Genomic DNA, 68,595 nt, shown 5'->3' with positions numbered 1-68,595 from the left:
CTCCGCACCCCGGCCCGCTCTCACCCTTCTCGTTGCGGACGGGCACGGCCCCCGCCGTGGACTGGATCGGCGGCTGCTTCATCAGGGCGCTGGGGACCGACATGGCGGCAACTTCTGGCCCGAACACGGAACCCACCGACACCGACACCGAAAAGAGCCTCCTGCAGCCGTCCGCCCCGGAACCGGAACCACCCTCCAACCGGGTCACCGCCAAGACCCGGAACCGGAAACTACCTTAGATCTCCCACTCCCACTGACCGGAACTGCGTCAGAACGGGTCCGGGAGGAGGGATAGAGTTTCCGGAAGCAGATGACAGACTGTCCGGCCCCGCGCCGCGGGGAGTTGTGGGAAGGTGGCGTTGGACACGGAGCTAGTCGGGCTTCCCCTGCTCCCCGCTCTCCGGGGGGGTCCCGCGGAGCTCGGCGGCGCCCCCGCCCCGCGCCTCAGCCGGGAGCCCGGTCAGCCCGCGCTGGGAGCTGGCCCCGCCGGTCTCTGAGGGCCTGGCCCGGGGCAGCGCCGAGGATCGCGGGGAGCCGGGGCGGGAAGCCGCGGTGTTTGCTCCCAGAGGGGGCCTGGCCTTCTCGGCTTGGGAGGCGTCCCGGGCAGGGGGGCCGAAGGGGGCAGGGGGATGAGATCTGAGAGCCAGGCCGAGGCTGAGTGGGACGGGCTGGGTTTAGGGGCACTAGAGGGGCTGGTGCCTGGGGATCTCAGCAGCTGCCTCTGGGCTGTGGGAGTGAGGGAGGCTAGTGATCAGGAGGGATAACGAGAACCTGAACAAGGGAGGAAGGGTCAGTGGAGGACAGCAGTGGGATTCAGGCATGGAGGCGGGGCGGTGATGATGGGGAATAAGGGAGAGCAAAGAGTTTGGTGGGAGGAAAGAGCAGGAGCCTAGTTTTGATCTCCAGCAGCACGAGTCACATCCCTGCAGTTAGCGCCAATCCCTTGGTCCCTGCTTGGGCAGTGGAAGAACGTAATTTACCTGCGCTGGCCTGCACCAGCCACAGGAAGTGGGAGGCAGGAGCGTGGTTTGCTCTTCATCCCTGTTTGGGATGTTGTGAGCTCCACTGGGCAGGGACCATTTATGTACCTGAGTGCTGAAGGCGACTCACCAAACCTGCCCTCGTGCCAGGAGGCGGCTTAGCCCCGCCCTCAAAGCCGGGGCGGAAATGATCGCCCCTCAGATGCCCATTGTCTAATATCAGAGCTGACTCAGCAGCGCCAGGCTAGGGTGGCCATGAGCTTTGGGGCTATTCCATAAAACTCATCAGCCTGGATGTTAAATTGCTGAGCACTCAGAGCCTTGAAGTCTCCAATATCTCCATAGTGAGGAGCTCCCATGGGGTGCCCCAGTGCAGTGGGGTGAGCTATATACTGTATTGCAGCCTGCTGGGCTTGGTGACCTCCTGCCTTTCGGGTGGTGCTAACAGCATGGCCATGGCCATCCCCCTTGCCCATTCATGCTGCACGTGGTATCCTGCGGCCACCCAGCCAGGTGTCAATAATATGTACCAAGCTGCTTCCAGAGACACAGCCATAATGAGGTGGCCTTGTGTCAATCAGTAGGCCCCTCGGCCCTGACACTCCCATTCTGGCTACTGATTAAAGGTGAACCCAACGGAATGGCCCATTGCTCCAGCCATTTCCCTGCGCAGGAAACAATAAGCCTGATGCCCCCTTCCCAGGCCTCTGCACTTCTGATGTGCAGCCACGTTATCCATCCTTCAGGGCCCCTAGCCTGCCCTTCAGAGGGGCATAGCAGCCATAGCTCAGTGTCTGAATAAGGTTGTCCAGGGCAGGTGCCCCAAAGGTTTAATAAAAGGGCAGCCTGTTTCCGGGGCTGGGGGAGTGGGCACAGGAAGCCTTTCTCAGGTGCCTGGGACTGACAGAGCCTGTCGTGGCTGGTGCTTCCCCGAGGCAGCAGAAGTGATTGTGGTTTGTGTGTGCCATCACAGTTTTGCTCCTGGGGAGTGGTCATGATACACTGTCATAGCAGCTACCCAGGATTTCACAGAGATCTGCAGTGTTAACCATTGAGATGCGGTGGCACGTCACAGGAGCACTTGTTTGTTAACCACTGGGTGTGCGGCCACACCTTATCACAGGAGCACCTGCTTGGCTTGGCCAGCGCTTTGGAGAAAACTGCTGCTATGATTCATATTGGACAGCCGTCAAGAGGAGGTGGGGCAATTCCAGGAGCCCTTGTAAGGCTGCATCAGAGTTACCTTGGTCCTATCTGGTCCCACCCCGCCCTGGGTTGACCTAGAAATTAATTTCACGCTGCGTCACAAGCACTGACCCCATTTCTGCAATTCTCTGCTACCTTCTTGGAAGAAAGGAAGAGGTTTCTGCTTCCAGGAAACCCAACCACTGGGGTGGCAGAGCCTGAGCTACATGCTGGTGAGCCTTCCTGCGGAAGCCACAGCTGAAGGGCCTCAAGAGCTGGAAAGGTGGTGAGCTATGTGCTGCTCCTGCCTGTTGCTAGCTGCCCTCTTTCCCCAGTGGAAAGACCCACTTATGGGTCCAGTCTGCACCTGGCAGGACATTCATATGGCTCTGAAAGTCAAACTCTCATCCAGTGGCTGGAAACAAGCCAGATTCAGATTAGAAATTAGGCCCAAATGTTTAACAGTGAGAATGACTAACCATTGGACCAAACTGCCAAGGGCAGTGGCGGAGGAGTGTCCATCTCCACAAGTTATGGAATCAGTGCAGGGGTAGTTGGGTGACCGTCACTGGCCTCTGCTAGACAGGAGGTCAGACTTGAGGAGCACAATGGCCCCTTCTGGCTTTGTACTCTGTGACCCTCAGGTGCTGCCCTAACGTCTAGACCAGGGGTGGGCAAACTTTTTGGCCTGAGGGTCACATCAGGATTGTGAAACGGTATGTAGGGCCGTGTAGGGAAGACTGTGCCTTCCCAAACAGGCTGGGCCCTGCCCCCTATCTGCCCCTCCCACTTCCCACCCTCAGAATCCCTGACCCATCCAATCCCCCCAATCCTTGTCCCCTGACTGCCCCCTCCCAGGACACCCTCAGTGCCCCCCGGGACCCCAATCTCTTTCCAACCCCTCCAGCTCCTTGTCCCCTGACTGCCCCCTCCTGGGACCCCTTGCCCCCCCAGGACTCCACCCCCTATCCAACTGCCCCTGCTCCTCTGCCCAATCCAACCGCTCCCTGTCCCCTGGCTGCCCCCTGGGAACTCGTGCCCCTCATCCAACATCCCTGCCCCCTTGCTATGCCACTCAGAGCGGCTGGACAGGCTTATTGGAAAGCCTGGGAGGGGGTGGGTGTAAGCTGCGCTGCCCGCGCAGTGGTGTGGCTGCGAGGGAGGGGGGTTAGCCTCCCAGGCCGGGAGCTCAGAGGCTAGGCAGCACGGGCCGGATGTGGCCCACAGGCTGTAGTTTGCCCATCTCTGGTCTAGACCCAATATGTCTGGGGTAGGTGGAGCAGCTGCAGATAGTGCCAACACCAGAGACCCTGACTCGGACAGGGTTATGCAGACCTCAGTCTGCCTGCTTGGCACATGTCCTGGGAGCAGGGAACATGGCCATGGCCCAGGCTCCAGGGCTTTATTTATCTGGTGAGACTTGTTTCACAGGCAGCTGCTAGCCGGACATGGGTTTGTCCTGTCATTGCTGCCCTGTCCTAGACTGTGGGGAGGGGAGATCTCCGGTAGCTTCTTCTTGGCCACCAAAGAGCTCCCCTGCCCCCTGACCTGCATTGAGGGCAGCATAGACTCCTAGCACCCCCAGGGATACGCTGATTCAAGGGAAGCCCTAACACTACTGACGCAGCGCAGCTGTGGGCCGGGGCAGTTTGTGCTGCCTGCCCTGGCAGAGTATCACAGTGCATCCCCCAAAAACAATGTCATGTCACCACAGCTCAGATGGAGCTTCAGCACATAACTCAGCTGGTGAACAACTTAGATATAATAGGAAAAAGCTTGACAATGCCATGCAAAGCACGTGAAGTCCCACTTGCTAGAGTTCCAGTCAGAATTTCAGCAAGCCAGGAAATGCTCTTTCTCATTGGCTGTCATTCCAGATGACCTTGGAAGTTAACAATTACGTGACGTAAGAGGTAGGCATCAGCACTGGACCAGCCTCCTTTGATCCAGGTGCGTTGGGAAATTGCAAGTCCCCACTGTCTGCAGAAGCCAAATCACAGGATCTCCGTCCCCGGAGCAGCAAGTGCTGCAGATGAATCTGTCCTAAGATCAATACAGTCGGCTGTTGGCCACAAATGGGCCTAGGTTTCCTGGGCTGGTTTCTGTCAGGGTGACAATAGGAGCAACTGTGACAATCCCTCGATTGTGGGGGCTGTTCTTAGCCAAGGTTTTGGATTCCATGTCTCCTGGCCCTTCCCAAGTAGCCTGAGCCTGTGGAGAAATGCACCCTCTCTGCTCTGTGTGAGCTAGCAGCCTGCCTTCTCTCTGGGCTTGTGCCATACATCCCTCCACTCCTGCTCCAAGAGCAGCTAGGAAGGATTAAGCCCAAGCTGTGTTAATGGGCTGTGGCAAGGTGGGGGATGCAGTTACAAATCTAAGCTTCCAGCCAGTCAGGAGAGAGGCCTGGCTCCAGAGCACAGTGCCTTGTGCAGGTTGAGATACCACTAATATTTCCATTGCTCTAGAGCCATCCCTGCTGAGCCAGGTGAGTGGCACAGGCCACCTCGGAGGACTGGCAGCTTCAGGCAGGATGACAACTCACAGCACATACGGCCCCCAGAAAAGGCATGTGAGAGGCCAGGACAATCTTGTCCCATCCCCTCCTGTCTCTGGGCTTCTCTACAGTCTCATGTGTAAGCCTCTGACCTTTTGGCCGTGGGCTCAATTCCTGTCCCACATGTGATATCTTCATGTGGGTGGGGCTCCTGTGGTGATGGGCACATTACCAGAGGAGAGGCCAGATTCCCGACAGGGAGATTTAATTTGTATCAGAAAGTAATAGTTCACCTTTCCCAGCTGGGCCCTGTGTGGTGATGACCCAGGCACCGGCTTTGTTACAAGGAATCTTGGAAACCAGGAGCCGTTCTCTTTTTGTGAGGGGGGTCCTGTAATTAGCCCTCCACTCCCGCAAACCTTACTTCAGTTAACAATTGGCTCAACAAACAAAACTCCCAAAACTTACCCCTGTGAGTTTAATTTCCAGTCACAATGCTGATTCACTGTTATTCTCAGCAGCATCAAATTACCAAAGTGAGTGTTTCCTGTGCCATTGCTAGTTTGTTTTAATTACTCCTCTGACACCTAAGTGGTTTTCTCTTCTTTGTAAGGAGATGCATGATCAGAATCTATTCTGTTACATGGAAGTCCCCATCCTGGGGTTTGGGGTAAAGAGGAGGCTTTCATGTCCTCATAGATTCCAAGGCCAGAAGGGACTATTATAGTCTGACCTCCTGTATATCGCAGGCCAGAGTAATCCTTAGATCAAAGCTTTTAGAAAAACATCCAGTCTTGATTTAAAAATTGTCAGTGATGGAGAGTCCACCACAACCCTTGGTAAGTTGTTCTAATGGTTAGTTACCCTCACTGCTAAGAGTGTATGCCTTATTTCCAGTTGGAATCTGTCTAGCTTCAATTTCCAGCCTCTGGATCATGTTAGACTGTTCTCTGCTAGACTAAAAAGCTCATTATCAAATATTTCTTGGTACTTATAGATGTAGTCAAGTCACCCCTTAACCTTCTCTTTGTTAAATTAAAGAGATTGAGCTCCTGGGGTCTATCATTGTAAGGCAGGTTTTCTAATCCTCTAGTCATTCTTGTGGCTCTTCTCTGAACACTCGCCAATAATTTCTTGAATTGTGAACACCAGAACTGCACAGTATTCCAGCAGCTGTCACACCTGTGCCATTTCGAGACCTATCAGTTAGCTAGCTTTAAATCCATTTAACGTGTGCCAGGTTAATTTTTGTATTCTATTTTTTTAAATCAAAATGTTGTGATACTAAATCAAATGCCTTACAGAAGTATGTTACATCAACACTATCACTTTATCAACCGAATTTATAATCTCATCAAAAAAGATATCCAGTTAGTTTGACAGGATCTATTATCCATAAATTCATGTTGATTAGTATTATTTATATTACCCTCCTTTAATTCCTTATTAATCGAGTCTGTATCAGCCACTCCATTATCTTGCCCAGGATCAATGTCAGACTGGTATTCCATTTATGCTTTTAAATATTGGCACATTAGCTTTCTTCCAGTCTTCTGCAACTTTCCTGGTGTTCCAAGACTTCTTGAAAGAAAACATTAATGGTCCAGAAAGCTCATCAGCCAGCTCTTTTAAAACTCTTGGAAGCAAGTTATCCAGACCTTCTGATTTTAAAAATGTTTAATTTTTAATGTTTAACGTTTAATGTAATGTAATGTAAAATAATAATGTAAAAATAATGTAAAAATGTTTAACAGGTGCTGTTTAACATGATCCTGAGATTCTAGTGGAATGGAACGTGTGTTATCATATATGACTACATCATCTGTTTCTTCCCAAATGCAGAACAAATATTTATTGAATGCTTCTGCCTTTTCTGCATTATTATTGATAATTCTACCACTTCCATCTAATAGTGGACCAATACCATTATTAGGATTCTTTTTGTTCCTAATATACTTTAAAAATTCCTTCTTACTGTCCTTAACAATGCTGGCCATAGATTTCTCATTGTGTCTTTTTGCTTCCTTTATCAATTGTCTCAAATTCCTAGCTTCTGGTTTTTACTACTATCAATTTGCTACTATCAACTTCCCCTTTCTTCCATTTGTTATATATTTAAATTTTTTATTACTGCCTTCACTTTCCCTCAAAAGGAGGTCCATTTTTAATCAGCACAGCCTTCTTCCTCAGTTGTGCATTTTGGGCATCTAGTTAAATGTTCTTAAACAATTCCCAATTACTCATTTTTTTCTGATTAAATTCCTCCTTCCAGATGATTTGGCTCATAATTTTTTCAGCTTTGTGAAATTGGCCCTTTTAAAGCAACAAGTATATGCATCACTGGTCTGGATTTTATTCTGTTGCACATTATAAATGTGATCAAGTCATGATCACTTGTACCTAAATTACCATTCACGTTTAGTTTTATGATCAGTTCCTCTTTATTTGTCAGGACAAAGTCTTATATAGAATCCTTCTTGCTGGGTGAAACATTTTTTTGCATTAGGAAATTGTCATCTCTCATATTCAGGAATTCCAAGGATGTTTTAGTACTGGCAGCATGAAACCTCCAGCATATTTCACTCAAAATTGAAGTACCCCATGATCACTCAGCTTCCCCCACTACACATTATAGATAGGTGCGTAAGGAGCCGGTCATCCTATTCCCTAGTTTGATTGCGTGGTCTGTAGCAGACACCAACTAATACCCCATCTTGTGCTTTATCTGTTAGGACATTGATCCGTAAGCATTCAAGATCATTTTCTTTCAAGTTATCAGTGACACAGAAACAGGTTTGCCTTCTGCCCGTGCTCTCTATACATAGAGTCAGTACACAGTCATATTAAAAACGCAAATGTACTTGGGCTGTAAATAAACCTTCCTTTTCACCCAGCTGTTTGGTGCATTTCTCTCTGCTGTGAGGATGAAACTCTACCACTCAGTTTCACTTCTGTGCAGAGTCACTTTCTAGTCAAGAATGGTGGCACCTTAAAGACTAATGGATTTATTTGGGTGTAAGCTTAGGTGGGTAAAAAAACCAAAACACTTCTTCAGATGCTTGGAGTGAAGATTACAGGTGCAGGCATAAATATACTGACACATGAAGAGAAGGGAGTTACCTTACAAGTGGAGAACCAGTGCCATCCACCCTGATTGAATTGGCCCTGTCAGCACTGGTTCTCCACTTGTAAGGTAACTCCTTTCTCTTCATGTGTCAGTATATTTATGCCTGCACCTGTAATCTTCACTCCATGCATCTGAAGAAGTGTTTTTGTGGATACAGACTAGGGCTACCTCTCTGATACTTTCTAGTCAATTTCTCATTCAGGCCCTCATTCCAGCACCAGCAAGCTCAAGGCTGCAGCACTTGGGTTGCAAACTGCAGGGAAGGTTCATGTTTGAAACACACTGTTCCCACCAGTACTTGCTAATGTTCTGGGAACATGTCTACTGGTGGCTGGTTTGGAAGAAACTTCTTTATCCCCAGACATGGCTGTTGGGCCCAAATTGTTCTGATAGTGCCCCTGACCCAAGGAGCAAATAATACCGATGGCCAGCATTAGGGACCTTGGTGTTTATGCCCCATTATTTCTTTGGTTATTGTTCTCCAGTCCCTTCCCCTTCATGTTCTTCATCAAACTGGGACCTTGTTTGTCACAAAGATGCGTGTCATTTCACCACCTTGCATAATAACAGGTTTCAGAGCAGCAGCCGTGTTAGTCTATATTCGCAAAAAAAGAAGAGGAGGACTTGTGGCACCTTAGAGACTAACAAATTTATTTGACCATAAGCTTTCGTGAGCTATAGTTCACTTCATTGGATTAATGTGAGCTGTAGCTCATGAAAGCTTATGCTCAAATAAATTTGTCTCTAAGGTGCCACAAGTCCTCCTTTTCTATTTCACCATCTGTTCCTCAAAGGGTGGCAGTTTACTACAGCTGTGGAGGTGGGTCAGGTAATATTATTGACCAACTCCTGCTGGTAAGGGACAAGCTTTCAAGCTACACAGTGCTCTTCCTCGTGTCTGGGAAAGGTACTCGCTTCACAGCTAAATACAAGGAGGAACAGACTGTTCAGCGTAAGTAAATACATATTCTCAGGGATCATTCAAGGTGAAGCTAATTTCTAGTTCAGGGCAGAGGTGTCTACTGCAGGCCCTGGATTCAACAGCCTCAGGGACCTGCAGGGGAGGTTATTACACTTCCCAGCCAAATCCTTCCAGGGGAACCCTCACAGCAAGTTGGGCTCCAGCTTCCTAGGAGGAGCAATGCACCCCCGGGGGTTGGAGTGGGAGGAGGGGCGGGGGGGGGGAAGAAGGGGATCGGGTTTGAACCACATGTGGGGGGGGGGAAGACGGGGAGTGGGGGTGGGGGGAGATCCCCATGTCGGGGGGGAGGAGACGGGGACTGGGTGTGGGGGGAGATCCCCATGTCGGGGGGGTAGACCCGCATTCTGGGGGGAGACCGGGGGTCCCAGTCCGCGCACCAGAACTGCAGGGTCCCCCCGGCCCAGCGCGGGGCCGAGGGCGCCGCCTCCCGAGGAGGGGCCGGGCGCCGGGCCGGGGGAGCCCCGCTGCAGCCGTGACGGCATCCGGCGGCGCCCGTGGGCCGGGCCGGGCCGAGCCGGGCCGGGCTGACAGCTGCGGCGAGTCACCAGGCGGCGGCCGGGCCTGGCCCCCCCGCTCCTGCTGGGCCGGGCTCGGCTCCGGGGCGGGGGCTCCGGGCTTCCCCGCGAGGTGACGCTGCTCCGCCGCCGCCCATAAAGGGCCGCGGCCGCCAGCCGAGCGGAGCCGAGCGCCGCGCAGGGTAAGACCGGGCCGGGCCGGGCCGGGCCGGGCCGGGGAGCCGCGCCGCGCTCGGGAGAGCGGAGGCCTGGCTCGGGGCTTGACAGCTGCGGCTGCGGCTGGCCGGGCGAGGGGCTCCGGTGCAGATTCCCGGGCTCCGCCCGCTCCGAGGGGAGCCGGCCCAGAGCTGGGGCTGCGGGGCCCGTTTCCCAGCCTGCCTCTGCCCCTCGCCAGCCGCTTGTTCGCGGCGACGCGGGCTGTCTGGGAGCGGCTCCCGAGAGGGGCGGGTGGTCGCGGGCTGGAGGGGTCGGGGGAGCCCTGCCTGGCGGGGCCGTGGGCGACGGGCAGCTGGGGGCCTGTTCGGAAGGTGGGAGTCTCGCTAGAGCAGAAGACGGGCCGAGCCCTGGGGGGAGGCGGGGGTCTGCTCCGCGGCCCGGTTTCGGGTGGCGATGGCACCGCCGCTCTGGGCAGCTGTGACCCGTTTCTGTCCCCGGTGAATTCATGGGGCGGCCCCATGGTGTAGTGGGACTTTACTGCTTTGGAGACCCCAACCTGCAGCCTTGCCCACGTGACGGGGCAGAGCCCCCTCCTCTGGCTCTCAGGGCAGCTTGTGTTCCCTGGGCCTGGAAGGGACCCAGGAGTGCGCTCAGGCTCTTCCCAGAGCCATCCCCCCGTCAGCGTCTTGGCTTCTGAACGGCACCTCTGGCCCCCTGGACACGCTGGGCTTGGACTGAAGCTGTGCTTGAGAGTGGAGCTGAGGGGAGCTTTGCTTGGGGACCACAAAGCATCTTCAAGCCTAGTGCCCCAAACTTGCCAGAGCTGAGGGAGGGCCCCAGTTGGACCGCTGGGCAGTTGGGATGGGATGGGTGGTCTTAGGGGCTGAAAGCACCTGGCAAGTTGCACGGCCAGTCACTCTGAAACGACTGTGTTAGAAGGGGCAGTTCTTCCCGCTTAGGCCAGGCGGCTCCTGACTGCTCCTGTGGGGATGGGCAGGTCTGTGGTCCAGACCCCCCCCATTCTTCAGAAACATGGATCTTTGTGGGGGCTGGGGAGGAAACCAATGGCTGTAAGGTGCTCCTGGCAGGAGAGAGCAGCCTCGCCGGCCCCCACGTGGGTAAAGCGTCTGCTGCCATTAGTGGGCATTGGCTTTGGTGGGGCACTGGAGCAGTCCTAGCTGGAGGTGGGGAGTGCTATACCCGCAGAAGGTGGGCGACTGGGGATGGAGAGGGACTGGCTGCCCCTGCCAATGCTCTCATGGATCAAGAGGAAGTGGTTTGTTTTGGGCCATGTAGTCTTGCTGGCCACGTCTCTGCACTGGACTGCATAATTATCTAGACTTGGTGAATTCCACAGGCTATCATTAAGTGCCAGAGTTTAGCAGGCAGGATTCAAGCTAGGCAGAGACACTGCAATGGCTAACACACCCCGTTATATGTGGATGCCCTATCTAGTGTCAGGTCAGTGGCGTAGCCTCAGCTGTGGTGCTGCCAGTGCAGAACAGCTAGGTGGGAGCCACGCTGGAATCACTGTCTGAACTGCTTCTGTGGCTCCATAATAATAACCTTTTGTGAAACCCTCCCCCGCAGCCTTTCCTCTGGGTTTGTGCAAAGTTGGTCTCTGGAAGCCCAGGTGTTGCTGCCCTATGCCCCAGGACATGCCCCTTGTGGTTTATAGGGTTGCAAGTTGCGAGGGGCAGGCACCGAGGGCTATGCAGTGACTCTCAACAGGTCTCTGGGCCCTAGCATAAGGAATCTAATCCCTCCAGCTCCATGGAAACAGGCACCCACTGAGTGCTAGGGGCTCGGGAGAGCCTGTCTTTGTGGGAGATGGGGCTAGGGCGAGCCCTGCTCTGTCCAACCCTATGGCAAGGGCAGCTGGGGCCAGACCCTGGCGTTCCATGGCACACTACAGCTCTACCCATCAGCCCTGCCCCCACTTAGAAAGGCAGTCACAAGAAGAGCCTTCCCCTCTCTGAGAGGTAGGAGCAAGGGTATGGGTCCCCCTCCTTTCCCAGCGGGAACAGGGGCTCCCTCCTTCCTCATACCCTGGGAGAAGCAGGGCCACGCAGCCAGGGTGTTTCTGAGTCCGTGAGTGGGCTGGGCTCACTGCGCTCTGCTCTCAGCTGGGGATGTGGCGTTAACCCTTCATTGAGGAACATGGGGACACCCCTCTCTGAGCCATCATGACTTCGACTTTGCTGTTTGCTTCTCTTCCCAGGCCCAGGGCTTAGGCTCTTTGTGGGAATCGCTCCTTTTGTTTAGAACATCACCTGGCTCCAGGAACTGGGCGGGTAAGGATCTGTAGTGCCTGGGTCTTAGTGCAGCCCCACTTCATGCCACTTGGTGCAGCCCTTTGTCCCTTGCTAGGTGGCCGAGGCATGGGTCCCTCTCGATCTCCCCTGCAATAATCTTCCGCTGAATTGTAACTAGGTGTCATGGCTTTCATAGCTCACGTTGGGGTTCTTTGCATTTTCCTATTCCCCTCTATTTCAAGGACTTCCTGCAACCCCTCACCTCATGCCAGGGCTGTGTCCCCCATTCTCCCCCCTCCCCCAGGCCTCCTTCGCACACCATTATTACTTCTCATTAGGGTGCCAACATATAAACTGGTTTGGGATGCTGGGCAGTGCTGAGCTGGGGAGAGGGGTAATTTCTGCCATCAGTAGGTTCTTTGATCAGTAGTGATTGCAGGCCTCTGCTAGCCAGGTGCTAGGTGCTCCATGTGATCCCCATTTTCCCCTTCCAGGTTTTCACCTGGATCCATGGGGTTTTGCCCCGACACCTAGCTCTGACTCTCGGGAGTTGAGCAGCTGTGTACTTGTTGCGTGGCAGTCAGACTGAGTATCCCCCTCCCAAGCTGGGGGAAAGTGGCTTCAAGCTGAACTTGACCAGGCATTGCCATGCCTGTGCTGTGGAGTTTGGCCCGTGTCACCTGGGCCTGGTGGCCCAGCTGGGTCGCTGGAGTGGTCACCTGGTGCTGGGGTGTGCTGGGTGTGGTGCTCCTGCATCAAGTGGCTCTCCGGGGCCCCCTGGCTCCAGGTTTCTCAGCACCCTTGTGAGTGAAGGAGCTGATTAAAGGCCAGTGTGGGTGGGAGGGAGGTGCTGGGGCTGCTTGTCTCTCTTGCTGGGTATGGAGACGTTGAGTGTGTTTCTCTCCCCCACCCGCCCCTCCCCCTGCCATGGTTTAGCTGCTTGCCCCTTGCCCAGGTGGGGTCTGCCTCGAGCTGGGCACTTGGGGTGAGTTTTCTGTTTGCTTCTGCCTGGGCAGAGGGAGCCATTTGCTGTCCTCTCCCCGCCTTCGGCAAACATTGCCTGCCCTGCCGGCTGCGTCTGCCTGTTTGTAAGCCTAGAGCATAAACACACATTGGCCAATAGCAGGGTAAACAGCGTGAGATGAGACTGGCCCCCTGGAACTCTGCAGCTGGGAGCTGGGCTGGTGGGCAGGGCCCCACTGTGAGGGATTCGCGTCCTGCCCCCCGTGGGGCGCTGTGCTCCCTCCGGTCAAGGACTGTGCTCTATGCTTGTGCGCTGGGGCCCGGGCAGGCTCTCCTGGCAGTGCTGTGTTGCCGGGGGGCTCGGTGGGGCTGATCGCTGTGGAGAGGCTCAGCCATGACTTGTGCTGCTCTTCCTCCAGGGGACCTCTGATCCGCTGTGGTGCTGTCCAGCCCCTGCCTCCGGCTCGCTGCTCTCAGCTTGCTGCTCGGATGTCGTCCCCATGATCCCCAGGCCGGCTGGAGGGCCAGCCGGGCCAAGTGAGTGCTGAGCGGGGAGCGCCCGCTGGGCACTGGTGTTCCTGGGCCCCGGCGAGAGGCTCCAACCTTCTGATGGATCTGGGGCCCCGTTTGCTGCTCTTGCTGTGGACTCCAGTGGTGGCGGTGGCGTTGCTGGCCCAGGAGGGACTAGGCCAGCACGTCTACACCAACACCTGGGCCGTGCTTGTCCCAACGGGGCCGCAGGAGGCTGACAGGCTGGCTAGGAAGCATGGATTCCTCAATCTTGGGCCGGTGAGTGAGCCTCTCCCTGCTTGGCGCCACCCCCCCCGGAATGGTCCTGTATGCCTGGTGCGCAGCCTGCCCCTTGCAGGCTCTCTGGCTCCTGGCATCAGAGCCTGCCCTGGGGCCACGTGGGGCAGCTCTCCCTGGGGGGCAGGGGCAGTCTGTTTGCACAAGGCCAGGCAGGTCCCTGGGGCCCTGTCAGCGCAGTTCTGACAGGGCCTCTGTTGGCACTCCTGGCTTTGTGTGAGCTGGGGGCAGGGCCTCCCTCTGCTACCCCCTTTCCCCCCCTCCCCCCGACAGGGCTGCCCCTCAGCCCAGCCTGGAGCTGACTTGCCCACGGACTGGGGAGACAGGTGATGCACTCAGGTCTCACCCCTAGCAGGCTGAGTGGGTGAGGCAGGGCTGTGGGGTGGCTGCATCGTGGGGGGAGCAGTGTTTGGGTGAGTCTCTAGGACCCATGCCAGTTGCTCCCCTTCAAGAGAGCTGGGCGCAAAGGTCCAGCATTCCCGTGTGGGACAGCGGGTGCTGCAACCTGCTACAGGAGATCTGGTCAGGCGGGTTGTTGACAATGACTCCTGTGTCCTTCCCCAGGAATGCCTTCTGCAAATGCATGTGTCATAGAATCATAGAATATCAGGGTTGGAAGGGACCCCAGAAGGTCATCTAGTCCAACCCCCTGCTCAAAGCAGGACCAAGTCCCAGTTAAATCATCCCAGCCAGGGCTTTGTCAGCCCGGCCCTGTTTCCCTTCCATCAGTGTGTGGGCATGGGGGCTGAGCACCGGGCCTGGCCCGCATCTGCCCCTCAGCGGGCTGCGTGGGACTCGTGTCTGTTCCCCATTGGCTCTGCTGTCCTCTCTCTTATCTCTGTGCTGGGAGCCTGGCAGCCCCTGCTATCTCCGCAGCACTGGCTTAGCGCCCGCTCCCCGTGATGGGGGCACGGCTGCCGTTCACACCGACGATAGCGAAGGCACCTCTCCAGAGATGTGCCTGGAAGTGAGGTCCTGGCCTTGGCAGGGCCGATGCTTCGTGGAGCTCGTTTGCCTGCTGGAGCGTGCGACGGGCGGGGCGGGGCCTTTCTTGTCTTGGTGGCAGCTCTTTCTTCCAGGCCAGTCCCTGAGCCCCTGGCTCATGAGCAGCGGTGGGAGTGCTGCCCCCAGGGCACTGGCATCATCGCTTTCCCTTGCTCAAGTGTTGTGGGAAAATGTGAAGTGTTCTCAGGAGTGCTGGGTATAGCCCACAGTGGTGTGACGAGCAGAGCATGAAGCGCTACCAGGCATGTGCCTCTGGGTGACCCGGGTGGGGCCTAGCAGTGGGCAGCCGGGACCCCCCACCTCAGGCTGGGTGGAAACTGAGGCTGCCTGGGTCCCCTGAGCCAGCCTGCGCTGTACTTCCCTACTCCTCGCCTGCTTGGTCCCTGACTGAAGGGGGCAAGGCTGTGGAATGTCTCCCTGCTCCTCCTGGGAGCCCTGGTGAAGCACTGCCTGCTGGGGGGCCACTGGGCTAGGACTGCTGGCTGCCCTGGCAGCGGGGTGCTGCTAGTTTGCCAGGCTTCCTCTGGCTGAGGCGTGCGTGCTCAGGAGCACCTGTGTCCTGGGGAGGAGCAGGGGCTTGGGATGTCTGTGATCTGGGGGGCTGGCTCCCTTGGTCAGGCTCTGCCCCTGCACCCTGCCCTGGCAGCACTGGCTGCTGTTGGGCTCTGCCCTAGTGACATGGGGTCAGGCTTTGCTGGAGCCTCAGGCCATGGGGAGTTCCCCTGCCCCCCCATTTACCGTTTGGGGGGAAGGGGAACCCAACTCACCTGCATTCTTGACCATTCTCCTACAGTCCCCCCAGGAGTAAGGGAGGGGTGTCCGGATTGGTGTCAGGTTGGGGGCTGGGCTGCCCAGGTCCAGTTGGGGCTCTTGGCTCTGTCCTTGCACACTGCCCTGCCCCCGCAGCACGTGGCGTGAAGCCTCTCTCTGGTGAGAGTCACCACTACTGCCACTGTGCCCGTTCCAGGGCTTCACAGGGCAAGGAGAGCAACTGGCCAAGCCCCAGCCTCTGCCCTGAGGGTGGGTTGGGGGCAGGGGCTGCAGAGCTGGGGGTGGGGAGTGCATGTGGGTGTCTGACTAGTGGGCAAGGGGGCCTTCCTCAGCTGGCAGGGTGCAGGGCTGTCACTCTGCCAGGAAGGAAGTGGGCGGGGGGGGGTTGAAATCCCTCAGGAAGTTTCACAATTGGTGGCGGCAGGGCTGGGACCTTGCTCTGAGCCATCCGGCTACAGCCGGCTGGGGGGCAGGGAAAGCAGCTGCCTCTGGAATAGCCCGGGTGCCTCTTTCTGCCGGCTCATAAAGGGACCCTCACACAGGGCTCAAGAGCCGTGTGCGCTTGCTGTGGCTGGGGGCAGGGGCTAGCACTTCTCAGAGCAGCCGGTGCCTGGCGTTTGCTCTGACAGTGTGGGCTGTGGTGGGGGGGTGGCATGGAGTGGCCTGGCATTTTCTTTGATGGTGTGGGCTGTGGGGCGGTGGCACGGAGGGGCCTGACCCATGTATAGATCTTGGAATTGGAGTGAAAGCTGCAAACCTCATGCTGGGGCCAGTGCCCCTTGATGCCAGGGTTCCCCCTCTACACCTGGAGCTGCTCTTCCTGCCGGTGCCTCCTCGCTGGCAGTAGGGCTGGTTTGGCTGCCGGAGGGAGGGCTGTGCTTGCTGGAGAGTGTTGGGGCCCAAGGGCACAGACTGCCACCGTGCAGGCGAGTGGGGAAGAGCTGGACTGGAGCTTGCATTGCTGCAGAGCCGGTTGGCTTCTGGAGGGCCAGGGCCTGGGGGAGAAGCTGTCCGGTCTGTGGCCCCGCAGTGCTGGCATGCTGCTGGGTGTGGGCTGTCACTAGACGGTCCTCCTACAGGGCAGTGCTGGCCGCAGGGGCGGAGAGGCAGTGCCCCAGCTTGCTCTGTGGGGTGCCCTGCTACTCAGACTGTGTCTCCTGGCGTGCCTGCGTGTATCCATCCACTGGGGCAGGTCCCAGAGTGCACGGGGGCTGCACAGACCCCTCTGCCCAATGCAGCGGATTTTGCTGAGCCCCAAGCTATGAGCTCAGGGTCCCTTGGCCAGGGCATTCGGTTGAACCCCTGCTTGGGTAGCGTGCCACCTCCTGCCCTTCCGCTCCTCCAGCCGTGCAGCAGCAGCTGGTGAGGCTGGTGCCGAGATCCTGGAGGGAGGAGCAGAGCTGCGTGGGTTTGTGGAGGGGGCTCTCCCCAGCCTGCTGCATGATTGCACTTGGCAACGCAGCTGAAGGATGGTTTTTCTGGCTCATCCAGTTCACTTAATTCTCTGATGAGGCATCACAGACCAGTGTGACACAGGGCCGGGCTGGCACCGGGCTGGCCTGGATCTCCCAGCAGCACCTATCTGCAAAGCCCTGGCTGGCAGGAGGCCAGCAGGACTGGGGGTGAGGCTCAGAGGGAGCAGGACACAGGGCTGTCTCTTAATTTTTTATGTCCATGTGCGGAATGAAGTTTGTTATGTGCACCCATATGGAGATGAGGTGTGACACATAACAAAATTCATGTGGTGGGGGTGGGGCCAAGGGGTTTGGAGTGTGGGAGGGGGGCTCAGGGTTGGGGCTGGGGGTGCAGACTCTGGGGTGTGGCCAGGAATGAGGGATTTGGGTTGTGGGAGGGGGCTCAGGGCTGGGGCAGAGGGTTGGGATGTGGGCGGGTGGGCTTTGAGGATGAGGGGTTTGGGGTGCAGCCTGGGGCTGCAGTGGGAAGAAAGGACTCCCCCCCCCCCCCCCCCAGCCCTCTCTCGCCAGCAGCTGGGGGCTGAGGGAGAGGCGCCTCTCCCCCACTGCAGTAGCTCTGGCGAGGCAGGGCTGGGCGGAGAGAGGGGCGCCCCTCCCCACCGCGGCTGGTCCATGCTTTGGCCAGCAGGGAGGAGCACCTCTCCCTGCTGCAGCCCTGAGCCCTTGCCCAGCTTAGAGGGAACATAGGCTGCCTGTGGGAGGCACCCATCTGAGCACATCACCTGCTGCCAGCTCCGTGCTTCGGTGACCAGCCCAGGGATGCCTGGGTTCCTGGCAGTAACTGCCCTGAGATGGCTGGATGGTGAGCAGGGGTCCCCACCCATAGGTGGGTGTGGGGAGGTAGCCACTTTCCCACATAGCTTCTCTGTGAGGCTCTTCCTGCTGCTGTCTCTGGGGCTGGATGCAGCAGCAATGGGGGAGGAGCCTGTGAGAGCCGGCAGGGGTGGGGAGTGCCTGGCAGTGCCCCCCAAGCCTGGGGCCTGCTCGGAGGGTTCTGAGGTGGCGAGTTGGCTTGGGCGTAGGGCTGCTGCTCGAATGGGGCAAGGAGGGGTGCCATGGTGCCTGGGGATGGCGTGGGGCTCAGGCTGGGCCAGGACAGGGCACTGGTGGAGGGCCCAGTTCTCCCAGTCTCTCTGCTGGCACAGCTGCTAGCGTGGGGGTGCCGTTGTGCAGGCAGAGAACTCTGCAGTGCCCCTTGGCCCCACTGTGTGTCTGCCACCTGTGCCCACCCTGCCCCCTGTCCGCCGGTTCCTACAGCCAGGCAGTGGAGGGCAGTGTCCTCTTGTCTCCCATCTCGGCTCAGCAAATGGGTGTCCGTTCCAGCCTGTTGCCATGGCAGCATGTCTCCTGGGGCCCGTGGGTGCTGGGCCCTGTTGTCCGGCTAGTTCCTGAGGTGATGGCAGGCAGCAGCCCACTCCTGGATCCCTGCTTCCCCATGCCAACCCTCTGCCCCCAGCTCTTCCTGGGCTCCAATTGCACTGGCCTGGCATGCCCACTGAGGAGCTCCCCAAGGGCTGCTCTCCCATCCTATGGCCGGCAGGGGGGCCTCTGCTGGGGGAGGGCAGCAGGCAGGGTCAGCGGCCCTGGGCCAGCAGTGCCTGGGCTGGAGCCCTGCCCTGGGTATGGCCCGTTCCCACAGCCTCGGGGGCACTCAGTGCTGGGCCTGGGGGCTTGTTCTGGAGCAGGGCTCCTGCAGGACAGGTGGCTGGCTGGGGCTTAGGCTGGGCTGCCTGCTAGCATTGCAGCTCAGTCCGGGCAGACCCTAATGCTGTCGGTGACCAGGCAGAGCTGGGAGCTGCTCTGGGGAACAATGGGCCCCTGTTTCTGGCCCAGGCAGGCGAGGTGGGACGTGGCGCTCGCTCGGCTAAGGGCAGCTTATGAAACCAAGTAGCTTTTCTCTCCCCCGGCTCCCGGATCATGTGGCGCTGGTCGCATCCCTTGCCTTCCGCCTGACCAGGACCACGGCCCCACTGACGGGATGCGTGGGGCCCTGTCTCTGGCCTTCGGCACCGTAGCCCTTCCCCCAGCATGCTGCTGCGTGGGCACAGAAGGAACTTGCCCAGGTCACACAGGCAGAGCAGCCCCCCGAACCCAGAGCTGCTGGACCCCATGGCCACCCTCCCTCTCTGGACTGCGTGCGCAGGGCAGCGCTTGGCTCTCTGGCTGGGGCCCTAGCTCAGGCGGAAGTGGGGGGCCGTGGAGCCCATGGTGGCAGCGGGGGACTGGAGCTGCAGAGGTGCCTGTCTCCACCCGATGGGCTTGTGCGGGAGCCACTGGCGTGTGCTGTGGCTGCTCTGGGCAGGAAGCCAGGCTGTGCAGCACCTGTGCTGAGAGGGCAGCCGTGCGGGGGAGCAGAGCCCAGCTGCTGCCTCTGCTTGGGCCCCAACACCTGCTCTGGGAGGATTTGCAGGCGCCCGGTTGGCCGTGTCTCCTGTGCTGGGCAGGGTCCTTGCTGGAGTCTCTTCTCTAGAAAGCCAAGGGGCCCACAGTCACCTCTGCCCCTGCCCAGCTCCCCTATGGCTCAGCGCCTGCCTCAACTCGTGTCAGCCTGGGCAGTGGGGAGGGGTGCCATGGTGCCCGGGGATGGCAGTGGGGAGCAGCACACAGCCTGGGCCAGGACATGAGACCTGCCTCCTTGGGATGGGCAGCAGGTGCTCCCCGAGAGCAGCCCCTGTGAGGCAGGGGCCGTGCGTGCTCGCCGCAGAGAGGATGCGGTTTTGGGCAGAGGAGCAAGCCCTTGCTCCCACCCCAGCCAGCACAGCCTGTGGGCAGCGCTCAGGGGCTCGCCTCACTGGGGTGCTCTGGGGGGCGTCTGACGTGGACGGGGGGTCTGTTCCCTTGCTGGTGGGGTGGGAGTAGGGAGACCACAGCTCAGCAGCTGTTTGGGAGCAGCCAGGAGGCCCCAGCTCCGAGGTGAGAAGAGCAGTCCAGGCATGGCCGTGTGCCGAGACTGGGGGTTCGGGTAGAGGCTACGGGAGGCAGCATCCTGGCAGGTTGGGCTGCAGCTCTGCATGGGGCAAGTGGTCATTGGCACAGCAGGGGTATGGGTGCAGGCTCCTGGGCTCTCTGTAGTGGGTGGGAGTGGGAACGGGGGTCTGTCTCTTACCTGGGCCCATGTCCCCCGAAGCACTGGCTTAGGGGGACGTGGGGGCAGCTTACTATGTGGAGTGCTGGGTAAAGCCGGAACTGCCTGGCCCTGGGTATGGCCTGGGAGCAGAGAGGCCCTGCCCTAGGACTATTGTCCAGCACACGCCCACAGAGCACCCCGGGGTGGGGAGCAGCTGTGGCTGAGGCCAGGTTGGAGGGCAGGGAGGCTGACTCGTGGCCAGCTTCCAGGGTGTGGGGAGGTGTATGGGGCTGGAGAGGGAAGGGTTTACAAATAACCCATGGGGAGGCTCTTTGGGGATCCAAGGCCATGCTGGAGCCAGGCCCATTCCGTGTGGCGGGAGCGTGGGTGGGCCCAGCAGGCAGGCCCAGCAACGCCATTTGCAAGGCTCAGCTTTTCCCACGGGGAGCAGGAGAAAGCCCTGTCCAATACCTGCACGTGGAGCACTGGCCAGGTTCGCTGGGGAGGCTGGGCTGCTCTGGCTGGGCTGGGACTTTGTCTTCATGTTCACAACTGGAGCCCCGACCCTAGCCGGGCACAGAGCAGGGCACGGTGGCACCCGCAAGGCAAGGGCTGCTAGCATGGGGGGGTGTTGTGCACCCCTCCCCTCAGCAGGCTGCAGGGCCACAACCTTGGGGGGATCCATGTTTTGTAAGGCCAGGATACATCCCCGGAGGGAGGGAAGGCTTGGCTCAGGGCTCTGATTGGCTGCTCCAGTCCTCTCCGTCTGCAACCCCCACTGCACCCTCTCCCTTTGCCCACCCCCAGCTGCCGCACTTAGTTACTGTGAAAGAAACCAGAACGCAGCCAAGGTCTAGCGTGCAGACCACGAGGTGCTAGCCCATGGCTTGCCCAAGCACCTCCAGTGACCCTCCCAGCCCTGCTGCTGTCCCCTGCTCTGTGGGCACGGGCTGTCTGTCCAGCACCGTAGGACATGTAATAAGAGGGCCAGGGATGGGGCAGGTCTAGTCCAGGCTCCCAATCCCTGCTCTGCCCAGACTTGCTGGGTGGCATGGCAGGTCGGGCCCTGGGGAGCCGGGGCGGGGCTGGAGGGCTCTGTGCTGGTCTCACCCACACTATCTGTTGCAGATTGTCGGTGACTATTACCACTTCAGGCACCGTGCAGTGGTGAAACGTTCCCTCTCGCCCCACCGGTCTCGGCACAGCCATTTGGCCAGGGAGCCCCAGGTAGGTGGTGTCTGCCGTGTTGTCCTTGCTGCGCCGCTGGCGGGGCTGCTCCCTGCGCCCCCGCTGGGAAGCTCCTGGTTGAAGGGCTGAGTCACCTGGCAATGGCAGTTTGGTCCCAATCGCCAGCCTGCGTGGTGCCCAGCGCTGGGGTGGGCAGGTGCAGGGCAGGGCTGGGGTCATCAGCAGAGTTGAGAAGGGGACCAGGACTGTGATCACAGTAGGCTCTGGGTCAGAGCTAGGGGGTCCAGGGCTGGAATAGCAGGAGGCTGGGGGTCAGGGCTGGGGGGCACTGGCACAGCTGGGGGTCCAGGGCTGGAATAGCAGGGAGCTGCGGGTCCAGGGCTGGGGGGCACCGGCACAGCTGGGGGCCAGGGCTGGAATAGCAGGGGGCTGGGGGTCAGGGCTGGGGGGGCACTGGCACCGCTGGGGGTCCAGGGCTGGAATAGCAGGGGGCTGGGGGGTCAGGGCTGGAATAGCAGGGGGCCCAGGCCAGTCACGGTGTCCGAACCCTTTTCTGAACGGGCTCCTGGGCTGGCATGTGCCAAGGCTGGTGCCGAATGCAGGGGCCCTGAAGGGCGGGGAGGGGGCATGGCTTCATCTGGCACTCCAGCCTCAAAACTACAGAGGGCTGGAGACTGGTTCCTCTGCCCTCCCACCCCAGCATCTCTGTGGGCCACAAACTTTGGTGGTGGCTTCAGAGGTGCCCACGTAGTGGGGGAAGGTGCTGGCTGGATTCAGAGCTCTGTGCCGCTGCTGTGCTCCCTGGGGAACGGGCAGGGCCTTGGTTTTCTGGGCGGGCAGGAGGGGAGGCGATGCCTGGCGATGGAGGTCCTGCTGTGAGCACTGCCGTGGGATGCTGGCCGTTCCTGTGCAGGATGCTGCCCCTCAGGCCTTTGCCCCGAGAGCTTCTTAGCCAGGGGCTGTGGCAGGTTTGGCCCAGCAGCCCGGGCCCTGTGCTGGCAGCTCTGTGGAACACTGCCTGTGGTGTGTGTTGGAGAGAATGCCAGCCGAGAGCCTGTGCTCGTCCCTAGCAGGATGGTGCGGGCCCCCGGCCAGGCCTGGGAGCAGGGCTGACATGGAGCCAACCCATTGCAGCCACTCCTTCCACTGAGTGAGAGAACACCCGCACTGGGATTTCCTCCTCCTGCCTTCCTGGCCCCGCTGAGCCCCGGACAGAGCTGCAGCCTTGCCCCTTTAGTGTGCCTGCCTCCTCCCGGAGTGCCCCCTCCCCCTCGGTATTGCACAAGCCCCATCATGCCCTTGCCAGGCAACCTCCTCTGTCCTGCTCACTCCTGGGGCAAGAGGGGGCTTGTATAGCCTGAGGCTGGGTGGCCAGGGCAGTGGCAGCTGTGTGCCAGGCTAGCTGGGGTCAGTCTCGGGTGCCTGTAGCCGCTGGGAGGAGCGGATGCCCAAGCCTGAGCTGGCTCCTCTGTCTGCTCAGCGGGGAGCGCTCTTCACTCTCCTCTGTCGGTCTCTAGGTGCATTGGCTGGAGCAGCAGGTGGCAAAGCGCAGAACAAAGAGAGATACCTTCACGGAGCCCACAGACCCCAAGTTCCCTCAGCAGTGGTACCTGGTGGGTGATGGCTGGGGCGCTGTGTGCAGGGGAGCGGCTCAGATGTGCTGCACTGGAGGATGGGGAAGGGGGGTGCAGTACAGGAGGAGTTGGAGGGGCTGCAGTAGCTGGGTTCTAGTCAGCTGCTTTGCTTTGTGCCGGGCATCGCCCTGCTCGTGTCTGTTTCTCTAGCTGGAACATGGGAATGGCCAGACGAGAACAGACACTGTGGGCCATCCAGCTCAGTGTCCTGTCGCTGCCTTTGGCTGGGAGCAGCTGCTTCGGAGGAAGGAACCCTGCAGCAGGCTGTTCGGGGGCCAGGCACCGTTTCCTCCTCCCCATCCTTTAGGCCAGTCAACGCCCAGAAGCGGGAGCGGTTACATCCCTTCCAAAGCTCCTGTTTTCATTCAGGCCTCGCTATTATGGCCCTGTTGTTGTAGGAATAGTGGGGGGCTACAGGTTGTGATGGGGGGCAGCGCCTGCTGGGAAACATCTGCAGCAGGCTGTCTGGGAACATGTCTGCACTGTCCGCTTCCCCTGCGGGGCGTGTGGGAGGACTGACCACCCCTGAGAGGGGACTTTGATCCTGGGGCTGTGTAGCTAAATCTGGGGTCGAGTTGCATCGGGGCCCGGGAGGGTCACTGATGCCCTGCTGCGGAGGGGGGCTTCCCAGCCTTGCAGCCCCCACCTAATTCCTTCATTCCCGCTAATGGCACATGGCTGGGATTAGCAGAGCCAGGGCCAGCTCCTGCTCAGATAGCCCCTCCCCCAGCAGCATGTCAGCCCCTCACCAGATGCCAGATTTCCCCCCCCCCCCCCCCAGCACAGCTCCCTAGGCTCTCCTATGCCCCAGCTCTTAAACAGCCCCTTGGAGGAGCCCTTCAGTGTCCCAGACCCTAAGGGGTCCTACCTGTCCTTCAGGGCAAGGCACGTGGCCCCCCCCACCTCCGAGCCCAAGCCTCTGGGCTGCAGCCCTGCAGCGTCTCCCCAGGAGCTCTGCCCTGCCAGTCCAGCTGGGCCGAGCTGCAGTCTCTGGGGGAGTGATGCCCAGCAGCACGTGCCTGCAGCGCCGGCAGGCAGCCTTGTCCCATCAGAGCAGGTGTATTAGTCCCTGTGCACAGCCTGGGAAGGCCTTCGAGCAGCACAGAGCTGCCCTGGTTCAGCCATTATCCAGTCTGGCCAAGCCAGGGCCAGCAACCCCTAGAGGCCGGGGTGAGTGCCGACTAGTTGCAAGTATCACCCACCCTTGTCCCACCACCTAGTAACACGTGAGTCCCACCACTTGAGTAACACATAGGGGAAACTGAGGCACACACAGTATTCAGACAAAACAGTAGGAACATACTCACTTGGTCACAGTGGGGCAGTATTCTCCGGGGTCTTTCCACTTGCCCCGACTCCCCTAAAGGGCCAAATCAAGTTAGCTGATTTCATGTCTGATTGCAGCTGATGTAGCTTGGGGGTGCACCCTTTCTGTTACCTGTACGTTGGTGTAGCTTGCAGACAGTTGTGGGAGCTGCTGCTCCATGACCCTCATTGGGGGTTGCACCGCCCCCCACCCCTGGGTCTTTCAGGGGTGATCAGTGGATTTCTGGGTTTGTTCCTCTAGTACAACGTGAACCAGCGGGACCTGAACGTGCGGGGGGCCTGGGAGCAGGGCTACACCGGCAGGGGGATTGTTGTCTCCATCCTGGATGATGGCATTGAGAAGAACCACCCGGACCTAGAGGACAACTATGTGAGTAGGGGCCACCACGCTCATGTGCAGGGACTGCCCCTGTGCTGCACCATGCCCGCAGCTGGGCACATAGCATGCTGGGATCTGTCGTCTTTGAAGCCCATACTTGCCACTCAGCTGCAGCCCCAGGCTCCTGGCACATGGGCCTGGCCCTAGAGTCCAGAAGTGTGGTGAGGCAGCCCTGGCTGCGAGAGGAATGAAGTCTCCCCCCTCCCATGCCATGGGCAGGGGCTGACCTGTGGTTCCCTGAGCTTGCTGTGAATCACAGCACAGCCATGGGCAGCTGCCTGGCCCAGAAGGGAGCGTGGGGCTCTGCTGAGCTGACAGAGGTTCTGTCTTCTAGGACCCCGGGGCCAGTTTTGATGTGAACGACCAAGACCCAGACCCACAGCCTCGCTACACACAGATGAACGACAACAGGTGAGGGGGTCCAGAAGTCGTCCGCCTGGGGGCGTGGTGCTCTGGATGGGGCCTGGCTGCTCCAGGGAGCCTGCCCTGGGTGGGGAGCGCGCCCAGTGGGCTGGATGTTGGAGGTGGGGGGTGAGCTGAGGAGAGGCAGGGCCCAGCTGTGGAGGTAGCCTGATTCTATTCAGGGGCTATCGAGGTGGCTCAAGCCCAGGAAACCGGGTTCCAGGGCTTGAGCGTTTGCAGCTGGTGGGGAGTGGGGGTAGGCCTGGGGAGCCCCTGTGCCCTGGCAGAGCTGTACCCACCTCCTGCCTCCCCTCCCCAGACACAGGCTCATTCATTGCCAGCTGGAGCTGAGTCGGGCTGTTCCCGTCCCCCTTTGGTCCCTGAACCCCGGGCGCTGGACAGGGCAGCCTGGCTGGGCGGTGGGACAGCGGCCCCGGCTCCAGGGTATGTGTGCAGCAGCAAGAGGCTGCAGCTCGGCCCCTGGGACTGCGGGGGCCCAGACTGTGCTCCCTGGGCTTTGCTTCTGACCGTGTTGTATTGCTGTTCCCTGATGCAGACATGGCACCCGCTGTGCCGGTGAAGTGGCTGCTGTGGCAAACAATGGGATCTGTGGCGTGGGAGTAGCTTACAACGCCAGGATTGGAGGTGGGTGTGTGCCCGGGCCGGGGCTGGTGGAGAGCCTCTGCCTGCTGCTTCCCATGGCCTGAGGCCTGATGGGTGAGGATCTGGGGCCCTGGCCTGCCTGCCTCTCGGGCCGGGATGGAGACCCTGCATGGGGCTTGTGCCTGCAGGCACGAGTTTGCAGGCCAGGGGGAGCCCATGCCCATCCCAGAGCTTCCACACTGGGGAGCCAGGGGTCTGCAGGGGGAGCCCCTCGAGCCACAGAGCCTTTGCTGGAGAAGCTGGTGACGTCTACTGTGGCTCTAGGTGTGCGCATGCTGGATGGGGAAGTGACCGACGCTGTGGAGGCCCGCTCCCTGGGCTTAAACCCCAACCACATCCACATCTACAGTGCCAGCTGGGGCCCCGAGGACGATGGCAAGACGGTAGACGGGCCGGCCCGGCTGGCAGAAGAGGCATTCTTCCGAGGGGTCAGTCAGGTGAGCAGGAGGGCTGGGCTGACTGCGGGCTGCCATGGCTGGGGCCTGCCTCACTCTGTGTCTTTCTACAGGGCCGGGTGGGACTGGGCTCCATATTCGTCTGGGCCTCTGGGAATGGAGGCCGCGAACATGACAGCTGCAACTGCGATGGCTACACCAACAGCATCTACACGCTGTCCATCAGCAGCACCACGCAGTACGGCAACGTGCCCTGGTACAGCGAGGCCTGCTCCTCCACCCTTGCCACCACCTACAGCAGCGGCAACCAGAACGAGAAACAGATTGTGAGTCCAGGCTAGGCGGGCACCAGGCCAGGAGGAGGGCACGCTGGGAGTGGCCATCTCTTTCTTTGGACTGGCTGGGCGCAACACCAGGAGCAGGGCAAGCCGCGAGCGGCAGTCTGTGTTGGCTGTGCCTCCAGTGAGAGCTGAGGGCAGCCCTTTGGTGGGGCTGAGCCCTGTCTTCGGAAATGGTCTTGCAGGGATCCTGAGGGACGGGGCTTCTGGACACTGTGGCCCCAGGAGCTGCTCCCAGGTTCACTCTTGCTAACCCGGGGAGATCCACACTGCTCCACAGTTGAGTGGGGAGGGGCCTGTCCCCCAGGCAGTTTGAAATGATGGCAGTGGTGGCAGTGCCCGGGGTTCACAGGGACTGGGGTGGGAGTACAATGGGGTCTCACGCCTTGCCTCTCCCTGCAGGTGACGACTGACCTGAGGCAGAAATGCACAGAGTCGCATACAGGGACCTCTGCCTCGGCTCCACTGGCTGCTGGCATCATCGCGCTTACCCTGGAAGCAAAGTAAGGCCAGGCGAGGGCTGCAGTGGCGGGCTGGGTTCCCCACGGCACAGCATGAATCATAGAATCATAGAATATCAGGGTTGGAAGGGACCCCAGAAGGTCATCTAGTCCAACCCCCTGCTCAAAGCAGGACCAAGTCCCAGTTAAATCATCCCAGCCAGGGCTTTGTCAAGCCTGACCTTAAAAACCTCTAAGGAAGGAGATTCTACCACCTCCCTAGGTAACGCATTCCAGTGTTTCACCACCCTCTTAGTGAAAAAGTTTTTCCTAATATCCAATCTAAACCTCCCCCATTGCAACTTGAGACCATTACTCCTCGTTCTGTCATCTGCTACCATTGAGAACAGTCTAGAGCCATCCTCTTTGAAACCCCCTTTCAGGTAGTTGAAAGCAGCTATCAAATCCCCCCTCATTCTTCTCTTCTGCAGACTAAACAATCCCAGCTCCCTCAGCCTCTCCTCATAAGTCATGTGCTCTAGACCCCTAATCATTTTTGTTGCCCTTCGTTGTACTCTTTCCAATTTATCCACATCCTTCCTGTAGTGTGGGGCCCAAAACTGGACACAGTACTCCAGATGAGGCCTCACCAGTGTCGAATAGAGGGGAACGATCACGTCCCTCGATCTGCTCGCTATGCCCCTACTTATACATCCCAAAATGCCATTGGCCTTCTTGGCAACAAGGGCACACTGCTGACTCATATCCAGCTTCTCGTCCACTGTCACCCCTAGGTCCTTTTCCGCAGAACTGCTGCCGAGCCATTCGGTCCCTAGTCTGTAGCGGTGCATTGGATTCTTCCATCCTAAGTGCAGGACCCTGCACTTATCCTTATTGAACCTCATTAGATTTCTTTTGGCCCAATCTTCCAATTTGTCTAGGTCCTTCTGTATCCTATCCCTCCCCTCCAGCGTATCTACCACTCCTCCCAGTTTAGTATCATCCGCAAATTTGCTGAGAGTGCAATCCACACCATCCTCCAGATCATTTATGAAGATATTGAACAAAACGGGCCCCAGGACCGACCCCTGGGGCACTCCACTTGACACCGGCTGCCAACTAGACATGGAGCCATTGATCACTACCCGTTGAGCCCGACAATCTAGCCAGCTTTCTACCCACCTTATAGTGCATTCATCCAGCCCATACTTCCTTAACTTGCTGACAAGAATGCTGTGGGAGACCGTGTCAAAAGCTTTGCTAAAGTCAAGAAACAATACATCCACTGCTTTCCCTTCATCCACAGAACCAGTAATCTCATCATAAAAGGCGATTAGATTAGTCAGGCATGACCTTCCCTTGGTGAATCCATGCTGACTGTTCCTGATCACTTTCCTCTCCTCTAAGTGCTTCAGGATTGATTCTTTGAGGACCTGCTCCATGATTTTTCCAGGGACTGAGGTGAGGCTGACCGGCCTGTAGTTCCCAGGATCCTCCTTCTTCCCTTTTTTAAAGATGGGCACTACATTAGCCTTTTTCCAGTCATCCGGGACTTCCCCCGTTCGCCACGAGTTTTCAAAGATAATGGCCAAGGGCTCTGCAATCACAGCCGCCAATTCCTTCAGCACTCTCGGATGCAATTCGTCCGGCCCCATGGACTTGTGCACGTCCAGCTTTTCTAAATAGTCCCTAACCACCCCTATCTCTACAGAGGGCTGGCCATCTCTTCCCCATTTTGTGTTGCCCAGCACAGCAGTCTGGGAGCTGACCTTGTTAGTGAAAACAGAGGCAAAAAAAGCATTGAGTACATTAGCTTTTTCCACATCCTCTGTCACTAGCTTGCCTCCCTCATTCAGTAAGGGGCCCACACTTTCCTTGGCTTTCTTCTTGTTGCCAACATACCTGAAGAAACCCTTCTTGTTACTCTTGACATCTCTTGCTAGCTGCAGCTCCAGGTGCGATTTGGCCCTCCTGATATCTTTCCTACATGCCCGAGCAATATTTTTATACTCTTCCCTGGTCATATGTCCAACCTTCCACTTCTTGTAAGCTTCTTTTTTATGTTTAAGATCCGCTAGGATTTCACCATTAAGCCAAGCTGGTCGCCTGCCATATTTACTATTCTTTCGACTCATCGGGATGGTTTGTCCCTGTAACCTCAACAGGGATTCCTTGAAATACAGCCAGCTCTCCTGGACTCCCTTCCCTTTCATGTTAGTCCCCCAGGGGATCCTGGCCATCTGTTCCCTGAGGGAGTCAAAGTCTGCTTTCCTGAAGTCCAGGGTCCGTATCCTGCTGCTTACCTTTCTTCCCTGCGTCAGGATCCTGAACTCAACCAACTCATGGTCACTGCCTCCCAGATTCCCATCCACTTTTGCTTCCCCCACTAATTCTACCCGGTTTGTGAGCAGCAGGTCAAGAAAAGCACTCCCCCTAGTTGGCTCCCCTAGCACTTGCACCAGGAAATTGTCCCCTACGCTTTCCAAAAACTTCCTGGATTGTCTATGCACCGCTGTATTGCTCTCCCAGCAGATATCAGGAAAATTAAAGTCACCCATGAGAATCAGGGCATGCGATCTAGTAGCTTCTGTGAGTTGCCGGAAGAAAGCCTCATCCACCTCATCCCCCTGGTCCGGTGGTCTATAGCAGACTCCCACCATGACATCACTCTTGTTGCACACACTTCTAAACTTAATCCAGAGACACTCAGGTTTTTCCACAGTTTCGTACCGGAGCTCTGAGCAGTCATACTGCTCCCTTACATACAGTGCTACTCCCCCACCTTTTCTGCCCTGCCTGTCCTTCCTGAACAGTTTATAACCATCCATGACTGTACTCCAGTCATGTGAGTTATCCCACCAAGTCTCTGTTATTCCAATCACGTCATAATTCCTTGACATCACCAGGACCTCCAGTTCTCCCTGCTTGTTTCCAAGGCTTTGTGCATTTGTATATAAGCACTTGAGATAACCTGTTGATCGCCCCTCATTCCCAGTATGAGGCAGGAGCCCTCCCCTCACAGACATTCCTGCCTGTGCTTCCTCCCGGTATCCCGCTTTCCCACTTACCTCAGGGCTTTGGTCTCCTTCCCCCAGTGAACCTAGTTTAAAGCCCTCCTCACTAGGTTAGCCAGCCTGCTGGCAAAGATGTTCTTCCCTCTCTTCGTAAGATGGAGCCCGTCTCTGCCCAGCACTCCTCCTTCATGGAACACCATCCCATGGTCAAAGAATCCAAAGCCTTCTCTCCGACACCACCTGCGTAGCCATTCGTTGACCTCCACGATTCGACGGTCCCTACCCAGGCCTTTTCCTTCCACGGGGAGGATGGACGAGAACACCACTTGCGCCTCCAACTCCTTTATCCTTCTTCCCAGAGCCACGTAGTCCGCAGTGATCCGCTCAAGGTCATTCTTGGCAGTATCATTGGTGCCCACATGGAGAAGCAGGAAGGGGTAGCGATCCGAGGGCTTGATGAGTCTCGGCAGTCTCTCCGTCACATCACGAATCTTAGCCCCTGGCAAGCAGCAGACTTCTCGGTTTTCCCGGTCAGGGCGGCAGATAGATGACTCAGTCCCCCGGAGGAGAGAGTCCCCGACCACCACCACCCGCCTTCTCCTCTTGGGAGTGGTGGTCGTGGAACCCCCAACCTCAGGACATCGCATCTCATGCCTCCCAACCAGCGGAGTCTCCTTCCGCTTTCTCCCCCCAGACATATCATCTGGTCCACTCTCCGCATTGGTACCTGTGGAGAGAACATGAAAGCGGTTAGTTACCTGTGTCTGTGTTACTGGAACCCGGACATTCCGCTTACCTCTTCTGGAGGTCACATGTTGCCAAGCTTCTTCACTGGCCTCTTGGCTCCTCTGTGCAACCTGCTCTATATCTTTAGAGCTTTGTGCCCCTAGAAGGCTATCCTGAGTTTGGTCCAGAAAATCCTCAGTCTCTCGTATACAACGCAGGGTCGTTACCTGTTGCTCCAGACCTTCAATCTTCTCTTCCAATATGGAGACCAGCTTGCACTTTGTACAGACAAAGTCGCTTCTGTCCTGTGGAAGAAAGACAAACATGGCACATCCAGTGCAGGTCACAACAGCTGAATCCCCCCCCTTCCATATCACCTACCTACTATGAGCTTCCTCAGAGACGTTGGCAAGATGTAAGCCTCACTGGGCTCACTCCAGGCGAACTCCCAGGCAAACTCCTGCTGTGAGCTGCTCTGCTGTCCCCGCTGCTCCGCTGGTTCGCGAGGCTCTGGCTATTTTCAAACAGCCAGGCTTCCCTGACGCAAACACACAGACACCCTAATGCCCGCCCCCTGCAGGCTAGCAGCCAATCAGACACTCACTCAGGCTCTCTCCCTGCCCTCCCAGCAAACACACGCTCGGATACTTCCTCAGCAAGCAAACACACACACTCGGATACTTACCAGTCCCAGGCAAACTCCTGGCAGGGAGCACCCTGGGCGTCTGATTTGGGTATCCCGGGGAGGTGGGAGTTAGGCCCTGGCAGGACCTTGGCCATGCATGCTCCAAGCCCACCTCTGTCTCTGCAGTAAGAACCTGACCTGGCGGGACATGCAGCACCTGGTGGTGCGGACCTCGAAGCCGGCGCATCTCAACACCAATGACTGGGCCACCAATGGCGTGGGCCGCAAAGGTAACGTGCTGCCCAGCCCCCTCCCTTGGGCTGTGATCGTCTGGGCATGGCCGGCGCCGCCCCACAGGCCCCTCCCGTGTGTGCACAAAGTGCCCAAATCTGCCTTTGGAGCCCCTGGGGAGTGGGTCGGGGGGGCCACAGCCCATGGGGTGTGCGGCTTGCCTTGGGCAGGGCTGGCTGCAGGACACATGAGAGGCACCCCCCAGTGCCCAGAGGGGGGCGCCCCAGGGACCTTTCCTTGTCCACCCAGGGCCCTGCGCCTCACCCTCTCTCTGTCTTTGCAGTCAGCCACTCCTATGGCTACGGCCTGCTGGACGCGGGGGCCATGGTGACCCTGGCCAGGAACTGGACCACGGTGGGACCCCAGAGGAAGTGCATCATCGACATCCTCACTGAGCCAAAGTGAGGGCTGGTGTGTCCCGGGGTGGGAGGTGTCACCAGCACTGTGCCCAAGCCCTCAGTGTGGCCAGACAGTCCAACAACTCCTGGGTAGAGCCCAGGCGTGCTAGGGTGGGCAGGGCTGGGCTTGGAGCTATGCTCTGCTCCCTGCCTGGCTGATGTGGGGCAGAGCCAGAGAAGGGCCTGCGTTTCCCCCTTGGCAGGCTGCGGTCGGCGCTTTGGGCAACCTGAGCTGAGGGGAAGACTGGAAAGAGACCTCAGCCAGAGCATTGGGGCTCCAGAGACTGGCCTGGGTCTGCGGCTCAGCCCTCTTCTGGCTCCCTGCCCTGGGGCTCATGCCTGCTGCAGGCCATCTGGCTTCCCTGGGGAGTGGCTGGGCCAGCGCTGCCGGTGAGTGCCACTGCCCTATGCAGAGGGAGCCGGGGTCCCCGTCCTGCATGCAGAGTGGTGCTGGGCTCTGCTGCCTGCACGTGGCTTGCCAGCGCCGCTCCCTCGGGCGCTGTGGTTTGGGAGCAGCCAGCATGAGCTGGTGCTGGACAAGGGTCTTCTCAGGGCTCACACAGAAGCTTCTTTCACTTGTGCTTGCCCATCTCCTCAGTGCTTGCGCTGTGCCCTGTGTGGCTGGGATTGGGGTACTGAGTGCTTCCCACAGAACTTGGTGGGCCTGGACAGCAGCAGCGCCCGTCTCTAGCTCCACTTGTCCCTCCCTGCTTGCTTCCCAGGACTAGCACCCTGGGATCCGCAAGTGCTCCTCAGCCATGCTGGCACCCACAGCCCCTCCATTGCGCAGCATAGACGTGCCAGGCTGAGCGCAGCCACCTGGCATGCTAGGAGGGGAACTCAGTCAAGAGCCACCCAGGGCCCCCCATCTCCCCTGGCTGCCCCATAGCTCTGGGCTTCTCTAGCACCCAGGTGCTCTCTGAAGTTCCCTGCCACCGCAGCACCGGCTGGGCCCTGCTGGTCTTCAGCCTGGCCTGGCAGCTTTGGGGAGAGGGAGGAGATGTGGTGCCCAGGCTGGGGAGCAGGAGCCGGATGCTGCTGTCTCCACTGCAGGTGAAGAAAGGAATCATTCATGGCTGGCACAGTGCAGCTATTCAGGACGGGGAGGATGCAGTCACTGAGCAGCCCCCTGCCTTCCAGGAACTGGGCTGGTTTGAATGTGGTGCCCATATTGTGGGGGGAGCTAGCGCTGAGCTGGGGGAGCTATCTGCCTGCTGTGGCAGAGGAAAGGCCAGGAGGTCCCATCTTGTCCATCCCAGAGCCAGACCTCTCAGGGAACATCTGTGCCACAAAGAAAACCCCATGGCTGTGTCTGAGCTCACAGGGCCCTAAGCTGCAGTGTAGGTGTTCTGGAGCCCGGACTCTGGGATCCTGCAAGTGGGGAGGGTCCCAGAGCCTGAGTCAGCTGACCTAGGCCAGCAGCGACTGTGTATTGCAGTGCAGACATACCTTAGCCCCTCCCCAGAGCCAGCTTCATCTCCCAAGGTCGTGCCAAGCCTTGTCCTGTCCCGCGGGGCTGTGTTCTGACCTGGGTGCCCAGGATCAGGAGGGTCTGACTGTTACACAGGCTCATCTTCAGCTGCTGCTCAGCCCTACCGGTCCCCCACACAGCTCCTGGGCCCCAGGCTGCCCTGAGTGGTGGGGCTGGGTTCTGTGCCCCAGAGTGGTGCTGGCACTGCAGCTGGGGACCCCTGCCCAGGGTGGGGGCCTTCCCTAGCCGCTGCATTCCTGGCAGTGGCGGGCGCTCAGGACCACGTCCTGCACCTCCTGTCTGCTCTTCCCTCCAGAGCCCCAAGGGTTGTTGCTTGTGAGCTGAGAAGGCAGCAGAGTTGGTATTTCCCTGGGACCTCGGCTCGGGTGCGGTGGGGTGGCCCTCTCCCTGCTGTGTGGGGGCTGGCGCCCCCTGCCGGCTGCGCACTGACTCCACCTCCTGTGCTCTGCAGAGACATTGGGAAGCACCTGGAGGTCCGGAGGAAGGTGGATGCCTGCTTGGGGAAGGCCAGCTCCATCGGCAGGCTGGAGCACGTCCAGGCCAGGCTGACTCTCTCCTACAACCGGCGTGGTGACCTGGCCATCCACCTCACCAGCCCCATGGGCACCCGCTCCACCCTCCTGGCTCCCAGGTAGGGCCCCGACTGCCATAGCCTGGGGGCTGTCCAGGTTGCTGCCCATGTGCTGTTAGGGCTGTGTGTCAGGCAGCAGGCCTTGCCTCACCTCTCCCTCGTCCCCCAGACCCCATGACTACTCGGGTGATGGCTTCAACGACTGGGCCTTCATGACCACGCACTCGTGGGACGAGGACCCCTCCGGCGACTGGGTGCTGGAGATCGAAAACACTAGCGAAGCCAACAACTACGGTGCGTGCAAGGGGCTGCAGGCTCCCTGGCACCTGCCGGCTGCTGCCTCAGTTCTTGCTGTGCCCTTCTCCCCCCCCCCCCCCCCCCCCGTTGCTGGAGTCTGCTCCCACTGCTTGCCTGGTGCGGCACACGGTCACAACCGGTAGGCTGGCATAGTGCATGCTAGGTGCCATGTGCTGAGCAGAGAGATGGTCGCCCCGTGGCCACAATGCCTGCGCTCCAGCAGTAGCTCCAGGGTGCTGGTGGCTGCAGCACCACAGCGTGGCATAGCAGGGGCAGGGGCGCCTGAGACCAAGCACGTGGGAGAGGGAGGACGGGGTGGGGGACCTGGATCTGCCTCGGAGGGACTTGGAGTAACTTTTCGATTCAGAGGCCCCATGGCGGCAGTGTGCTTTCCTTGCACGGGGTAAGCCCAGGGCCCCCATCCCAGCTGCTGCTGCTGGACCCCCACTCCAGGTCTCACGCCGGTCATGTGGGGCTGTGGGCTGAGTGCACAGCCCCTGGGCTTCGATGGGCGTGGGAGGGGGTGTGATCGGCCCTGTGGCCAGCAGAGGGCACCAGGATGAAAGCCAGGCGGGTTAGCAAGGCTGAGTCCAGGGGGGGGTCCCTGGGCGCTCCTCACCCTCTCCCTTGGCCTGCAGGCACCCTGACCAAGTTCACGCTGGTTCTGTACGGGACAGCGACTGAGCCCACCAGCCTCTCCAACCGGCTCGAGAGCAGCGGCTGCAAAACCCTCGCCTCCAGCCAGACCTGCGTGGGTGAGTGAGGGGGCTGGACGCCTGCTGCTGGACAGCCAGGCTTAGGGCAGCTAGGGAGGGTGGGCAGAGCTGTGCTCAGGAGCACCCTGACCAGCCGAGCCCTGGCGCTGCCATGGCCCATGGGGCAGGCATGTCAGTCTGGTGCTGGCAGAGCTCCAGGCCGAGTGCTAACCCACCACTGTCCCCACAGTGTGCGAGGAGGGCTTCTACCTGCACCAGAAGAGCTGCCTGAAGCGCTGTCCCCCCGGCTTCACGCCCAGCCTGCAGAGTGCCCACTACACTCTGGAGAACAGTGTGGAGCCCAGCCCCCCTCACCTGTGTGTGCCATGCCACGCTTCCTGCGCCACCTGCACGGGGCCCGTGGCCAACGCCTGCCTCAGCTGCCCGGCCCACTCTCACTACAACAGCCTGGACCTAACGTGCTCTCACCAGATGCAGAGCAGCCGCGCGTCGCCTGCCCTGGGCAAGGGTCAGCCCGAGGCACTGCCCGCCTCCAGACTGGCCGTCCTGGTGGCCAGCCTCAGCTGCGTCTTCATCGTCCTCATTTTCATCACAGTCTTCCTGGTGCTGCAGCTGCGCTCGGGCTTCAGCCTGCGGGGCGTCAAGGTGTACTCCCTGGACAGCGGGCTCATCTCCTACCGGGGGCTCCCCGCGGACCTGTGGCAGGAGGAGCTGCCCTCCGAGTCAGAGGGTGAGGACTGCGAGGTGCACAGCGAGAGGACTGCCTTCATCAGAGACCAAAGTGCCCTTTGAGCCCCCCGGCCCCTCCCTGCCCTGCCCTGGCACAGCCCCCGGGCCAGGGAAGGCTGAGGGGCCCTGGACACTGCCTTGTCCTGCTCGGGTGAGGGCTTCACCAGCTGCTGGCACCATCCTGTGGGCACCTCTGCTCCTGGACAAGGGCAGAAGCTGCCCAACCTGCTCTAGGGAGGGCCCCCTGGCACCATCCTGGGCTCTCGCCCCCACAGCATCAGGCCCAGCCTCCACTTCTTTCTTTTACCTCGCCAAAGTGGTTTTTAGCATGCCCCCCGCCCCGCTGGCCCCATGGGCCTGGTGAGGGTCTTGTCTGCCAGCCCCGCCTGTGCCCGTCACACCCTTGTCCTTGGGCAGGGGAAGACAGATGCGTGTCTCTCAGGACTGGGGCGCCCGTCTGCTCAGGCTGGCTCTCCTGGCTGCCCTCAGGTGGGGCACTGTGTCTCCATGGGGGGGCTCTGGTGAGGGGGTGATGTGCTGTCTCCCTTTCCAGCCTTGGGCCCCCCCCCAGACTTGTCCCCATGTCAGGCCCAGAGCACTGGGTAAGCCCTGTTCTCTCTGTGACTGTCTCCCTCCTGGGGACCAGCAGGGCTCCCTCAACTCCGAGGCCCTGCCCGGGAGTGGCAGCTGTTTCCTTCTCTCTACAGCAATAATGGCTGGGCCACTGGCAGGGTTTCGCCAGAGCCGTGGCGCTGCCTGGAGGGAGCATGAGGCTCTGCGGCGCTGAAGAGCCAGGAGCACAGTCTCGCCCGGGGCCGGTCCCAGGGTCCCCAGCCCTGCGGTGGCATGCGGCAGCATCCCCACTGCTCCCCGCCTGCTGGGGAAGTTTCCAGGCCCTTGTCCCATGGTCCTAGCCCCCTGCTGTCCCTGCCTACGGCTGGCTGGGGGCCGGCTGGCTGGGGGCCGGCTGCCCTTCCCTCGGCCATGCAGTGCATGGGGCTGGGCTGCTGGTACCCTGCTTGCTGGACTCGGGCCATGCAGCCTGGCTCAGTCCCTGCAGCCCACCGCAGAGGCACCAAGTCATGCCTGCCCTCCCCCTCCTGATGTGCCTTGCCCCTCCCCCGTGGTGACAATCTGTTTTGCTCCCCAGCTGGAGCGCGCGCCCCCCCAAGTCCCCTCCTTGTTCGCAAGTCATTTGCTCATGATGGCAGGGCAAGGCCTGGCCCAGGGTAAGTAGGGGGAGCTTCAGCACAATATGCCCCCTGCAAGGGGCCTGAGCACCAAGCCCAGAGCTGCATACCCCTCTGCCCCACCATGGGCCTTGGCTGTGGGTGCAGCATACTTGCTCTAGCCCCTGCACAGGCTCTAGCCGGGCCGGGGGCAGGGCCCCCACACCTGGTTTTTATCATAACTTTTTGGTGCACAGTAATTTTTTCTTGTAATTTAATCAGGTAGGCGTTGCCTCCTGCCCCCGGTTCTTAATTTAATGGTTGTGGATATAACGCTAGAAAGACTGAGTTATTAAATGTTCAGAACTATGCAAACCAGCCGCCTTCCTGAGCATGTTCTATGCCCCCGCCTGGGCAGGCTGCCCAGTGTCCCTATGGCCCCTGTTCCCTCCCTCATGCATGCTGTGTGCCTCTCCCCACATTTGCTGCCACCTCCCCTTGGCCTGCGGCAGATACAGGGGCCAGCCAGCTCTGTTCCCCAGCCTCCTTTTGGTGCTACCCTCAATTCTGGATTGCCACCACCTGGGTATGCCCCCCTCTGCCATGTTGCTCAGGCTGGACACCAGTGGGGCGGGGAGACAAGATTAGGCCCTTTGCACCAAATCCACATGCTGCGGCCAGGATGTGGGAGCTCCAGCCTTTGAGAGCCTTATGCTGGGCTGTCAAGGTTCCCTCCCCACTCTGAACTCTAGGGTACAGATGTGGGGACCTGCATGAAAACCTAAGCTTACTTTTACCACCTTAGGTTAAAACTTCCCCAAGGTACAAACTATTTTACCTTTTTGCCCTTGGACTTTATCGCTGCCATCACCAAACGTCTAACTGGTATATTACTCGGAAAGAGTCCGTTTGGAAACGTCTTTTCCCCCAAAATCCTCCCAACCCTTACACCCCCTTTCCTGGGGAAGACTTGATAAAAATCCTCACCAATTTGCATAGGTGAACACAGACCCAAACCCTTGGACTTAAGAACAATGAAAAAGCAATCATTCTTAAAAGAAGAATTTTAATAGAAGAAAAAATAAAATAATCACCTCTGTAAAATCAGGATGGTAAATACCTTACTGGGTAATCAGATTCAAAACATAGAGAATCCCTCAGGGCAAAACCTTAAGTACAAAAAGACACAAACAGGAATATCCATTCCATTCAGCGCAGCTTATTTTCTCAGCCATTGAAAGGAATCAGAATTTAACGCATCTCTAGCTAGATACTTACTAAGTTCTAAGACTCCATTCCTGTTCTGTTCCCGGCAAAAGCATCACACAGACAGAAGAACCCTTCCTCCCCACCCCCCACTTTGAAAGCATCTTGTCTCCTCATTGGTCATTTGGGTCAGGTGCCAGCGAGGTTATCCTAGCTTCTTAACCCTTTACAGGTGAAAGGGTTTTTCCTCTGGCCAGGAGGGATTTTAAAGGTGTTTACCCTTCCCTTTATATTTATGACATGCCCCCCCAAATCACAGATAGGATGAAACGCTGACTGGGATTTCTTCCTGGAGCTCTAGGAGAAAACAGAGTTAATAAGACACATGCACCTATAAATATACTACCAAAGTATATAAAGACTAACAATATTTTCCACATCTCAAGGACGATTTTAACCAGTTGATTCTGGGAAACTTCCACGGGAGAGTGCATCAGTCACTTTGTTAGGAGCTCCCGAGATGTGTTGGATGTCAAAATCTTGGAGAGCTAAATTCCACCGAATAAGTTTTTATTTCCCGTGGCAGTATGAAGCCACTGTAGCGCAGCATGGTCGGTTTGCAGGTAGAAACGCCATCCCCAAACATATGGGCATAGCTTTTCCAGAGCATAGGTAATGGTGTAACGTTCTTTTTCACTGACTGACCAGTTGCTTTCCCTCTCGGACAGCTTCTTGCTGAGAAACATGACAGAGTAGAATTCTTGATCCGGTCCTTCCTGCATTAAAACTGCTCCCACACCACGCTCGGACGCATCTGTGGTTACTAGGAACGGTTTGTCAAAGTCTGGGGCCCTTAGTACAGGGTCAGATGCGAGTGTCGCTTTAAGCTGGTTAAAGGCCTTCTGACACTCTTCAGTCCACTGAACAGCATTTGGCTGTTTCTTTTTGATTAGGTCTATCAGTGGGGCAGCAATTTGGCTGTATTGTGGTACAAATCGCCTGTAATAACAGACCAAGCCTAAGAAGGATCGGACCTGTTTCTTTGCCTTGGAGACAGGCCACTTTTGGATAGCATCCACTTTGGCCTGTAGGGGGTTGGTAGTTCCTTGTGTCACGGAGTGTGGGGGAGTCCGGGGTCTGCACCCCTCTTCCTGGGATTCACTGTGACTCTCAGCCAGCCAGTAAAACGGAAGGTTTATTGGACAATAGGAACACAGTCTAAAAAGAGCTTGGGGGTACAACCAGGACCCCTCAGTCAAGTCCTTCTGGGGGAGCAGGGAGCTTAGACCCCAGCCCTGGGGTTCCCTGCATTCCAGCACCCAGCACCCAATTGAAACTAACCCCCGCTAGCAGGCTCTCTCCTGCAGCCTTTTGTCCACATTCCCAGGGCAGAGGTGTTACCTCCCCTTCCTGGCTCAGGTTACAGGCTCTCCGGTATCCCATCCGCAGATAGTGAAACTTCCCTGCCACATTCCCAGGTCAACACTCCCCCCTCCCTGCTGCCGTCACACCTTGACCCACCTGGTGTCTAAGGTAAGTCACTCTGTTTAGGCCTATTTGACACTTCTTAGCCTTAACAGTTAGTCGTGCTTCCCTTGTGCGCTCAAAGACTTTTTGTAGATGTTCCAGGTTTCTGCCCAGGAATCCGAAAATATGGCCACATCATCAAGGTAGGCGACTGCATATTCTAATCCCGGTAGGAGACCATCTACAAGTCTTTGGAAGGTGGTGGGTGCATTCCGCAGCCCGAAAGGGAGTACATTAAATTCGTAAAGCCCAACATGGGTGGTGAAGGCTGACCTTTCCTTGGCGGATTCATCTAGCGGTACCTGTCAGTACCCCTTGGTTAGTCCAAGGTAGAGATGAACTGGGCCCGTCCCAGTTTCTCCAGTAGTTCATCTGTGCATGGCATTGGATAGTTGTCTGGGTGAGTCACAGCATTTAGCTTATGGTAGTCCACACAAAAATGTATCTCCCCATCTGGTTTGGGAACTAGAACCACTGGAGATGCCCATGCACTGCTAGAGGGGCAGATTACACCCAATTGTAACATCCTGAATCTCCCGTTCTATATCAGTTTTAGCTTAAGGAGACACCCGGTAAGGTTGGACTTTAACTGGGTGAGCATTACCTGTGTCAATGGAGTGGTATGCCCATTCAATCAATCCTGGGCTGGCTGAGAACGTCGGTGCGTAGCTAGTGCACAGCTCCTTGATCTGCTGTCGCTGCATATGCCCAAGGGTCATGGAGAGGTTCACCTCTTCCATGCCACCAGCACTTTTCTCTTCGTAATAGATACCTTCAGGCCACTCAACATCATCTCCTCCCTGGGCTGTAAACTGACAAACCTTTAATTCTCCGGTATAAAAGGGCTTTAGAGAATTAATATGGTACACCTTAGGCTTTTGGTTGGAGGTGGGGAATGCTATGAGATAATTAACAGCTCCCAGGCGCTCCTGGACCGTGAATGGCCCTTCCCACGATGCTTCCATTTTATGGGCCTGGAGCACCTTTAAGACCATGACCTGGTCCCTACTTTGAAGGAACACTCTCTGGCATGTTTATCATACCAGGCTTTTTGTTCTTTTTGAGCATCCTGTAGGTTTTCTTTAGCAAGGGCTAGAGAGATTCGGAGGGTGTTTTGTAGGTTAGTTACAAAGTCCAGAATGTTAGTTCCTGGAGAAGGTGTAAACCCCTCCCATTGCTGCTTCACCAACTGTAATGGCCCCTTAACCTTGTGGCCATATACAAGTTCAAATGGTGAAAACCCTGTAGGCAAAGAGCTCTGTAGGCAAAGAGCAACTGCTGCAACACTAGGTCCCAATCATTGGAGTGCTCATTTACGAATTTATGTATCATGGCCCCCAAAGTTCAATTAAACTTCTCCACCAGGCCATATGTTTGATGGTGGTAGGGAGTGGCAACCAAGTGATTTACCCCATGAGCTTCCCAAAGGCTTTCCTTAGTTCCTGCCAGGAAATTAGTTCCTGCATCTGTGAGGATGTCGGAGGGCCAACCTACCCTGGCAAAAATGTCTGCTAGTGCCTGGCACACACATTTAGCCCTGGTGTTGCTTAGAGCTACTGCTTCCGGCCATCGGGTGGCAAAATCCATGAAAGTCAGTATATACTGCTTCCCTCTGGGTGTCTTTTCGGAAAAGGACCCAGAATATCCACAGCTACTCACTGAAATGGAACTTGAATGATGGGGAATGGCTGGAGAGGGGCTTTGACCTGGTCTTGGGGTTTTCCACTTTTTGGCATACCTCACAAGACGGGACATGGGTAGACACATCCTTGCTCATTCCCTCCCAGTGGAATGACCTCCCCAAATGGTCTTTGGTCCTGTTCACTCGAGCATGGTCTCTAGGATGATCGTGGGCTAAGCTCAAGAGCTTGACCCGGTGCTTAGTTGAAACTACCAACTGTCTCTGAGGATGCCAGTCTTCCTGGTGTCCACCAGAGAGTTTCCTTGTATAAAAGTCCTCTTTCTACAACAAACGTGGATCAATTAGAAGAGCTGAGAGATGGTGGGTTGCTCTGTGCTGCCATCCAAGCTCTCTGGAGGCTTTCATCTGCTTCCTGTTCAGTCTGGAACTGTTCCCTTGATGCTGGAGACATCAGTTCCCCATTGGATTGTGGACCTAGGCTTGGTCCCTCTGGAAGCGATGTAGGGGATGGGGCTGTTTCCGTTGACTGTGATTGGCCAAGTCTTCTCCCAACAGCATGGGGATGGGATAATCATCATGGATTGCAAAAGTCCATGTTCCTGACCAGCCCTTGTACTGGACAGGCAAGTTGGCTGTAGGCAAATTGAAAGAGTTGGACTTGAAGGGTTGAATCATCACTTGGATCTCTGGGTTGATTAAATTGGGGTCCCCTAAGGAAGCATGTGTCACTGAGGCCTTGGGTGATGCTCTGGAACTGCTCCTTACAAAAACCAGTCAGGACTCTGGGGAAGTCTCCTTTCTGTGAGCAGACCGTCAGCAGGACACGCAGCTCACATAGCTTCCACCTTCCTGGATCTGACCTCAGAGCATTCAGCGTCCTCTGCCCTTCCGTGCACTTCCCACAATGAGTCCGCCCAGGCGGGGTCCTGGGGAAGCCAGAGGGTCCTGCCCCCCAACTCCACAGTCAGACGTGACTCTCAGCCAGCCAGTAAAACAGAAGGTTTATTAGACGACAGGAACATGGTCTAATACAGAGCTTGTAGGTACAGAGAACAGGACTCTCAGCTGGGTCCATTTTGGGGGGCAGTGAGCCAGGCAACCTTGTCTGCACTTCACTCCATGTCCCCAGCCAGCCCCAACTGACTCCCCTTCCAGCCCCCCCTCCTCTGGGCTTTGTCCCTTTCCTTGGGCCAGGAGGTCACCTGATTCCTTTGTTCTCCAACCCTTTAGTTCTCACCTTCCAGAGGGGAAGGGCCAGGCCATCAGTTGCCAGGAAACGGGGTGTTGGCCATTCTCTGTGTCCACACCCCTGCACATACCTGCCCTCTAGGGCTCTGCAATGATCATACACCCTTATCCCACCACCTAGATACTTAAGAACTGCATAGGGGAAACTGAGGCACCTCCACAACATTCAGAGGAAACATTAAGAACAGTCTCGCTTTGTCACAGCATGGATAGCCGACACTTGTGCTCTGGTGTCCCTCCACATGATGACCTTCTTCCCACTCACATTCACAGTTTCCCTCCACTCTGAAGGTATCTGGGAGGTATCTGGGCCTGAGGACCTCTGGTGTGATTCCAGTGCAATGAACTGTAATCTGTTGGGGTTCTTGGGGCAGTTGGCCTTTACATGCTCCGGCTCATTACATTTAAAACATCGTCCAGCTGATGGGTCACTTGGGCAAGGTGAGTTGCTGGAGAATGGTGTGGTGGGATAAGGTGTCTGGCGGATTCCTTGGAGGGTAGTTGGGGCCTTGGGCTGCCCCCGATAGTAGGGTGTGGTCTGAGGTTGTCCCTTCTGGTATCTGCTCCAACTGCAACCAGTTTTTTTCTTTTCTGCCACCTCCACCCCTTTGGCTCCAATCTCCCCCACCTCTATTATGGTTTTGGGCTTCCCATCTAGGATGCATCTTTCTATTTCCTCAGGAACGCCCTCTAAGAACTGCTCCATTTGCATTGGGAAGGGCAAATCTTCTGGAGATTTAACACTTGCTCCTGATATCCAGGCATCCCAATGTTTCACAATGTGGTAGGCATGTTGGGTAAATGACATGTCTCGTTTCCAGCTTAGGGCTCTGAACCGCTGATGGGAATGCTTGGGTGTTAGCCCCATTCTGACTCTCGCCTTGGTTTTAAACAGTTCATACAGGTTCATTTGTTCCTTAGGCATTTCAGCCGCCACCTCAGCTAAGGGTCCACTGAGCTGTGGCCTGAGCTCTACCATGTATTGATCTGTAGAGATGCTGTACCCAAGGCAGGCCCTTTCAAAGTTTTCTAAGAAGGCCTCGGTATCATCGCCTGCTTTGTAGGTGGGGAACTTTCTGGGGTGGGAAGTGGTACCTAGAGAAGGATTGCTAGGGTTTGTTGGTATATTCTGCTGAGCCTTTGCCTTCTTCATCTCCAGTGCATGCTTCCTCTTTTTCCTTCTCCTCCTCTACATACTTCCTCTTTTTTCCCTTCTCCTCCAGTTCTTTGGCCCTTGCCTCCATAGCTCTCCTGTGGGCAGCCTCTTGGGTTTTTTCTGCCTCTTTCACTGCCTCCAGTCTGACTAACTCCAATTTGTGTTGTGTCTTGGTTTTTGTCATCTTTGCCTCTCTGTTTTTAACTAACTTTACACCCGAGAGTTAGAAATAAAAACAAACAAAAAAGAACTTGGCTTGTAAAATTTTGCTGTGCTGTAATATACCTATATTCTCTGATAGTGATTGTCAGCCTACAGAAAAATCCTAAAAAAAAAAAACCTAAAAAAACCCCCACAACCCTCAAAAAAACAAAAACCTTAACATCTTTGTCTCCAGGCAAATAGACAGAAAACCCCTCTAGTTGCTCTTGGGTAAAAAACAACTTTAGGTCTATGAAGATTTGTGAATTTCCCTGCAGGAGTTTAACTACCCTGCCTTTAGGTAGGGAAAACTCCAGCTCAGAAAAGACATCCCCTTTGTCTCTGCTCTGGCCCCCAAGCAGAAGGAAAAAAATCCTCTAACTGCTTTCAGCTGAAAACCTGCTTTCCAGCAGCCCAAAGGAAAAAAAAAATTTCTCTCTTAAAATCTGTGCTTCTGGCTCAAAAATCTCAAATTGATCCCAAAATGATTAAATTAATCCCGCTACTCTGCCACCATGTCAAGGTTTCTTCCCCTTGAACTCTGAACTCTAGGGTACAGATGTGGGGACCTGCATGAAAAACCCCCTAAGCTTACTTCTTACCAGCTTAGGTTAGAACTTTCCCAAGTTACAGACTATTTTACCTTTTGCCCTTGGACTTTATCGCTGCCACCACCAAACATCTAACCGGTATATTACTGGGAAAGAGTCCGTTTGGAAACGTCTTCCCCCCCCCCCCACACCACCCAAAATCCTCCCAACCCATACACTCCCTTTCCTGGGAAAGGTTCGATAAAAATCCTCGCCAATTTGCATGGGTGAACATAGACCCAAATCCTTGGATCTTAAGAACAATGAAAAAGCAATCAGATTCTTAAAAGAAGAATTTTAATAGAAGAAAAAGTAAAAGAATCACCTCTGTAAAATCGGGATGGTAAATACCTTACAGGGTAATTAGATTTAAAACATAGAGAATCCCTCTAGAAAAAACCTTAAGTTACAAAAACAGGAATCTTCAGCACAGCTTATTTTCTCAGCCATTTAAAGGAATCAGAATCTAACACATATCTAGCTTACTAAGTTCTAAAACTCCATTCCTGTTCTGTCCCCAGCAAAAGCATCACCCAGACAGACCCAGACCCTTTGTTTCTCCCCCCTTCCAGCTTTTGAAAGCATCTTGTCTCCTCATTGGTCATTTGGGTCAGGTGCCAGCGAGATTATCCTAGCTTCTCAACCCTTTACTGGTGAAAGGGTTTTTCCTCTGGCCAGGAGGGATTTTAAAGGTGTTTACCCTTCCCTTTATATTTATGACATGGGCCCTGCCCCTTGCTGTGAGCAGCAGTCCCCTGCTACTGTGGGCCTGGTTCATGTTAACTGCCTAACAGCTGGGGCATGGGGCCACAGGCCAGATGCCTGCCCACCCACCCCCAAACCAGCTCACAGCTGGCTTCTGGGGCAGGGTAGCAATCAATCACAGCCCCATCCTGCACTGGGTTGTGGGAGCCACCACAGGGCCAATGATACAGGCGCCCTCTGCCAGTGCATCATTGCCCAGAGCCCTGCACTCCTACCCTTGCTGTCTATCCCTGCCTGGCCTCAGGTCTGTCCTCTGGGGCTCCCCAGGCTTCCCTCTGAGCACGGCAGCCAGGCCAGGGGGAGAATCGCAGCATCAACCTTGGGAGCTCAGAGCTCACCAGACCCAGTTAGTCGAGCCCCTGGCTCCCTAGTGTGGGCCCAGGCCCCCTGGCGGCAGTGTTGCCTAGTGTCAGGGGTGGGGGCAAGCAAGGGGAAACCTGGCAGCAGAGTGGGGCTGGGAGGAGGACCCCCACCCGCTGAGAGCCAAGGCCCACAGAGCCAGGGTCAATTTGTCATGTGTCTAGAAACTTCTGCTGCTTCTCCGGAAACCACCAAAATCAGGAACTAATTCAGGAAACTACTGGCAGCAGAGGGGAAAGCTGGGGCCATGTAAGGTGCTTGGAGAACCAACCCCTGCCTGCTCTGTCCCAGCCACATGCTCTGAGGCCCTTGTGCCTTTGGTTGTGTGGGATGCAGGCCCTTGGGGGCTGGCCCCTAGCCCAGACCTAAACCCCAGAGCTGCAAACAAATCCTCATCTTCCCATGGCCCCCAGCCAGGAGGCAATGACACCCTGCACGCTGGGGCCAGCTGCACCCACAGCATCAGGCCCTCTAGCTTTGCCCACCCCAGTGAGGGGCTCTGGGGCCAGGCCCTGAAACACCCAGAGCTGAGCCAAAGCAGCTGCGAGCTCCCTGGCTGCAGCCCCTGCCAGAGCCCTCACTCACCTGGGCTGTGCTCAGCCAGACCCATTGCCCCCAGGCTGGGGTGAGGAGTGGGAGACCCAGAGCCCAGTCCGACCCCAGGGGTGACTCTGCAGCCAGCCAGCCAGTGGGGAGACGGAGCCACTTTCTGTGCAGCATCCCCAACACGAGGGAGCCATTCCCCTAACGTAGCAGGGCCATGAGAGACGCCCCAGCGAGCAGGGCCAAGGCTGGGCCTGAGTGGGAGTGATGCAGAGCCGGCCCTGCATGAGGGAGCCACCTGCCCCTGGGATGGACACAGGTCTGCCCCCACACCCTGATGCCCCTGTCCCCCTATCGTGGCACAGCAGGGCCCACTTCTGCAGGAGGTCACAGTTCAGCTCAAACGGCCAGAGGTGCCCTGAGTGCTGCCAACAGGCGTCGCTGGGGTAGGAGCTGGTGCCTGGGGGGGTCCATGTGCAGAAGCAGCATGGGGGGAAGGGAATGGGACAGTGCCATGAATAGGAGGGTGAAGGGGGCAGGACTAGGACTCAAGGTCCAGCAGCCCAGACATGGGGTGTGTGGGGTGCCCATGGTTAGGGGTGTGCAGGGCTCACAGGAACCCCAGAACAGAGCAGACCCCAGACTCGTTTACCTGCAGCTCCATCACTGGCAGCAGCACCACCAAACGCCTCGGAGGAAGGTGCAAGATCTGGGCAGTAGCAGATGTGGGGTAATTAGACCCTGCAGCTGGTCACCGCCTGACCCTAATAGGTGGCTTGGCTTCAGCCCTGGAGCAGGATGTTTATCTGTGCTGGCTTGTCCTGTTTATAGAAATGGCCACTCCCACTCTGCGAATCTTGTTCCAGGCCTGGCCTCAATGACTTCCTGTGGCTGTGAGTTCCACAGGCTAATTGCTGTCTGTGTGAAAAGGTGTTTCCTTTGATCAGTTTTGAATTCCTCACCTCTCTGTGTCACTGCATGGCCCCTTGTTGTGCTCTGAAGCCAGGAGAACAGCAGCTCCCAATAGCCCTTCTCTAGCCTGGGCTAGATGTGCTGCCCTATGGGGCTGTTGCCTGGGACAAATTTTGCCCATTCTGTTCTAATGGTCAATTAATCACTGTCACAGCTCTTCCAGGCTTGGCTTCCACAGCTCTGGTTCTGGGGCCAGCCATGCTGACATCCCCCTTCCCCCGCTACCTTATCAGACAGGCTTTAGGGTAACTTTCGGGGTCCCAGGAATCCACCATGGCAGTGCTTGCGGCTGGTGCTGGAGAGGGGCATCCTGGGGTTTCTCCAGCTTAGGGCTTCTACCCTTTCTGGGCCGAGTGTTGTGGAGCCAGCCTTGGTCCCCGGGTGACCTCCCATCCTGCAGCCTGGCCATGTTGTCCGAGCCCAGCCACTCATTTCCCTACCAGAGCTGGGACCTCGTCCAGTTTTGGACTGTCGGGTTCTCCGGTGACCATGTGGCTTGAATCTCTTTGTTTCTCTGCCAGAACTCCAGACAGAAGGTTTGCTGGGGCCGGTGTTCCTGCCCAAACAGGAGTGCTGGGTACATGTTGGCCACCCATTGACTGCTGTTCTGTGAACCATCACAAGGAACAGGACAGGCTGGGCCCAGTCCCTTTGCTACTTTTCTTCAAAGGTAGCCTGTGGAACTGCCAGCATCCTACTGAACAGCTCCCCCCACCCCTCAGACTGGGAGTGGGCCGAGGAGCCCTAGGAGCTCTCAAACCTGCTGAAACACTTTGGATTCAGTTTCTCCCTTGATCCATGCGCGGCTCACCCTGGACCGCAGATCTCGGGAAGAATTCAGCTCTAGAAGCCCGCTGCTGTCCCAGCCTCTTGATTTCTAACTGGACAGGCCTCGACCAATTCGGGACAGCCCACACTCCCAGCAGATATGGAGTGCCAGCCTCTCTCAGGCATGGGCCCAAAAACAGCCCTGGCCATGCACTCTATTGGGGCCCCCACAAGACACTGCTGCACAGGGGCTCTCCCAAGTTTAGAGGGGCCCTTTGCAACACGCCCTCATGTTTCCTGCACCAACTTTCTACACTTGCCTGCATTTTACCTACCAGCATTTCTGCACACCCACAGGCACGGTCCTGGATGAACCAGGAAACCGGGCACTTCTGCAAACTAGAGGGAGCGTGAGAAGCCAGGCATGTCTTCCTGAGCTCTCTTACTGCCTTGAGCAGCCAATTCTTAGCTTGCCTGCATAGGGCAGTGTTTGCAATGATCTGCCCAACAAAGTCTCAGTGTTACCACATTTGTGCCCAGGCCTGGGTATGACTGTGAAATCACAGCACTGCAGTTTTTCCAGCCACCTGGTGAGTTGCCCCTCAAGATTCTTGGTGCGCAAGAGCTATTACAGAGAAGCATGGGCTGGCCTGAGCTTCTCCCACATGGACAGTGGTGAAAATGTTTGAGAGAGATGACTGCTGGCCAGAAGATCCTTCAGGGGGTGCAAAAATTTCTGTCTAGAGAACTTGGACTCTAAGAAGTCTCCACTCCCCCAAGTCCTGTCTCAATACCACCCCCAAACCCTAAGCACTGCCAGCTAGGTCTGATAGGAAAGGGATTTGAAACAATGCTCAAACCACTGAGCTATCCCTCTGCTTTTGCCAGCACTGAAAATGCAAAATCACGCTCTCCCAGCCATGGAAATGTTTGCGCTTTTGCACCAGCCTGTGCAATAATGGCAAATCCACAACTGAGGAGCAGAGCCCGGCAAAATGCTGCATCTCACAGCGGCTGGGCGCTGGCCAGCTCTGCACAGCCCCAAGGTTCTTTTTGGTCAGGGGCAAGTCCCTTCTCATTGGGTCTTTTCCCACCCAGGAACAACTCTGGGTTCTGGGAGTGTGATTTCAAAGTGGCCACCTTCAGCTTATCACAGACTAGTGTTACGCACCTGCTTGGACCAGTCCTTGAAGGAACCCCCTCCATGAGCCCAAGGGGGTCTCGTCCTTCAGGGTCGGCCATGCAGCCTCCCTACCTCCTGAGACTGAACCTCTGGGGCTCTAGCCCTCCTGCTTCACACCCTGAGCTCTGTGAGCTCTGAGCCCAGCTCAGACTGACTGCGATGGAGACAGGTCCATGCGTCAGCGACTAAGCACCTGTCCAGCATTTCAGTGACACACACGCACTGTGAAAACAGGGGGTTTTATTAGTCATCTGGACACAGCCTAGGGAGACCTCAGGGCAGCACAGATGCATGAAGGCTAAAGCAGAGACCATTCTGGTCAGCCCAGAGCCCAGCCATGCTGCTGTGAAGCCCTGTTTCAGGCTCTGTCTCTCTCTGACTTGCTTCCTTTAGTCAGTTCCTGTGAGCGAGCCCAGACCCTGTCCAGAAACCAGCTCTCTATTCCCACCTACATGAACACACCTTCTATCCTGTTTCAGAGTAGCAGCCGTGTTAGTCTGTATTCGCAAAAAGAAAAGAAGTACTTGTGGCACCTTAGAGACTAACAAATTTATTAGAGCATAAGCTTTCGTGAGCTACAGCTCACTTCATCGGATGCATTTGGTGGAAAAAACAGAGGAGAGATTTATATACACACACACAGAGAACATGAAACAATGGGTTTATCATACACACTGTAAGGAGAGTGATCACTTAAGATAAGCCATCACCCACAGCAGGGGGGGGAAGGAGGAAAACCTTTCATGGTGACAAGCAGGTAGGCTAATTCCAGCAGTTAACAAGAATATCAGAGGAACAGTGGGGGGTGGGGTGGGAGGGAGAAATACCATGGGGAAATAGTTTTACTTTGTGTAATGACTCATCCATTCCCAGTCTCTATTCAAGCCTAAGTTAATTGTATCCAGTTTGCAAATTAATTCCAATTCAGCAGTCTCTCGTTGGAGTCTGTTTTTGAAGCTTTTTTGTTGAAGTATAGCCACTCTTAGGTCTGTGATCGAGTGACCAGAGAGATTGAAGTGTTCTCCAACTGGTTTTTGAATGTTATAATTCTTGACGTCTGATTTGTGTCCATTCATTCTTTTACGTAGAGACTGTCCAGTTTGGCCAATGTACATGGCAGAGGGGCATTGCTGGCACATGATGGCATATATCACATTGGTAGATGCGCAGGTGAACGAGCCTCTGATAGTGTGGCTGATGTGATTAGGCCCTATGATGGTATCCCCTGAATAGATATGTGGACAGAGTTGGCAACGGGCTTTGTTGCAAGGATAGGTTCCTGGGTTAGTGGTTCTGTTGTGTGGTGTGTGGTTGCTGGTGAGTATTTGCTTCAGATTGGGGGGCTGTCTGTAAGCAAGGACTGGCCTGTCTCCCAAGATCTGAGAGAGCGATGGCTCGTCCTTCAGGATAGGTTGTAGATCCTTGATGATGCGTTGGAGGGGTTTTAGTTGGGGGCTGAAGGTGATGGCTAGTGGCGTTCTGTTGTTTTCTTTGTTGGGCCTGTCCTGTAGTAGGTGACTTCTGGGTACTCTTCTGGCTCTGTCAATCTGTTTCTTCACTTCAGCAGGTGGGTACTGTAGTTGTAGGAATGCATGATAGAGATCTTGTAGGTGTTTGTCTCTGTCTGAGGGGTTGGAGCAAATGCGGTTATATCGTAGCGCTTGGCTGTAGACAATGGATCGAGTGGTATGATCTGGATGAAAGCTAGAGGCATGTAGGTAGGAATAGCGGTCAGTAGGTTTCCGATATAGGGTGGTGTTTATGTGACCATCGCTTATTAGCACCGTAGTGTCCAGGAAGTGGATCTCTTGTGTGGACTGGTCCAGGCTGAGGTTGATGGTGGGATGGAAATTGTTGAAATCATGGTGGAATTCCTCAAGAGCTTCTTTTCCATGGGTCCAGATGATGAAGATGTCATCAATGTAGCGCAAGTAGAGTAGGGGCATTAGGGAACGAGAGCTGAGGAAGCGTACAGCCAAGCGCTACGATATAACCGCATTTGCTCCAACCCCTCAGACAGAGACAAACACCTACAAGATCTCTATCATGCATTCCTACAACTACAGTACCCACCTGCTGAAGTGAAGAAACAGATTGACAGAGCCAGAAGAGTACCCAGAAGTCACCTACTACAGGACAGGCCCAACAAAGAAAACAACAGAACGCCACTAGCCATCACCTTCAGCCCCCAACTAAAACCCCTCCAACGCATCATCAAGGATCTACAACCTATCCTGAAGGACGAGCCATCGCTCTCTCAGATCTTGGGAGACAGACCAGTCCTTGCTTACAGACAGCCCCCCAATCTGAAGCAAATACTCACCAGCAACCACACACCACACAACAGAACCACTAACCCAGGAACCTATCCTTGCAACAAAGCCCGTTGCCAACTCTGTCCACATATCTATTCAGGGGATACCATCATAGGGCCTAATCACATCAGCCACACTATCAGAGGCTCGTTCACCTGCGCATCTACCAATGTGATATATGCCATCATGTGCCAGCAATGCCCCTCTGCCATGTACATTGGCCAAACTGGACAGTCTCTACGTAAAAGAATGAATGGACACAAATCAGACGTCAAGAATTATAACATTCAAAAACCAGTTGGAGAACACTTCAATCTCTCTGGTCACTCGATCACAGACCTAAGAGTGGCTATACTTCAACAAAAAAGCTTCAAAAACAGACTCCAACGAGAGACTGCTGAATTGGAATTAATTTGCAAACTGGATACAATTAACTTAGGCTTGAATAGAGACTGGGAATGGATGAGTCATTACACAAAGTAAAACTATTTCCCCATGGTATTTCTCCCTCCCACCCCACCCCCCACTGTTCCTCTGATATTCTTGTTAACTGCTGGAATTAGCCTACCTGCTTGTCACCATGAAAGGTTTTCCTCCTTCCCCCCCCTGCTGTTGGTGATGGCTTATCTTAAGTGATCACTCTCCTTACAGTGTGTATGATAAACCCATTGTTTCATGTTCTCTGTGTGTGTGTATATAAATCTCTCCTCTGTTTTTTCCACCAAATGCATCCGATGAAGTGAGCTGTAGCTCACGAAAGCTTATGCTCTAATAAATTTGTTAGTCTCTAAGGTGCCACAAGTACTCCTTTTCTTCTATCCTGTGTTCTCAAGCTGTGGTTTCTGCTCAGCTTCCTTGCTAAGAAATGGGGAAATCCATGACTCATGGGAGCGGGCTTTGTCTCTCTCTCTCTCTCTCTGGCTCCCTTGTTGAGCTGGGTTGGGTTCAACCAGTTCCTCAACTATTCCACCCAGACAGGGATGTGACACACATACCTATGTCTCTTAGCCTGTTCGGAGAGCAAACCTAACCCTTTTTCCACCACTGGTAGCAATGCAATGTATAGGGGAAACTGAAGCACTCATAGGGCTTGTAAAAATATTACAGAAAATTCCCACTTCATCATCCCTGTCCTCCAGGGGCATTGCCACTTGCCAATAACCACATCTACCATCCAGTGTGGAAAAGCAGACGGAATCTGCTATGGCCTCTGGTGTACCAGCTACTTGTGATAATGGCTAAGCACCCTTTACAAGTGTCTGGGTTCAGGGGTGAGGCCCAAGGGCTGGCTGAAGGCTCAGTTACGTCTCCCTGAGCCATTCCCTTATTGGCCTATTGGCCTCTTTCTGTAATAGGTGCTGTGGTGATTTGATCTTGCCCCTGGGTCTAGGCTGGCCTAGTGCACAGCTCGCACGCAGGGCCTGCTGTTCACAGGCAGGTGTGCAGCGCTGTGCTGGAACAAGTCCCTACAGAGCCGGGTTCTCAGCCCAGGACCCAGGGCTGCAGCAGGTTTCAGGGGCTCTGCCAAAATAAAGCAAAGAGCAGGGCCAGTGTTAGACTCACAGGGCCTGGGGCTGAAGCTCAAGCTCCTTAGCTTGTTGGCCCCCTGTTTTGTGGGGCCCTGAGCAATTGCCCTGTGTGCTACTCCCTCAGGCCAGGCCTGGCTTTTAACCTCCTGGCAAGGCAGGAAAAGAGTGGTGGCACAGGCATGTTGGGGGGACATCAGAAAGGAAAAGGTTGAGAGCCCTGCAGCAGAGCCTCGCGGAGCTCACCACCCCCTTCTCCACGTAGTTTTCTTCTCCTCCAGCAGTTTGCCAGACCCACTGCTTTGACTTTGGGTCTCTGGCCCTGTGGGTGTGTGTGCACCTGAGCACTTGCTCCTGGAGACGGCACAGTCGTATCTGTGGCCTGGGGCCTGCACAAAGCAGCCTCATGGGCATGTCAGGAGGCAGGAGTCTGCCGCTGCTCAGTTCCTCCTCGCCCCCCGGGATGCAGCATTCTGCTGGCAACTGGCCTCCGCTCCACCTTTCTCCTTGGGGGCCGGTGGTTTTCCTTTGGTTACTCCATTCGTTGTATTCAGCTGTGCTGTGGGGGGGAGGGCCTTCTTCCCCCTCTTCTTCTTGGACCTCTGCTTTGTGCTGGAGCACTTGTTACACCCATGATGCTGCCCGGGGCCTTTCCTGCTGTGCCAGCCATGCCAGGGATCCGCGGTGTTGGGGGCCTCTCAGAGTTATCTGTGTTCAAAGGCAGAGCCAAGGACAGGGAGACTAGACGTCCACTCCTGTTAGTGGAACATGCTCTAGCTCTGGAGGGACCCCCCCACCTCACATACATCAGCCACCATCACAGGCCACCTGAGTCCTGCTGCTGCACCGTCTCTGGCCCTGGCCGATGAAAGGGGAAGCTGCTCTCCCAGCAGGGACACGAAGCAGCAGGTAGCTCACCCCATGAACCCACTCTCGGAGCCCTGTCGTCCCTCTAAGAGCACTTGCGAGGCTCCGGCTGAGTCCAGTTCTGAGGCGGTGGGCCTGCGGAAGAAGCCCTGTTCTGACAACACACCCGAGCATCCACCGCAGCGGCAACACCTGACACTGGGCAGCACCATGATACATAAAGGGCTATGCCCTGGCACTTACATCTCACCACACCTCTGACCCGCCAAACACCTCCATGCCAAAACAGCCCCCATTTCTCCCTCTGGCAGCACCACCCCAAACCTCGCCCTTCTCCTGCTAGCTGCCTTCCTTCAGGGGATTGCACAGGTGCCGCTGAACCCAAGTCTTCAGTACCGGGCAGATCGTCCTGGCAGCTGCAAGCTGAGACTCACTTCAGCCTTCAGTCGTTGGGACTGGTCTGGGCACTGAAGGCCCCCTGAGCTGAGGAGCTCTCGATCCAGAGAGCTGTCCCTGTAACAGACCCTGGGGAACCCACCAGACATTGTAGGCCCAGTGACTGATTATCACTGGGCCCCATGGGGTCACTATGGCAACCAGTTCCATCAGGTACTTAAGAAAAAGCTCCAGCATCCCCTGGTACCACACCAGCCCCGACACCTGCAGGCTGCCACGGTACTGCACACCATGGTGCCACAGGCCTTGGTACCACACACTGTGCCAGGACCAGCAGATGTACAGGAAGAGCCCGTGGAGATCTCGCCTCCCTCTAAGGTCTCCTCAGCTCTGGACCAGGACAGGAGGCCTCCAGCAGCCTCCCATGCTGAGAGCTTCAAGACCTTCCAGGACGTCATGAAAAGGGTAGCGGACGCTCTTCGAGAGGCAGGCCAAGAGTCACGACGTTCCTGGGGGACCTCCTGGCTCCTAACCCCCAGCAAAATGTGCCCTACACCTGGGCCAATGTCTGGCAGAATCCCACTGATCTGCAAGTGGGCAAAGACCTGCCATGTGCCACCAAACAGAGTGGAACTTCCCTGAAAGCTGTTCTTGAAGCCACTGACCCACCTCCAGGTCCTGGCCACAACGATGCTCATGAGAAGAGCATCTGGCTCCTGTCCTCAGCTCCTCCAGCATAAGTACAAAATACCAGGGCAGAGCTCCCATTTAGGGTCTAAGCTCCTCGGCGACCCAGAGCCCTCTCCTCACAGGCTCCAGGATGCCAGTGATGTGGCTGTCTCTGAGGAGCCGTGTACCTATATGGCTCACAATGAGCCTATTCCAGAGCCAGCTGCACACCTTTCCCCACTGCTGGGGCCTGTCCGGAGAAACCCAGACCTCCCACCCCTACTCCTACTCAGTCCTACTAAGAGGCACTTTTGATACCTCAGTTGGGGCCATCAAGCAACTCACTCCACGGATCAGCGGTTGTGCAACTCCCCCGCTTCGGAGTCTGACTCTGCACTGCCAGCCTGTAACAGTGCTGCCCATGGGAGCCCGCTGAGGTCACTCGGTCAGGGTGAACTGCAAACAGAAATGGGCAGTCAAACCCCAAAAGCTGGTAGATATTCCAATACTTAGATTTACCCAGCCAGCACAAAACAGCTTCTGTAGTACTTCACTGGTTACTCAGATGTCCAAATAATGCAATTCCCTTAAAGTGCCCAGCCGCAGGCCTCCATCCAGACACATATGTCAGATAAGATTTTCAGTAATCACCATTATATCTCATCATATAAAAGAAAAGGTTCTTCCAATCCCAAAGGATCAGCCACACACCCACGTCCAATTATAACTTAGATCTTACCCAAAATACACACTTACAGCCAATTTTTATTAACTAAACTAAAATTTATTAAAAAAGAAAAGAGAGTTGGTTGAAAGATCAATATACATACAGACTTGAGTTCAATTTCTTGAGATTCAGATACACGGCAGAGATGAGTTTGTAGTTGCCAAAAGTCCTTTTAGAAATAGTCCACAGGTTATAGTCCAATGTCCAGTCCGTGACTGGGGATCTCAATTTTTATGGCTTAGGGTTTCCCCTTCTTGAAACCCAAAGCAGATCTGAGATAAAACAGGATGGTGTCCCAGGGTTTTTTTACATTTTCCAGCAGCCTCTTGGCCTGAGAGAATAAACTTAATCTTCTGTCTTCCAACCATCCTGGCAATTAGTATAGTGTCATTTATCCATTGAACAGTTCAGATACAGGTTTCAGAGTAGCAGCCATGTTAGTCTGTATCCACAAAAAGAAAAGGAGGACTTGTGGCACCTTACAGACTAACAAATTTATTTAAGCTTGTGCTCAAATAAATTTGTTAGTCTCTAAGGTGCCAAAAGTACTCCTTTAGTTCAGATATAGTTTATCAAAACCTTCAAAGAGACATAGAGACAATAATACTATTTCACTCAAGTGTCTTCCTAAATGTTAATATTCCTTTTTGGATCTTTGAATCAAAGTTATAGCCATGGACAAGACTTGTTTGCTGATGTCACAAGCCCTGAGCAAACATCTACCTTTCTATCTCTAACAATGCAGGCTGCATTTCAAAGCTCTCTTCATTTACATCTCTTCCTAACCTGTCTTTAAAGTTTGGCCATGGGTCAGGTCAGTCTGGGAGTTAATTAACTCTTTCTGGCCCTGTGTCACCTGTCAATGAGATATTATATTACACGCCTATCGTCACACTGCCGCCAGGAGATTCCTTACCTGCCGGGCACTGAAGTGGGCTACTCCAGGCACGTCCATTCCATCCCTTCCCCCCACCCTGCCCCTTGCCAGGCACTCCTAAGGCAAGATTCTCATCCCCTCCTCCTCCTGGAAGCAAGAGAGCAGGTCCCAGCAGAGTTCCTCAGAAAAGGGTTTTACTCCAGTTACTTCCTTGTTCCCAAGAAGGACAGAGGATGGAGACCAAGCCTCATGCTCAGCAACCTGAGCAACTCCATCCTAGCAAACACTTCAGAATGGTGACACCAGCTTCCCTAATCCCAGCCTGAGACGGAGTAGATGGGTTGTTGCCGTCAGCCAACAGGACTATCCACCCCTCCCACAAACGCTTCCTACACCTTGTACTGGTGTGGATCACTCTCAATGCCGAGTTCTCCCCTTCGGACTCCCCACGGCCTCAGGGTGTTCACAGAGTCTCTCAGTGGTAGCGGTTCACCTCCCACAGTGGGGCATGTCTGTGGTCTCATGTGTGGAGGATCGCTTCTCAGAGACCCATGATGGACACATGGCTGTCTAGGGCCTGTGCCCCAAGCCCACAGAGACTCTGAGAAGACAATAGCCACTCCAATTGCCCAGATATTTGGCACCTAGCAACTAAGGGCCAAGGATGACCCGCCAGTCGGGTGCGACCAGCTGGAGAAGAAAGGGCTAAGGAGGAGGCCAGCTGACAATGTTTGTCTGGAACAAGGAGAAAGGACTGAGGAGGGGCCAGGTGGTGTTAAGTGGGGGCAGGACTGGGACTAAAGAGGGGTCAGAGGGCTCTCGGCCCTGGACCAGACTGTAACTTTCTGTTGTGTGTGTTAACTAAGGACGTTCTACGCTGGGTTCCAGCCTTCTAATAAACCCTTCTGCTTTTACACCGCTGCTGAATCACTCCAGCTGAAGGAAGTTGGGGAACATGCTCCTTTCGGGTGTGCAAGTCTCTCCCTCTCAGGTGGATTCACTGAGGGGAGCTCACGGCATGAAGCAGAGGGTTGGTCCCAGGAGGTGGTGAAACCAAGGGGCTGACCCCAGTGAGAGCGTGACCCTAAGGGAGCGGACACACTGAAGGGGTTCCCCAGGGGCTGCTCCAGCGCCTCAAAGCTGGGCATCCACGACACACCAAGGGACAGACACTCGAAGAAGAGAGGTTACTTCCCTGGCACTAACCGGAGTCTTCGAGATGGGTGTCCCTCGGGTTGCCCCACCTCCCACCCGCTGCCTCCTGCACTGCAGAGATTCTGGCTTTCTGGGCGAGAAGGATTCGTGTCTCCTGCTCTGCCTTTGTTCACTCTGAATGAGAGTGCCCCGCTGTGCACACTTCCTACGCTGGAGCTCCCCTGGACAAACTGGCTTGAGGAGCTCGAGTTCCCATAAGGCCAGTAACCTCTCCTCCACACTGTACAAGCCTGGGGCCCCCTTCTTACTATTTGCCACTTGTCAGAAACATTCAGGAAATGAACAGGGAGCCAGACCTAAGAACGGCCAGCCTGGGTCAGAGCAATAGGCCATTTAGCCAGTATCCTGTCTGCTGGCAGTGGCTGGTACCAGATGCCACAGAAGGAATGAACAGAACAGGAGAATTTCAAGTGATCTATCCCTATCCAGAGCAAGGGGTTGCAGCCATGACCATCTTGGCTAATAGCCATTGATAGACCTGTCCTCCAGGAACGTATCAAATTCTTTGTTGAATGTTGTTATACTTGTGGCCTTCACAGCATCCTCTGGCAAGGAGTTCCACATGTTGACTGTGCGTTGTGTGAAGAAATACTTTCTTTTGTTTGTTTTAAACCTGCTGCCTATTAATTTCATTGGTGACCCCTAGTTCTTGTGTTATGTGTCTTCCTTATTCACTTTTTCCACACCAGTCCTGATTTCATAGACCTCTGTCATACCCCGCCATCCTCCTCGGTTGTCTCTTGGTTGTTTCTACTTCAGATTCCTCTGAGACCTGTGTCTCAACATGGGACAGCTCAGTCGCTGTCAATCAATTGCCTATAACTGTTTGTCTCCTCTGGGCCACATCCTGACAAGGAAACTCCACAGATTGAACTGGTCAGACGCCTTTGCTGGCATTGGTTCTGGTTAGTAGCCATAGTGAAATCTAACCCATTAGTAGCTCATCTGCTGTCTCGGTGAGCCAGACTCGGCTCCCAGAGGGCCCAGTCTCCACTGAGGTGGTCAAGTGTTGGCTCCCGCATTCTCTAGCATTGTTCAGCTTCCATCCTCCTCGCTAGCAGCTGCTTCCTGTCCAGGTGCCCTGTGCAGAGAGAGATTCAGTGCAGCAGCAAGAAGTTCCACAGCCTCGCGCAGAGTCTTTGGCCTCCTTCCCCTATCTGGCTCTGCAGGGCTGTGGCCAGCTGAGCAGCTCGGACCTGGCCCATTGACAGCCTGTCTTGGTAGCAGGGTAGCGTGGAAGACGAATGCACCAGGAGCTCATGTCTATGCAGGATCTCTGCCGAGTCAGGTGGGGCTTCTGCCCCTCGCTTTCCAGCCCGTAGCCAGGCCCTGACAGCTCAGACTGACGGCTGGCTCCAAACGGTGTGTCTGGGCCTTGAGCCAGAGATGGCTAATTCCTGTCTGGGGTAAGTTCTGCAACAGCCACAGAGCTTGGCCACATGAAACCCTCCTTTCAGCCCAGCCCCCAGCCCTTCTGTGCTTGCACACTGAACTGAGCCAAGCCCAGCGAGCTTTATCCTCAGCATCCCGCCCCCAGGATCCCACCCTGGGATCCAGGCCCTCGACGTCCCGTCCCCAGGATCCCACCATGGGCTCCGGGCCCTCGGCATCCTGCCCCCAGGATCCTGCCCCCAGCTGCAGGCTCCGCGGTTGCAGAGATGGACGCATTGGAGCCAGTGTGAGGCCATCTGACTAAAGAGGGGCCAGTGGGGCGAGGGGTAACAGAACAGGGCTGAGTTTGGCCAGGCATGGGCTGGGAGGGTCCCAGTGAGCCCAGTTGAGGGAGCAGGGGAGGGCTGTGCTATGTAGCCCTGGACTGGCCCAGCCCTGGGACTAGCCTGCAGGGACCTGCACTGCCCTGGCCCATGGGGCTTGTCCGGCTCTCGGCAGGGCGTGCAGCTGTCCCATTGTCTGGGGGTTGGGATGGGGGCCGGAGCAGTGCTTGGGGGTGGCATGTAGGCTCGGGGCTGAAGAAGCGGGGCATTGGGGCACAGTGCACCCTGCCCCCCTGCTATCCCCAAGACCCAGCAGTATTTCCTGAAGCACCAAGGAACTCCTGTCTCTTCCTTCGGCTCAGCGTGGCTTCCCCCAGGCTCCCCTCAGTGACAGGGCAGGTGGGTCAGTGCCATTCCCCTGGAGCAGGTGGGGCATTGGCAGGTCTTGGCGAGGCCCAGGGTGCTCTGCACCCCCCTCTCCCCCGTTATTCTCTGCAGGGGGTTGACTGCGCATCCCGGCGCTGGTGGGGTGGGAGGGGAGTAGGAAGTGTGGGAAGTCTTGCAATGGTTTGCTGGTCAGTATAGCGTTTCCTGTTCCTCTTTCTCAGCTGGGGTTGTGCAGTATCCAGGCTAGTGACAGAGCTGCCTGCGTGGGGCCGGGGAGCCCAGTGCTACGAGGGATTCACAGGACTCCCCGGGAGCTAGGGCTGCAGACACGTGAGTCGGCGCCGGGATGGGGGGTGCCCTTTCTTATAGCCTTGTCCTGGGCTAAGGGCTCAGCCACAGGGCATGTAGCACCCAGCTCCTCCTGTCACCGCCTGCCCCCAGGAGAAGGGCTCAGTGATGGGAGCTCTGGCCCCTGGCCCCTCCTGAGCACTGAGTCCAGAGAGGTCAGTGCTGGGGACACAACTCCCGCCCAGCTGGCTCCAGTTGTAGAGGGTCAGACTGAGTCTCCCTTTCTGCCTCGTTCTGCACCCCAGCCTGGGTCCTGCCCGCCACAACTCTGCAGGAGCCTCTGGTCTCCCCCATGGCCACGGCAGCTCCAGCCCCTCTCCTTGGGGAACAGGTCCTCAGGGCCCTTTGCCAGCAGGTACCTGTGGCAGTGATGCCAGGGCAGAACAGGGGGCTCACTGCTCCACAGTGCCTTGTAGATAGGGCCCCTCAGATCCATACAGAGTGGCTTCCCCCCACCCCCAGTGCCCTCTAGACAGGGCCCCTCAGAGCCATTCAGAGGGGCTGCCCCCTGACCCAATGGCGAATGTCCATGCAGCACCATCTGACTGGGCTGGGCTAGACTGGGCCTCAGGCTGTCCATGGGGGGCTGGGGTACCAGTGGTATTCCCCTGGCAGGTTCTGCCCGCCCACATCCTCATCCCTTAGGCTGCGTCTCTGCTCGCCTGTTACTCGCTGGTGAGCTGCTCTCCCCTCTCAGCCCCCTGAGGCCAGGTCTTGCCCCCCGGAACTTCGGCCAGCTTGGGCCCCTTGGGCTCCCAGCCCTCCGCTACAGCCATCAAGAATCATCGAATATCAGGGTTGGAAGAGACCTCAGGAGGCATCTAGTCCAACCCCCTGCTCAAAGTAGGACCAGTCCCCAACTAAATCATCCCAGCCCAGGGCTTTGTCAAGCCAGACCTTAAAAACCTCTAAGGAAGAAGATTCCACCACCTGCCTAGGTAACCCATTCCAGGGCTTCACCACCCTCCTAGTGAAATCGTCTTTCCGAATATCCAACCTAGACCTCCCCCACTGCAGCTTGAGACCATCGCTCCTTGTTCTGTCATCTGCCGCCACTGAGAACATCCTAGCTCCATCCTCTCTGGAACCCAGGTCGTTGAAAGCAGCTATCAAATCCCCTTCATTCTTCTCTTCCGCACACTAAACAATCCCAATTCCCTCAGCCTCTCCTCATAAGTCATGTGCCCCAGCCCCTAATCATTTTCGTTGCCCTCCGCTGGACTCTCTCCAATTTGTCCACATCCTTTCTGTAATGGGGGGACCAAAACTGGATGCAGTACTCCAGGTGTGGCCTCACCAGTGCCGAATAGAGGGAAATAATCACGTCCCTCGATCTGCTGGCAACGCTCCTACTAATACAGCCCAATATGCCGTTGGCCTTCTTGGCAACACGGGCACACTGCTGACTCCTAGCCAGCTTCTCGTCCACTGTAATCCCCAGGTCCTTTTCTGCAGAACTGCTGCCTAGCCATTCGGTCCCTAGTCTGTAGCAAAAAGAAAAGGAGTACATCTGACTGGGTGGGCTCACGAAAGCTTATGCTCAAATAAATTTGTTAGTCTCTAAGGTGCCACAAATACTCCTTTTCTTTTTGCGAATACAGACTAACATGGCTGCTACTCTGTAGTCTGTAGCGGTGCATGGGATTCTTCCTTCCTAAGTGCAGGACTCTGCACTTGTCCTTGTTGAACCTCATCAGATTTCTTTTGGCTCAATCCTCCAGTTTGTCTAGGTCACTCTGGACCCTATCCCTACCCCCCAGCATATCTACATCTCCCCCAATCTTAGTGTCATCTGTGAACTTGCTGGGGCACAGCACACCCTGCCCCTCTGCTGTGCCCAGCTTATCCTGCCCTGGGGCTGTGGGACTCAGTCCGGCCCTGCAGTATTCCCTGAAGAGCCAAGGACTGCAGCCGTTTGCCCCCCTCTGAGGCCGGGCTGGATGCCTCCCATTCCAGTGAGTCCATACGCTCGGGCTGGAGCCTCCTCGCCCCAGACTCTAGTGGCTTGGGGGAGGGAGCATCCCCCCACGCACTGCATGGGGCTCTCTTGCTCGCTCACTCTGGGGCTCAGCGAGTAACAGCAAAACCAGAGTCTATTTCTGACCCACTACTTCCTCCCTCTGTGACCTCGGAGCAGCACTGCCTGAGAGCGGCTCCCAGCCCAGGCTGCTCACGCATGAGACTAACACCTCCCCCCTGATTTGAATCCATTTTGCAAATCAGATTTTGTGGGGCTGTGTCCAAGTGTCACTATTGTCCAGCCAGTCAAGTCCCCGCAGAACCCATGGCCCAGGGTGATCACTGAGCCACACACCCCATGGCCAGATTGCCCCCATGGGGGCAGTGCCCCAAACCCCCTGGCCTCAGGGCTGCACGGCTAGGTGTTGGGGCAGCAGTTCATTGGGGACTTTGTGGAACTATTCAGACCCTCCCAAAAAAACAATGCAGGAGAGGCGAGCCTGGAAAATGCAAAGGGGACCTGACCACAGGCAAATGAGCCAGGGAAGCTGCAGCGGGCGTGGGGATGGGGCACAGGGTGGTGGCTCGGGGGCTGGTATACGGTTCACACCTGGCGTCAGGGGAAGGGGTGTTCTCGGGTGACTGTTCTACTCATGGCCTCCAACAGCATCGCCCCTGCCTGCTGTGGGGGGGAGAGGAGCCGGCTCTCTGCGGCTCACGCCATGGACTTGGGGATGGAGCTGTGCGGCCCCCAGGCACACAGCGCCCTGCTGCGGCTGCAGGACTCTGAGCTGCGCCTCCTGGAGCTGATGAAGAAGTGGATGGTACAGCGAGCCAAGAGCGACAGGGAGTATGCAGCCCTGCTGCACAACACATTCTGCCAGCTGGAGAAGCAGGAGGGCTTCGGGCAGCCCCCGCCAGGAGACTACAGAAGCCAGATCAGCGAGGTAGGATGCCTGCCCCAGGCTGGGTCAGCTCTGTAGGCCCAGACCCTGCAGCCATCCGGCCCCTGACCCCTGGGCACGGCCTGGCGAGCCAAGCTGGGGGAGGCAAAGGAGGGGCTGTAGGACCGGGCACACTGCGGGCTGTGGCTCATGCTGGCTCCAAAGACTCCGAGAAGAGGGCATGTGGGGGTGCAACAGAAACCCCTTTCAGAGGAGCAGCCGTGTTAGTCTGTATACGCAAAAAGAAAAGGAGTACTTGTGGCACCTTAGAGACTTTATTTGAGCATAAGCTTTCGTGAGCTACAGCTCACTTCATCGGATGCATTCAGTGGAAAATATAGTGGGGAGATTTTATATACATAGAGAACATGAAACAATGGGTGTTACCATGCAGACTGTAAGGAGAGTGATCAGATAAGGTGAGCTCTTACCAGCAGGAGAGAAAAAAAACCTTTTGTAGAGATAATCAAGGTGGGCCATTTCCAGCAGTTGACAAGAATGTGTGAGGAACAGTGGGGGGGGGAGGGGGAATAAACATGGGGAAATAGTTTTACTTTGTGTAATAACCCATCTACTCCCAGTCTTTATTCAAGCCTAAGTTAATTGTATCCAGTTTGCAAATTAATTCCAATTCAGCAGTCTCTTGTTGGAGTCTGTTTTTGAAGGTTTTTTGTTGTAATATTGTGACTTTTAGGTCTGTAATCGAGTGACCAGAGAGATTGAAATGTTCTCCAACTGGTTTTTGAATGTTATAATTCTTGACGTCTGATTTGTGTCCATTTATTCTTTTACGTAGAGATTGTCCGGTTTGGACAATGTACATGGCAGAGGGGCATTGCTGGCACATGATGGCATATATCACATTGGTAGATGTGCAGGTGAACGAGCCTCTGATAGTGTGGCTGATGTGATTAGGCCCTATGATGGTGTCTGCTAAATAGACATGTGGACACAGTTAGCAACGGGCTTTGTTGCAAGGATAGGTTCCTGGGTTAGTGTTTTTGTTGTGTGGTTGCTGGTGAGTATTTGCTTCAGGTTGGGGGGCTGTCTGTAAGGCCTGTCTCCCAAGATCTGTGAGCGTGATGGGTCCTTCAGGATAGGTTGTAGATCCTTGATGATGCGTTGGAGAGGTTTTAGTTGGGGCTGAAGGTGATGGCTAGTGGCGTTCTGTTATTTTCTTTGTTAGGCCTGTTCTGTAGTAGGTGACTTCTGGGTACTCCTCTGGCTCTGTCAATCTGTTTCTTCACTTCAGCAGGTGGGTATTGTAGTTGTAAGAATGCATGATAGAGATCTTGTAGGTGTTTGTCTCTGTCTGAGGGATTGTAGCAAATGCGGTTATATCGTAGAGCTTGGCTGTAGACAATGGATCATGTGGTGTGGTCTGGATGAAAGCTGGAGGCATGTAGGTAGGAATAGCGGTCAGTAGGTTTCCGATATAGGGTGGTGTTTATGTGACCATCACGTATTAGCACCGTAGTGTCCAGGAAGTGGATCTCTTGTGTGGATTGGTCCAGGCTGAGATTGATGGTGGGATGGAAATTGTTGAAATCATGGTGGAATTCCTCAAGGGCTTCTTTTCCATGGGTCCAGATGATGAAGATGTCATCAATGTAGCGCAAGTAGAGTAGGGGCATTAGGGGACAAGAGCTGAGGAAGCGTTGTTCTAAGTCAGCCATAAAAATGTTGGCATACTGTGGGGCCATGCGGGTACCCATCGCAGTGCCGCTGACTTGAAGGTATACATTGTCCCCAGATGTGAAATAGTTATGGGTGAGGACAAAGTCCAAACCCCTTTGCACTCCCTGTTCCTGGGACGGGTGTCAGCAGAGAGGGGTCCCTGCTGCATAAGGGGTCAGAAGGCAGCCCATTCCCATCAGCCAGCACACCCAGGGCCCTGAGCACTGTGGGGCCATCGCAGGACCCTGGGCCCCTCCCCATGCTCAGTTCTGGCTGCCTCAGGCCCCGGTGGGGAAGATGCTGGCTGCAGCTCTGAGGCTGCTCTAGCTGATGCTGTGGGGCAGACTCAGGAGGTGCAAAGGCAGGTGAAAGCCCCCCTGAGCTTTACTTCTCTGGGCCGGGCCAGGCTGGGCCCCGCAGAGGTGCTGCTAAGTGTGGGGAGCCCTGGAGCCATCCCTCAGAGTGCCCTTGGGCACAGCGAGGAAGGGCAGCACAGCCAGTACCTATAGCACTGCTGGGATTCTTCCTGCCAGTACCCAGGGCTGTGGGCACCTCATTCCCACCTGCCTTCAGTTCCCCGACCCCCTACTCCAGCTCCAGCCCAACAACACAAGTCTCCATGGGCCCCACTCTCGCTTTCCAGGCTAGCACCAGCCCACAGCCCTACAAGCATCTCCCTGCAGGGCCCATCCCTGGGAACAAGTGTCAGAGCCAGGTCAGCTGACAGGCTCGTGGGGCTTGGGTTAGGGTTAGGGTTGGGCTACGACTGGCAGTGTAGTGTTTGGTCTTGGGTCGGAGAGCAGGGTTGGAGCCGCCCCGTTTCAAAGCCCACACTCCAGCCATTGACTATAACAGGGTTTAAAAGAGAACTGGATAAATTCATGGAGGTTAAGTCCATTAATGGCTATTAGCCAGGATGGGTAAGGAATGGTGTCCCTAGCCTCTGTTTGTCCGAGGGTGGAGATGGATGGCGGGAGAGAGATCACTTGATCGTTATCTGTTCGGTTCACTGCCTCCGGGGCACCTGGCATTGGCCACTGTCGGCAGACAGGACACTGGGCTGGATGGACCTTAGGTCTGACCCAGTCTGGCCATTCTTATGTTCTTATCTACGCTGTAATTTCATAGTCCGGCAGCCCGAGCCCTTTGAGAGTCAGCTGGCCCAGGCCAGGCGCAGCCGTGCCGTGGGTACCCTTCTAGGACTCCCAGCTCCTTTGGTCCCAGGTCCCCTGTCCTAGCAGTCACCATGCAGTACCTGGTGCTTTGCCAGAGATGGCAAGCAGATGGTTATTTAACAGACTCAAAGGAGAACAAGCAGAAGTAGTGGGAACAAAGGGCTCCATGTCAAATCTGAACTCACATCTAGAGCCCAGACTTAGCTAATCAAACCACATCATGACATCAGCGAAGATGCTCCCCCAAGACCCTTCCATCACGTGACAGCCAGGGTGGGCTCTGAGCATCTGCTCTTGGGCAAGCCGCTGTCCACCTGTGTCCTCGGTGAAGGGTCCAGGCGTTGTCTGTCTCTACAGCCAGCATCCAAAGCTGCATTGGCTGGACTTGCCACCTGGCTAGCCCCTGCCGCTTGGGTTTCCCGGCCGGGGAGGGTCTCCCCTGGAGACTTTACCCTCACTTGATTAGCCCTGTGCTCAGACTCAATGGGTATCCTCGGGGCCCCTGAAGGGCTCAGGACACATGTACACAGACCGACAGACAGACACAGACGGACCGACAGCTCGGCCCCAGGCCCAGGGCACATCGCTATCTGGAGAGCTCTGGAGCTCCTGCCGTGGTAGCTGCACTGAAATTTTGCAAGGAAAGCGGCCAGCATGAGCCAGGCGTTCAGTAGAGATCTCATGGGACACTCTGGGGTGCCCCGTATGTACCTGCCGCCCCAGGGGCTCACTGTAACTCCTGGGCACCTCTGTGCCCTCTGCCAGCTGGCACCAAGAGGGCCTGGGTCAGAGACCTCAGTCACCCCCAGATCCTAGCTGGGCCCCTGGAGTCTGCGCAGGCTCCCCAGAAAATACCCCTCAGCTTCCCCATTGCCCTCCCCTGGGCTCCCCCATACTCAGCCGCACGAGCTCCTCTGTCTCCACGCTACGGCCTCCCCCACACACTCTCAGCCCCCCCAAGCTCCCCCTCCGTGCTCCCAGTCCCCCCAACTCCCCTCTGTGCTCCCAGCCCCCAAGCTCCCCTTGCTGCTGGCCCCCCTGAGCTCTCCCCTCTCCTGGCAGTCCTGGTGGGTGCTGGCAAACCAGACGGAGGTGCTGAGCCAGATCCTGCGGCGCCATTCAGAGGACCTGGCCGCCGGGCCCCTGAACAAGCTGAGCCTGCTGATCCGCGACAAGCAGCAGCTCCGCAAGGCCTACAGCGAGCAGTGGCAGCAGCTGAGCCAGGACTACATCAGGGTAGGAAGGGCCCCATGCCCCCACCAGCAGGGCCTCCAGCGACCCCCCAACCCTGGGGCTGCTCCAGGGCGCCTTACCCAGCAGGGCCCCGCCCGGCCAGCCTCACAGGAGCTGTGGACAATGTGGAGTGGCAGGCGTGAGGCCCTCTCTGCCATGGGGCCGCGTGTTTCCTTGCCCGGGAGATGCCCTTCTTCCCTGGGGCAACTGCAGCCTGGCACCCTCATTCCCGGGCTGCCTGCTGAACCAGGCGTGGGATACTCTGCCGGGAGCCAAGTGCTGCCTCTGGCTCCGGCCACCACTCTGCCGGGTCGGCCCGCCCCCCAGCCTCCGCCTGGCTCTGCCCACCCCCATGGCTCTGCTCACCCCCCATTATCTCCCACGGGCTCTGCCGGACCATCCCACGATCTTCACCGGGCTCTGCCCACCCCTCACAGCCTCCCCGGGCTCTGCCCATCTCCCTCATTGCCCTGGCCTCTGCCTAACCCCCCAATCACCCCTTCAGTCTCTGTCCTGCCCCCCAGTCACCTCCCTTGGGGCTCTGCCCAGCCCCTGCTGTGGGGCACAGGGGGTTATGCCCCTCACACCAAGTGTTTCTGTGTCATTCACAGACAAACCAGCAGGAGCTGGAGAAGCTGAAGTCCCAGTACCGGAGCCTGGCCCGGGACAGTGCCCAGGCCAAGCGCAAGTTCCAGGAGGCCAGCAAAGGTGGGTGCCCAGCCCCACCCCTGCCCCACACTGCTCCCAGCCTGAGCTGGGGTGAGTGGCACTGAGGGGAGCACCAAGCCTGCCTGGGATGCCAGCAATGGGAATGCTCTGGCTGAGGCCAGGCCTCACCCCCAAGCTCCCTGCGGCTCTGCCACTCCCTGGCTCCAGCTGCCAGCAAGGTCCTTCTGTCATGGCGTCCCCGGGCGATGCTCTGGAGCTGCTCCCCATGAAGCCCGGCAGGACTCTGGGGAAGTCTCCTCTCTGGGAGCAGCCTGTCTGCAGGACACAGCTCCCCCATTCCTGGGGCTGACCTCGGAGCATCCAGCATCCTCTGCCCCTCCGTGCGCTTCCCACAGCGAGTCCACCCAGGCGGGGTCCTGGGGAAGCCAGAGGGTCCTGCCCCCCAACTCCGCAGTCAGACGTTACTCTCAGCCAGCCAGTAAAACAGAATGTTTATTAGACCACAGAAACACAGCGTAGGGCAGAACTTGTTAGCACAGAAATCAGTGACTTTCAGCCAAGTCCATCTTGGGGGGAGGGGAGACCCCTGAGCCCCAAGCCAGCCTACTGACTCACTTCCAGCTGCCTGGCCCCTGCCCTGCCCGTTGCTCCTCCTCTGGCCTTTGTTTCGCTTCCCAGCCAGAGTCACCTGGTCGCATCCCCCTTCTGGGTCTCAGGTGATGAAGGGGCGGCCATAGCATCCATGCAGGCAGCTGGAGCAACCCCCACAAAGGTCACACATGCTTATTCCCACCACCTAGGCATTGGTGTAATACACAGGGAAACAGAGGCACACACAGCATTCATGCAAAACAGTAAGACTCACATACAGCATAACAAGGGAAATCCCCACTTCGTCATACCTTGCAAACTCAGCCTGCTCTGCTGGTCTGTGACCCCGCTGGCCAGTCCGCTGGGCTGCGCTCCCTAGAGTTGCCAACTTTCTAATCACACAGAACTGAACACCTCTGCCCCGCCCCTTCTCCAAGGCCCCATCCATGCTTGCTCCATCCCCACTCCCTCCGTCACTCACTCTCCCCCACCCTCACTCGCTTTCATCGGGCTGGGGCAGGGGGTCGGGATGTGGTGGGGGGAGAGCTCAGGCTGGGGCTGAGGATGAG

General features: G+C 56.5%; 3 protein-coding genes across 8 annotated transcripts in view; 2 read left to right on the top strand and 1 right to left on the bottom strand.

The window, feature by feature from the left end:
• Window positions 1-260, bottom strand: part of MFAP1 (microfibril associated protein 1) — an 8,573-nt gene extending 8,313 nt beyond the window's left edge. Inside the window, exon 1 of the mRNA XM_043494150.1 lies at window positions 25-260. Coding sequence (XP_043350085.1) covers window positions 25-103 — 79 coding nt within the window. The 5' untranslated portion in view covers window positions 104-260. The remainder of the gene's footprint in view (window positions 1-24) is intronic.
• A 9,001-nt stretch (window positions 261-9,261) lies between these two features.
• On the top strand, window positions 9,262-36,950 carry FURIN (furin, paired basic amino acid cleaving enzyme). 4 transcript variants are annotated; one of them, XM_043494148.1, is made up of 16 exons: window positions 9,262-9,465; window positions 13,077-13,446; window positions 20,911-21,009; window positions 22,488-22,583; window positions 24,172-24,300; window positions 24,644-24,720; window positions 25,268-25,356; window positions 25,639-25,802; window positions 25,883-26,095; window positions 26,510-26,610; window positions 31,099-31,202; window positions 31,487-31,604; window positions 33,545-33,724; window positions 33,834-33,958; window positions 34,600-34,716; window positions 34,907-36,950. In XM_043494148.1, exons 2-16 carry the CDS (start codon window positions 13,267-13,269, stop codon window positions 35,467-35,469), a joined length of 2,355 nt encoding a protein of 784 aa, XP_043350083.1. In that variant the 5' UTR covers window positions 9,262-9,465; window positions 13,077-13,266; the 3' UTR covers window positions 35,470-36,950. The 4 variants fall into 4 exon arrangements, with proteins under 4 accessions (XP_043350083.1, XP_038275278.1, XP_043350082.1 ...); XM_038419350.2 differs by having other exon boundaries at window positions 9,263-9,465; window positions 25,639-25,811; XM_043494147.1 differs by lacking the exon at window positions 9,262-9,465 and adding an exon at window positions 11,661-11,733 and having other exon boundaries at window positions 25,639-25,811.
• A 24,465-nt stretch (window positions 36,951-61,415) lies between these two features.
• The window catches only part of FES (FES proto-oncogene, tyrosine kinase), a 24,813-nt gene continuing 17,633 nt past the window's right edge, over window positions 61,416-68,595 (top strand). Inside the window, exons 1-3 of one of the 3 annotated variants that reach the window (XR_006274850.1) lie at window positions 61,416-62,684; window positions 66,596-66,769; window positions 67,378-67,474. Coding sequence is in view for 2 of the 3 variants with exons in the window: in XM_043494146.1 (XP_043350081.1) it covers window positions 62,391-62,684; window positions 66,596-66,769; window positions 67,378-67,474 (565 nt within the window). In the remaining variant the exon portion in view is untranslated. The remainder of the gene's footprint in view (window positions 62,685-66,595; window positions 66,770-67,377; window positions 67,475-68,595) is intronic. The other 2 variants (XM_043494146.1, XM_038420405.2) reach the window with 2 other exon arrangements.

Source organism: Dermochelys coriacea, chromosome 10, assembly GCF_009764565.3.
Source record: "Dermochelys coriacea isolate rDerCor1 chromosome 10, rDerCor1.pri.v4, whole genome shotgun sequence".
NCBI lineage: Eukaryota > Metazoa > Chordata > Testudines > Dermochelyidae > Dermochelys > Dermochelys coriacea.
The sequence above is the reverse complement of the archived record's forward strand: the minus strand, read 5'-3'. Positions and strand labels throughout refer to the sequence as shown.

Coding starts and splice junctions, on each gene's coding strand:
- FURIN (XM_038419350.2), top strand. CDS start 13,267: ATGGATCTGGGGCCCCGTTTGCTGCTCTTGCTGTGGACTCCAGTGGTG. Junction 13,447..20,910: donor GATTCCTCAATCTTGGGCCG/GTGAGTGAGCCT, acceptor TATCTGTTGCAG/ATTGTCGGTGACTATTACCA. Junction 25,812..25,882: donor TCTTCCGAGGGGTCAGTCAG/GTGAGCAGGAGG, acceptor GTCTTTCTACAG/GGCCGGGTGGGACTGGGCTC.